At 34.4% G+C, this 72,089-nt stretch overlaps 2 protein-coding genes across 4 annotated transcripts; one reads left to right on the top strand and one right to left on the bottom strand.

Annotated features, from left to right (window-relative positions):
* Nucleotides 1–14,782: 14,782 nt before the first annotated feature.
* On the top strand, nt 14,783–68,202 carry MCPH1 (Microcephalin). Of its 2 annotated transcripts, none has more exons than XM_073992541.1 (7): nt 14,783–15,316; nt 15,713–16,001; nt 16,075–16,284; nt 16,356–16,548; nt 50,535–52,784; nt 65,380–65,598; nt 67,316–68,202. In XM_073992541.1, exons 1-7 carry the CDS (start codon nt 14,953–14,955, stop codon nt 67,652–67,654), a joined length of 3,864 nt encoding a protein of 1,287 aa, XP_073848642.1. In that variant the 5' UTR covers nt 14,783–14,952; the 3' UTR covers nt 67,655–68,202. The 2 variants fall into 2 exon arrangements, with proteins under 2 accessions (XP_073848642.1, XP_073848643.1); XM_073992542.1 differs by lacking the exon at nt 14,783–15,316 and adding an exon at nt 15,568–15,635.
* Zip48C (Zinc/iron regulated transporter-related protein 48C) lies at nt 33,826–39,694 on the bottom strand. 2 transcript variants are annotated; one of them, XM_073992543.1, is made up of 2 exons: nt 38,605–39,694; nt 33,826–35,088 (listed from the first exon to the last, which is right to left on the bottom strand). In XM_073992543.1, the coding sequence occupies exon 2, from the start codon at nt 35,075–35,077 to the stop codon at nt 34,058–34,060; it is 1,020 nt and encodes a 339-aa protein (XP_073848644.1). In that variant the 5' UTR covers nt 35,078–35,088; nt 38,605–39,694; the 3' UTR covers nt 33,826–34,057. The 2 variants fall into 2 exon arrangements, with proteins under 2 accessions (XP_073848644.1, XP_073848645.1); XM_073992544.1 differs by having other exon boundaries at nt 39,409–39,568.
* Nucleotides 68,203–72,089: the final 3,887 nt, after the last annotated feature.

Genomic DNA, 72,089 nt, shown 5'->3' with positions numbered 1-72,089 from the left:
CCTACCCACCGCTGGCGAAATCATTTATTCTAAAAATAAGAGTGAGTGTATACATTTCTAAGAATTTGTTAAAAAATAAAGAAATAAAAACTTAATTTGCGAGCATTTTTGCGGTAATTCACGAGGCGGAATTTTTTAATGGAGTGGAGTCCATGTCGAATGCTGAACTAGTGATGTGAAGTCAACATAAAAAACCTTTAGGCTGATGAAGCAAAATCAGATGCGCTTGAATTAATTGGAGAACGGAGAAAGTAAACTCAAATGTGACTTAATTTAATGGAAACTTTTTTTAATTTGTGTTTATATAATAAAGTTCCTTGTATTATTGTTTTACACAAATAATAAATGAATTTTATTTATTCTGGGGTATTTCGCAATGACTTGCATTTTTATTGCATCTTTATGGGTACTCATGGCAGAATAAGAAGGTAATCTCATTTGAAAAATCCGTCCTTGAGCTGTCAAATACAACCATGCATGAAACTATAGCCCTGTTCCTTTACGTGCAAGAATCTTCAAGTTTTACAACTTTTTACTCGAAAAGCGTTCCTTTACTTCAGACACCATACAATTCATATGGAAGTAGATTACAACTTTTGCTACTTTTGCCAGTTTTACCATTTTGAAAAATAAAGGAACAGACTAAATGTAATTTTACGATATGGTTATGTCATGTTCACACGAGCGTTTCAATTACGTTGTTCGCCTGTCGAACGACGTACACGAATTAACCCGTTTCCATGACACCATTCGTAATTAACAGAAACATAAACAAAACTTCCTTCATTTTGGTTTCCTTGTTTTCACGAAAATTTGAACAGAAAATACATAAAATATACATTAAATGAATAGGAAAAACAATAGACTCTCCTTCAAATGTATCTTCTATATTTAACTACACACATTTCATTCATTTTTTCCATAAATTCTGAATAATTTTGTATTTTCAATATATTTTTATATGTTCCTATTTTCAAAATTAAAGAAAGAGACATGTCAAAACAATATTTGTGTATACAGACTTTCAGTTATTTGTTTCCTTTTTGTTTCTGATATTTTACGCGATTCTGAACTAATGGACAAGAAATGTGCGTGGAATTAAGAAGGAAACACAACCATCTTCCTTCTGCATCTATATAAAATGTTTAGTTCATTAATTTTCATTCATCTTTTTCCTTTTTTCTAAAAATGTTTGTGTTTTCAACAAATTTTTCAATTTTGAATTTAGACATGTCATAATTAATTTTTTCGATAAATTCTCTCATTTGTTAGGGATGGGACATACTTATTCGTCGTTCAGAGAGTATTTCTAATCGAACAACGTATAAAAATCGTCGTTCGTTCATAGAACTTTGTGTGGGGAAATAAGTAATTTATTCGTAGTTATGGGTCGAACAACGAATAGAGAACGAACATTTTTTCTTTTATGGGTTTTGTACGTATTTAACCGAATTTAACGATCCAGTTGACATTGGATTCTTCTGGAATAAATCCTTCATAAATTTCGTTTCTTATACCATTCCATGAAATTTTCCCCATTGTGTTTGGTTTACATTCGGCGTAATTTCGTGATTCCGAAGGCGTTTCGTGATTTCGCGCGGAATCATGCAAAATTTATCATGATTTTGCATATAAAAATGAAATCATCTCATTTCGTGATTTCAGCGAAATCAATATCGTAATCACAGTACACATCATATACAACCCTGTTTTTGCCTAAAAAACTGCCAAAAGTTGCAACACTTTTCACGTATCAAAATAAACAAAGTAGGCCTTGTACACACGCTGCGACTTTTGATGGATGCATCACCATTTTTTTTTACCGGTGTTGCAAAAAATAGTAGTGATGGAGGGAATAAAAATGTGCGAAATGTATTGTTACGAATGTAACTGATAGATTTAAGTTAATTTAGTTTAATTTCCGTTAATTTAAAAATTGTAACGTAAAGTTTTATTACGTAGTTACTTTATTTAAGCAACAACAACAACTACCATGTAGAAATCTCTTCATCATTCTAGTTCTTTACCTTTCATTAATGTGCTTTTATTTTGTTTTGCCATAGTCATGTAATTATTGTTTAGTTTGTCACTTCTTTATTTCTTGCATCTGTTTGTTGTTGTAGTTACGTCATTACTTTGTCCACTGTATTGATCATCCCCCATGTATGTGAATCTTAGTGCGAATGTGCGTCTGTGTGTTCGTTGCACATATTCGAGGAGTTGCCAGACATTTTCTAGAGGACTCTCGAACAGGGAGACTTTGGGATATAAATACAGGGGAACTGGCAATGACGAGTTAGTTGTGTTTTAAGCGTTGAACTGAACAGATCGGTTAAATAAGAGCTGCGTGCTAACTAGAGACTTGCTGTGTGCTTTGTAATTAAAGTCGGTTCTGAATAAGTGTAATAAAGTAAATAAAGCATTGTAGAAACGTAATCTAAAACGAACCCTGTTTTATTTGGTACAAATCGTATCGGGGAATAAAACAACGTCTACACGGAGATTAGTTAAATCTAATTCCGTAAAGGCCTGCGTACATAAGCTGCCTTGCCTGCTTACCTTGCTTACTTCTGATAAAAGAATAAAAAAGAAAAGGGCAACCCAGTTCGAAATTTCCTCGGCCTTCTTTATTCTTTTATCTTTATTATGTCAAAAATGAAGCAGAAAAGCAAGGCAATCAGGCAGAGCAGCTTATGTACGCAGGCCTTAACAGTATGAAATGTAAAATTTCATGACTAATCATTTAATTTATTAATACCATTTAGAATGTTAAAATTATTTAATGTACATCATGGATTTAAAAGAATGTAATAAAAATAAATGGACTAAACTTCCTCCTTTATTTGATAAGTATGTTGTTAGTTTTTTATTGCCTTCATAGTTGAAACTGAATTACTTGTGTTCCAAATGTGTTTTTAAAACATCAAAATGCGAATTGCAAAGCATGGTACAAATACACAGGTAGCCGCATCAGTAATTGTTGGCAACATAAGATGTCAAAATTTGACATCAATTCAATGCAGTTGACACATTATGTTACCATCAGCTGGCATGATAATGCTACCTGTATTATTGTACCATGTTGCAAAGAAAGAATTTAATTTTTTGAATCGATTGGATTAATATTGACGCCGTACAATTTGTTGACCAACATTTCGTAAAAATATTTCAATAATTATAATTGTGTGTTGTAATTGAAAACAAATAAGTAAGAACTGTAAAGGCCTGCGTACATAAGCCGCTCGGCTTTCTTACTTAATTCATTTCTGGTAAAGCAATAAAGAAATGTCAGAACCACATTTCAATTAGGTCGAACTTGGTCTTTGGTCTTTTACCAGAAATGAATTAAGCAAGAAAGCCGAGCGGCTTATGTACGCAGGCCTTTAAAAAGTTAACAATGTGTGTATGCTCTACTCTTTACTCTAAAGAAAAGTAATTGTCGGAGTTTTATTACCTGTACCTCGTAGAATGGAATAACCCGAATGTTGGAAAATACATTTTTACCTAACAATGTTTTTTTCCAATAATTTTCAGAGTTGTTATTTACATATGTCGAGAAATATTAAGAAATATTTGGACCTGTTTCAATAATTTTGGTTTAACAATTTATACCTACATGCATTCAACAATCATAACATGTATGTAAAATCGTACATGTTTGTTACAAAAATTACGCTTCTTACAATATTACAAAAAAATGCAACCCAACAAGTACGAAAATTGTGATGCATGCATCAAAGCAGTCACGCACTTCTGTCTAAAAATGCGTTCATGTATTTCGCAAACTATCCCAGCAAAAAGTTTGCATCCGCGGATGCAGTTAAATCACTAGAACAATTGCCGTTGGAGTACATCTATTCCTACGAATTCACTTATGAATTTTAGAAGGGAGCGCGCAGCTAGGATGCGTCCCATTTTGCTTCCACAGTACCCAGCTAGGATGCACTCCATTTTCGATCAAAATCGTAGTGCTCCGACTGCGGAACACTAAAAATTTTAGTGTTCCGACTGCGGAGCACTAAAAATTTTTGTGTTCCGACTGCCGGATCACTAAAAATCATAGTGCACCACGTGTTGGAACATTAAAAAATAATGAAGGTATTATGTTTTCTTAGGAAAATTAAATATTTGGTTAAATTTGATCAAATAAAAATTAAGATAAACTGTTACATCCATCTGTGGTTAAATTAGTTAAACACATTGCAAAATTTGGTCAAAATTATGAAAAAACAATATTTAGTTTTTTGTGGAATGAAGCACAAAGATCGTCGTGCCGGAGCACTAAAAATCGTTTTGTACCACGTTTTGATATATATATATAGGTATATTTTTTTTAATAAATAAAATTAAAAGAAAATCTGAAAAACATCTGATTTCGTTTTTGGACAATGGAGCACTAAAAATCGTAGTGTTCGTCTGCGGAACACTAAAAATCGTAGTGTTCCGACTGCCGGGTCACTAAAAATTGTAGTGTCCCGACTGCCGGATCTCTAAAAATCGAAACAATGGAACAATAAAAATCGTAGTATTCGACTGTAGAGCACTAAATATCGTAGTGTTCGGTTCCGACTGTCGGAACACTACAAAACGTAGCGTACCACGAGCCGAAACGCTAACAATAATGTTAAGATAATCGTCTGTTTATTATGATTATTGAGGGAAATTAAATATTTTATGTTTTTAGGATAAATAAATATGTATTTATTTATTATTTAATAAATTATTTATTAAATTATTATTTAAAAAATAAAAATTAGAAGAAAATGTGTAAAACATCTGATTTGATTTTTAGACAATGGAGCACTAAAAATCGTAATGTTCGACTGTGGAGCACTAAAAATCGTAGTGTTCCGACTGCCGGATCACTTAAAATCGTAGTGCACCACGTGTTGGAACACTAAAAAATAACAAAAGAATTATGTTTTCTTAGGAAAATTAAATATTTGGTTAAATTTGATTAAGCTAATATGACTACGATTTTTAGTGCTCCGCAGGCGAACACTACGATTTTTATTGTTCCATTGTTTCGATTTTTAAAGAGCCGGCAGTCGGAACACTACGATTTTTAGTGATCCGACAGTCGGAACACTACGATTTTTAGTGATCCGACAGTCGGAACACTACGATTTTTAGTGATCCGACAGTCGGAACACTACGATTTTTAGTGATCCGACAGTCGGAACACTACGATTTTTAGTGATCCGACAGTCGGAACACTACGATTTTTAGTGCTCCGCAGCCGAACACTACGATTTTTATTGATCCATTGTCCAAAAATCAAATCAGGCGTTTTTCACGTGTTCTATTAAATTTTATTTTTTAATTTGTATTTATTAAAAAAATTATAAAATATTTATTTCCCTCACAAATCATAATGTATCCACAGTCTGAACACTACAATTTGTAGTGCGCCATTGTACAACAACCGAATCAATGTTTTTCATATTTTCTACTTAAGTTTCCAACGTTATTAATTAATATCATGGTACAAATACACAGGTAGCCGCATCGGCAATTGTTGGCAACATAAGATGTCAAAATTTGATATCAATTCAATGCAATTGACACATTATGTTACCATCAGCTGGCTTGATAATGCTACCTGTATTATTGTACCATGATTAATATCCCAGCAAAAAAAAATGGAAGTGGTGCAAGTTGGAGTGAGGATTTCATTACATGCATGGATGCGCTTCCAGTGGACTAATGAAAAAGGCAATCCTTTTCCTCACATTTGGATTACATCCAACAAGCACTTTTATGTATAAACGATAAAAAATTCAGTTTTCATTCAACAAATGAAATTAAAGTAATACGGCGTTTATATTATAGTTTTTTGCAGGGTTAACCTTCTTTATGAGGATTTGTTTGAAGTATATACAATGGAAATGACATTTGAAACCCAGACCCACTGGGCTAACCTTGATATATATAAACGGCCTATAAGAATAAAATTAAAATGTCTTATTAATGGCCTGTTCCCGTACTTTACAAAGTGGTAAAAGTCGTAAACGATTTTCATACAAATTTTGTGTACGGGAACGCAAAACTCGTAAAAGTGGTAAAAATTGTAAAAATGGAGTGCTTCCTAGCTGCGTGCTGCGGAAGCAAAATGGAGTGCTTCCTAACTGCGTGCCGCGGAAGCAAAATGGAGTGCTTCCTTTCTGCGCGCTCCCTTGTAAAATTCACTGAGGAATTCATAGAAAAAGAAGCACTTCGTGACACTTGCACCAGTGATTTAACTGCTTCCGTGGATGCAAACTTTTTGCTGGGATGTATACCATGGTACAATAATACAGGTAGCATTATCATGCCAGCTGATGGTAACATAATGTGTCAATTGCATTGAATTGATGTCAAATTTTGACATCTTATGTTGCCAACAATTGCCGATGCGGCTACCTGTGTATTTGTACCATGATGTATACATACATTGATTTAATGCCGAGTTTACACTTGCGCTCTAAAATCCACTGGATTTCCCGAAATCCTGAAATACATCCCGGTGTTTACACTTATGTTTGGTTTACATTCGCCGTCTTTTCGTGATTTCGAAGGCGTTTCGTGATTTCGCGCGGAATCAAACAAAAATTATCATGATTTCGCATACAAAAATGAAATCATCTCATTTCGTGATTTCAGCGAAATCAACATCGAAATCGCAGTACACATGCTATACAACCCTGTTATTGCCTGAAAAAGTACCAAAAGTTGCAACACTTTTCACGTAGCACAATAAACAAGGTAGATGGTCAATTGATGCAACAAAAAATTTTAGTATCAAAATTTGTAAACAATGTGAAAAAAATATTAAATAACTTTGTCACAATGCTATTTTTCAGTGTGTTATTGTACTTTTTTTAATGGTAATTTTAGAAAAAAAGAGCGAATTGTCAAAAATTGATTCCCATACAAATTTCTTAAAAAATAATGGAACGAAAAAATTACGGAAATTGCAAAAACTGCAGCAAATCAACGTATCAGCTATCGTATTTAGATGATAATGAACATGATGCTAGTTTCTACTATGCCAAAATTGTATGGCAAAAAATAGGAGAATAGGGTGTTATTCGGCGCTGTTTTTGTTTAAAGAGAAGTGCAAGTCTTGCTAAACGTCGGAATACGGGAACGCATTTTTAGCACTAAACGGGAAAACTGCTGCAAGATCCGAACACAACTTTTATCTATCAAAATTTATCATTATGATGTCTCAACGATATAATCATTTTTTATTTTTTCATTTGTTATTACTATACACAATTAATACGATATATAGATAATTTTACGATAATTTTCGAAATAAAGTTGTAAAGTTCTATATTGTCGTATATTTTTGATGACTAATTCAATTTATAACAACATGTTTTGAAAATTCATGTTCGATCAGCTGCGTATATGCGTCTACCTTGATCATTATGATATGTTTGAAATCAACAAAAAAATAAGTGTAAACACCGGGATGTATTTCAGGATTTCGGGAAATCCAGTGGATTTTAGAGCGCAAGTGTAGAAACTAGCATCATGTTCATTATCATCTAAATACGATAGCTGATACGTTGATTTGCTGCAGTTTTTGCAATTTCCGTAATTTTTTCGTTCCATTATTTTTTAAGAAATTTGTATGGGGAATCAATTTTTGACAATTCGCTCTTTTTTTTTAAATTACCATTAAAAAAGTACAATAACACACTGAAAAATAGCATTGTGACAAAGTAATTTAATATTTTTTTTCACATTGTTTACAAATTTTGATACTAAAATTTTTTGTTGCATCAATTGACCATCTACCTTGTTTATTGTGCTACGTGAAAAGTGTTGCAACTTTTGGTACTTTTTCAGGCAATAACAAGGTTGTATAGCATGTGTACTGCGATTTCGATGTTGATTTCGCTGAAATCACGAAATGAGATGATTTCATTTTTGTATGCGAAATCATGATAATTTTTGCTTGATTCCGCGCGAAATCACGAAACGCCTTCGAAATCACGAAAAGACGGCGAATGTAAACCAAACATAAGTGTAAACACCGGGATGTATTTCAGGATTTCGGGAAATCCAGTGGATTTTAGAGCGCAAGTGTAAACTCGGCATTAAATCAATGTATGTATACATCATGGTACAAATACACAGGTAGCCGCATCGGCAATTGTTGGCAACATAAGATGTCAAAATTTGACATCAATTCAATGCAATTGACACATTATGTTACCATCAGCTGGCATGATAATGCTACCTGTATTATTGTACCATGGTATACATATTAATCATGGTACAATAATACAGGTAGCATTATCAAGCCAGCTGATGGTAACATAATGTGTCAATTGCATTGAATTGATATCAAATTTTGACATCTTATGTTGCCAACAATTGCCGATGCGGCTACCTGTGTATTTGTACCATGATATTAATTAATAACGTTGGAAACTTAAGTAGAAAATATGAAAAACATTGATTCGGTTGTTGTACAATGGCGCACTACAAATTGTAGTGTTCAGACTGTGGATACATTATGATTTGTGAGGGAAATAAATATTTTATAATTTTTTTAATAAATACAAATTAAAAAATAAAATTTAATAGAACACGTGAAAAACGCCTGATTTGATTTTTGGACAATGGATCAATAAAAATCGTAGTGTTCGGCTGCGGAGCACTAAAAATCGTAGTGTTCCGACTGTCGGATCACTAAAAATCGTAGTGTTCCGACTGTCGGATCACTAAAAATCGTAGTGTTCCGACTGTCGGATCACTAAAAATCGTAGTGTTCCGACTGTCGGATCACTAAAAATCGTAGTGTTCCGACTGCCGGCTCTTTAAAAATCGAAACAATGGAACAATAAAAATCGTAGTGTTCGCCTGCGGAGCACTAAAAATCGTAGTCATATTAGCTTAATCAAATTTAACCAAATATTTAATTTTCCTAAGAAAACATAATTCTTTTGTTATTTTTTAGTGTTCCAACACGTGGTGCACTACGATTTTAAGTGATCCGGCAGTCGGAACACTACGATTTTTAGTGCTCCACAGTCGAACATTACGATTTTTAGTGCTCCATTGTCTAAAAATCAAATCAGATGTTTTACACATTTTCTTCTAATTTTTATTTTTTAAATAATAATTTAATAAATAATTTATTAAATAATAAATAAATACATATTTATTTATCCTAAAAACATAAAATATTTAATTTCCCTCAATAATCATAATAAACAGACGATTATCTTAACATTATTGTTAGCGTTTCGGCTCGTGGTACGCTACGTTTTGTAGTGTTCCGACAGTCGGAACCGAACACTACGATATTTAGTGCTCTACAGTCGAATACTACGATTTTTATTGTTCCATTGTTTCGATTTTTAGAGATCCGGCAGTCGGGACACTACAATTTTTAGTGACCCGGCAGTCGGAACACTACGATTTTTAGTGTTCCGCAGACGAACACTACGATTTTTAGTGCTCCATTGTCCAAAAACGAAATCAGATGTTTTTCAGATTTTCTTTTAATTTTATTTATTAAAAAAAATATACCTATATATATATCAAAACGTGGTACAAAACGATTTTTAGTGCTCCGGCACGACGATCTTTGTGCTTCATTCCACAAAAAACTAAATATTGTTTTTTCATAATTTTGACCAAATTTTGCAATGTGTTTAACTAATTTAACCACAGATGGATGTAACAGTTTATCTTAATTTTTATTTGATCAAATTTAACCAAATATTTAATTTTCCTAAGAAAACATAATACCTTCATTATTTTTTAATGTTCCAACACGTGGTGCACTATGATTTTTAGTGATCCGGCAGTCGGAACACAAAAATTTTTAGTGCTCCGCAGTCGGAACACTAAAATTTTTAGTGTTCCGCAGTCGGAGCACTACGATTTTGATCGAAAATGGAGTGCATCCTAGCTGGGTACTGTGGAAGCAAAATGGGACGCATCCTAGCTGCGCGCTCCCTTCTAAAATTCATAAGTGAATTCGTAGGAATAGATGTACTCCAACGGCAATTGTTCTAGTGATTTAACTGCATCCGCGGATGCAAACTTTTTGCTGGGATAGTTTGCGAAATACATGAACGCATTTTTAGACAGAAGTGCGTGACTGCTTTCCTTTCGTACAGGTTTCCGTGCGACATACATACGCTGCGACTTTTGATGCATGCATCACAATTTTCGTACTTGTTGGGTTGCATTTTTTTGTAATATTGTAAGAAGCGTAATTTTTGTAACAAACATGTACGATTTTACATACATGTTATGATTGTTGAATGCATGTAGGTATAAATTGTTAAACCAAAATTATTGAAACAGGTACAAATATTTCTTAATATTTCTCGACATATGTAAATAACAACTCTGAAAATTATTGGAAAAAAACATTGTTAGGTAAAAATGTATTTTCCAACATTCGGGTTATTCCATTCTACGAGGTACAGGTAATAAAACTCCGACAATTACTTTTCTTTAGAGTAAAGAGTAGAGCATACACACATTGTTAACTTTTTAAAGGCCTGCGTACATAAGCCGCTCGGCTTTCTTGCTTAATTCATTTCTGGTAAAAGACCAAAGACCAAGTTCGACCTAATTGAAATGTGGTTCTGACATTTCTTTATTGCTTTACCAGAAATGAATTAAGTAAGAAAGCCGAGCGGCTTATGTACGCAGGCCTTTACAGTTCTTACTTATTTGTTTTCAATTACAACACACAATTATAATTATTGAAATATTTTTACGAAATGTTGGTCAACAAATTGTACGGCGTCAATATTAATCCAATCGATTCAAAAAATTAAATTCTTTCTTTGCAATTCGCATTTTGATGTTTTAAAAACACATTTGGAACACAAGTAATTCAGTTTCAACTATGAAGGCAATAAAAAACTAACAACATACTTATCAAATAAAGGAGGAAGTTTAGTCCATTTATTTTTATTACATTCTTTTAAATCCATGATGTACATTAAATAATTTTAACATTCTAAATGGTATTAATAAATTAAATGATTAGTCATGAAATTTTACATTTCATACTGTTAAGGCCTGCGTACATAAGCTGCTCTGCCTGATTGCCTTGCTTTTCTGCTTCATTTTTGACATAATAAAGATAAAAGAATAAAGAAGGCCGAGGAAATTTCGAACTGGGTTGCCCTTTTCTTTTTTATTCTTTTATCAGAAGTAAGCAAGGTAAGCAGGCAAGGCAGCTTATGTACGCAGGCCTTTACGGAATTAGATTTAACTAATCTCCGTGTAGACGTTGTTTTATTCCCCGATACGATTTGTACCAAATAAAACAGGGTTCGTTTTAGATTACGTTTCTACAATGCTTTATTTACTTTATTACACTTATTCAGAACCGACTTTAATTACAAAGCACACAGCAAGTCTCTAGTTAGCACGCAGCTCTTATTTAACCGATCTGTTCAGTTCAACGCTTAAAACACAACTAACTCGTCATTGCCAGTTCCCCTGTATTTATATCCCAAAGTCTCCCTGTTCGAGAGTCCTCTAGAAAATGTCTGGCAACTCCTCGAATATGTGCAACGAACACACAGACGCACATTCGCACTAAGATTCACATACATGGGGGATGATCAATACAGTGGACAAAGTAATGACGTAACTACAACAACAAACAGATGCAAGAAATAAAGAAGTGACAAACTAAACAATAATTACATGACTATGGCAAAACAAAATAAAAGCACATTAATGAAAGGTAAAGAACTAGAATGATGAAGAGATTTCTACATGGTAGTTGTTGTTGTTGCTTAAATAAAGTAACTACGTAATAAAACTTTACGTTACAATTTTTAAATTAACGGAAATTAAACTAAATTAACTTAAATCTATCAGTTACATTCGTAACAATACATTTCGCACATTTTTATTCCCTCCATCACTACTATTTTTTGCAACACCGGTAAAAAAAAATGGTGATGCATCCATCAAAAGTCGCAGCGTGTGTACAAGGCCTACTTTGTTTATTTTGATACGTGAAAAGTGTTGCAACTTTTGGCAGTTTTTTAGGCAAAAACAGGGTTGTATATGATGTGTACTGTGATTACGATATTGATTTCGCTGAAATCACGAAATGAGATGATTTCATTTTTATATGCAAAATCATGATAAATTTTGCATGATTCCGCGCGAAATCACGAAACGCCTTCGGAATCACGAAATTACGCCGAATGTAAACCAAACACAATGGGGAAAATTTCATGGAATGGTATAAGAAACGAAATTTATGAAGGATTTATTCCAGAAGAATCCAATGTCAACTGGATCGTTAAATTCGGTTAAATACGTACAAAACCCATAAAAGAAAAAATGTTCGTTCTCTATTCGTTGTTCGACCCATAACTACGAATAAATTACTTATTTCCCCACACAAAGTTCTATGAACGAACGACGATTTTTATACGTTGTTCGATTAGAAATACTCTCTGAACGACGAATAAGTATGTCCCATCCCTAACAAATGAGAGAATTTATCGAAAAAATTAATTATGACATGTCTAAATTCAAAATTGAAAAATTTGTTGAAAACACAAACATTTTTAGAAAAAAGGAAAAAGATGAATGAAAATTAATGAACTAAACATTTTATATAGATGCAGAAGGAAGATGGTTGTGTTTCCTTCTTAATTCCACGCACATTTCTTGTCCATTAGTTCAGAATCGCGTAAAATATCAGAAACAAAAAGGAAACAAATAACTGAAAGTCTGTATACACAAATATTGTTTTGACATGTCTCTTTCTTTAATTTTGAAAATAGGAACATATAAAAATATATTGAAAATACAAAATTATTCAGAATTTATGGAAAAAATGAATGAAATGTGTGTAGTTAAATATAGAAGATACATTTGAAGGAGAGTCTATTGTTTTTCCTATTCATTTAATGTATATTTTATGTATTTTCTGTTCAAATTTTCGTGAAAACAAGGAAACCAAAATGAAGGAAGTTTTGTTTATGTTTCTGTTAATTACGAATGGTGTCATGGAAACGGGTTAATTCGTGTACGTCGTTCGACAGGCGAACAACGTAATTGAAACGCTCGTGTGAACATGACATAACCATATCGTAAAATTACATTTAGTCTGTTCCTTTATTTTTCAAAATGGTAAAACCGGCAAAAGTAATAAAAGTTGTAAACTGCTTCCATATGAATGGTATGGTGTCCGAAGTAAAGGAACGTTTTAACTTTAAGATTCTTGCACGTAAAGGAACAGAGATATTATGTTAAATTCAAAAGACATAAATACAACTAAGACTAGACAACAATGCAACAAAAAAATGTTTACGAAACTTTGAATAGAAACATTACCCTTAACAGGTTGCAGTTAATTCAAAATCGCAACCAAGGAGGAACATTTCATGTAATGGTAGCAGAAACGAAAATTATGAATTCAAGGATCTATTCAAGAATAATTCTATGTCAATTGGATCGGTAAATTCGGTTAAATACGTAAAAATGTATAAAAGAAAAAAATGTTATATCACCATATCGTAATATAACATTATGTTAAATTCAAAAGCCACTCACTGAAGAATGATTGCAAAGAAATGTCTTATCTTGTTGTATTTATGTCTTTGATAAATATAACCATGGTAGAATAAAGTAAAGGTAGGCCACAGCTAACAGCTGATTACAATTTTTTTCTTTTTATGGCCTAATCTGTCAAAAGCAGGGTTGACATTTTGTACTGTTTTTGACATTATGCAATCATAAAGGTAGATGTATCGCTGAATTGTTCCAACAAAAACTTCTGCTGTAACACTATATCTTAAAATTGAAAACAAGGACAAAAAATTTGTATTCGCGTGGCAAAATAAAATTGTTGATTTTTTTAGCAAAACTTACGAATGAACAATTTATCAAATATTAGCTCTGTTCCAGAACTAAAAAGTTTTTACAATTTTTACCACTTTTACACATTTTGCGTTCCCGTACACAAAATTTATATGAAAATCGTTTACGACTTTTACAACTTTTACGACTTTTACCACTTTGTAAAGTACGGGAACAGGCCAATTGATAATAATTTAAATTTTTTCCAAATGTACGGGAATGTAAAAATTACAATTTTTGTAAAAATTCTGCTGACATTTATCTGCAAATCGGATACCAGTAATCACGATGTCAGATTAGCCAAACTTGCCAAGTAGAAAATAAGTGAATGACATTTTTTCACTGTCATAATTTTGAGAAGAACTTTTGCTATTTTTGGAACACTTTTCCAACAAGAATATTCTGGAGCCTAGCTAAAGAAATGTTTTTACACTATATGGCACTTTTAACATATAAGAAGTGAAGTTCTAAGTTCCATATGTTTTTGTAATACGGGATAGCTATGCAGGTACATCTACCATTATTATTGTACCATGCCATTTGACGTTTTAAGCCATGGCTGTAGGGTGGCATTTCTCAGTGATTTTCATACCTGGCCTACCTCTACTTTATTGTACCATGTTTATTACTTTGCTTCTATTTATGAGCTGACGTGTTAGCAGTCCACTTAACATACATTTTATACAATGAGTGTGAACACCCCTAAACACAATACGAAAATATGCAACTCTTAACGCACAAACAATACTGTACATTCCTTTGGTAAATTGGTAACTTAACTTCCATTTGTTAGGCCGCACAAAAAAAAATTTGTTTTATTTATTATTTTATGGCTCTGACATTACTACCTAAATTAAATCCAAATCCAGGAAAAATAAACAATTTATTTTACCTTCGATTCGTACGGTATAATTTGAAATTTAGTACTCTTTCCAGCAACACTGTGACGCATCAGATTTTTTGAATTTGTTTTTGCGGGGTTTGTCAATCATATCAGTCAAACTGTGGTATTGAAAAGTGTAAGCGTGAGAATTAAACAAAAATAAATATAAATTTTGTTATGAACTGTTGATAAAATCAATAAAAATAAAAATGGATCGTTTTGTGACGCGAGCGCCAACATGGAAAACGATGAACTATGGAAGTGTTGTGGCTCAGGCAAACAATCGTAGCGCGAATTCTTCCAAATTCTCTTCATCAGCCTCGCAACAACAGCTAAAGAAGCCCCCTTTACAACAAAAACAATTTGGTGAAAATATAACAAAATCAACAGCAGATTTTGGAGAGCGTCTTGCGGAAATTTTTAAGCCTACAAATGCTGAAACGTTGAATATAAATGGTAATAGCAATGATAGTGGCCTAAGCAGCGCCTCAAGTATATCTCCACCCCAACATCAAATGGAAGAAGAAAACATGCAGAAGGTGCACATGCAAACGCCTACCAAGAACAAATTGGGTAAGTAAGACAAAGGACTACGCAATTGGCCGAGTAAGTGGTTAATATACAACATTCTAAAAGATTATTTAAATTACTAATTCTAAAGTTTTTTTATTATGTATTTATTTAATTAATTTAATATTTAATTGCTTTCTTGTTTTGTTTGTGCATTAAATGTCAAAGTATTTGTACTAAATAACTTGAGGCTGGTTGGCAATTCAGTACACTGTGTGTGTGAGAGAGATGGTTAAGAGAGTAAAATTATTTTTGACATTCTTTGACAGTTATCATACGGAAAAAAGAAGGGGGAAATAAATTATAAACAAGTTTTTGTGTAGTTAAAATTCGTACAATAACATTGAAAAATATTCTTAAAAAATAGAATAATTTCAATAATTTCCCCCATCACTACAGGCAAACTGGCTGATCATATTGATTGTCCCGAGGGGAAGGAAAATGACACGTACATGACCCTCAACCGTACACCAAAATCAACGAAGAAGGCCATAGAAAACGGTAAAGTTGTTGCTGGTCTTAAAGAAAACACTCCAAGTAAACAGCTACCGCAAACCCCCAAAGCCAATAAACCCACAAGCACAACAATAACAACTCCTTCAACAAATCCAATGTTAATGGCACGTATACAAAGGGATCTCAATAGTCCCTCAGCATCGGTTCGAGTAAGGGCCCTGAAAGCAATAACGTAAGTTAAATTATAGACTGACGACAGACTTTCCAAAGCAATAACAAAAATTAACAATTATTGTTTTTCTCAGTTCTCCCACCAAATCTCCCTATACACATTTCGATGTACCCGAAGCTGAACAGAGCTTGAACTTTTCGGTTCAAGAAACTCCCGACATCAAGGATGTTATGCGTAATGTTGTTGTTTATGTGGAGGTTAGATCGGGCGAAGACAATCGTTCGGATGGTGTGCGTAAAGTTATTGAAGCGCTGGGCGCTCGTGTTAATTTGAAATTGCTACGGTAAGTGAAAGTTAATTCAGAGTTTTGGCGGGAATAGTATTTGCTAATTTTGTTGTTTTGGTTTTGTTTAGTGATACAACTCATGTCGTCTTTAAAGATGGCCTAATGTCTACATTCAAGAAAGCTCAACAATGGGGCATACCTGTTGTTTCAATTCTCTGGATTGAGGCATGTAAAACTAAAAATCGTATATGTGATCCTAAAGACTATCCCATATCGAATTTAGATCGTTATGAGAATCCTGAATTGTATACAAAAATGAAGGTGAGTTTAAAAATCATTTTGAATATATTTTATAATAGTTTTTATTACGTTGTTTTCTTAAATTGAAAAAGAGCCTTATAATTGGATTTGTAAATTCACACCACATATTTAAGGTCGTCTCTATAATTGAACAGTGTGGTATTAAGATTTGTGACATTGGAATCTAAGAATAGAACAACAAAAAACACATACATTGTTGTATATATATTCGTTTGCTTTTTTTTTTTTGATGGGAACAATTAATATGAAACTGTATTGCCGTAAATACCTAATATGTCTATAATGTATGAAATAACTGATGAGCAAATCTCTGTTGCATAGCTTTTTAACGGCAGGTGGGGCCTACTTCTCTCAAAAATCATAGGTATTTTTTTTTTTATATTGCAAGTATATGACGAATATAGAAGAAAAATACGACTCGCAACTCTAGAGTCATCTCGCAAAACTTGATGGATCTACGAGTGTAGAATCTGTTGAATATTTATAGTGGTGGCAGGTTCTTCCAAATGTCTTGAACAGAACGTGTGTCGTTGAAACTGGACGTACAACACAATTTATGCTTTTTTATACTCCAACTAGTTACGTGGTTGCACATCAGTAGGAATACTATTCAATCCTGTCTGATCGGCTCTTTGATCAAAACGATCTCTCTTATATACTTTTGGACCTCTCTACCACATAGCAGGCGTAGATGCTCGACCATCTCTACCTCTTCTGCATCTCCATATGATCTACAATATCCAACGCCACTGTCATCCCATTGTAAATTTAGAGATCTAACTCTACAGTGGCCCGTAATAATCATAGGTTAGGTTGGGGATGTGGAGCCACTTGTGTGACTATACCACTCAGAGACCTTTCGGACCATTATGATCATCCAAAGAAGAAGAAAGCATAGGATTGGTCTACAGTACCTATAAGAATAGAAGGTTAAGCTTTGTTAGGTGTTAATAAAATTAAAAAATAAGGATTTTAGGGTAGTGATTTTGGAAAATCCATCGGAGTCGCAGTTTACGCATTCAGGTAGAAGGTTATCGCTAAGTAAAAAAGTTAGACTTGTTGAAGAAAATACACCAGATATAGGAGGCCTTTTATTTTCTTCGCCTCTTCATCATCTTCGCAGAGTCTGCAAAAATCAATTCAATTCTTTGGCTTTTTTTCTTTCATCAAAGAATGTTTCAGTTTTTCGAAAGGTGACCAGTGTCCTGGTACTCAGCCTAATTGGAAGCCATTTTTTAATCCTTCCAATGCTGTTCTGTACTAAAGGACGGCCTCAGAATTGATACTAAAGGTTTTGATGGCTTTATCAGCCGTTTTAAAGATTGGGTGCCACCGTGGTGCAATGGTATGCACGCCCGCCTTGCACGCAGAAGGTCGGGGGTTTGATTCCTCGGCCAATCAACATCAAACATTTTTCAACGGTGGCAAAATACCCCTCAGTAATGTTGGCGACATTTCCTGAGTATTTCAGCCTTGAAAAACTTCTCCACAAGTGGTGTCTTAAGACACGCCGTTCGGACTCGGCGATAAACAGTAGGTCCCATATCATTGAGCTAAATATGAATCGGGGTGCACTCATTGATATGAGAATAGTCTCCCTTGTCCCGTATGGGATGTTGTGGAACAATGTTTTTTTTGTTAAAGATAGTCAGCGGTTCAAAGATCTCAGCATCCAAACTTTTTATCAATTCTTGCATGAATAGGCAGCTATTCGTTCGCTCTTCAACTTTCCTTTTCCATCGCATCTGGCAGTCCACAATTGTAACTAGGTATTTAGCTTCGGCAAATTGCCCCCTTCCCCCACACAAGGGGAAACCTACCCCATCACCAAAAAATTACAACCAAAAAACTTACACCCTTCCCCCATATTTTCACTCGCGAGGAAATCTGAGCTCTGCATAGGAGTAACCAAACCTTAACCCACTTAGTACCGAGAATTTTTTTGCGAGAAAACTTACAATTTTATATGAAAATAAGATTTTTTGAGACTTTTTAAGCATTTTTTATAAAATAACTGTTTTCAACAAAAGTCGAAAATTACAAAAAAGTCATTTTTTTGAATTGCTTGCTTTTAGGCCAAATGCGTGAAAATGCATAGTCCAAATGAAGCTTCATAAGCATGGAATGACAGATAACAGACAATACCATAACAAAATGCAAAACGACCAACACAAATTTGCAAAAATATCCGAGTTTTACGTCAGTTTTTGCAACCATTTTTTGTGGCGATTAAAAGACTAGTGGTTTTATGTGGATTAAAGGCCATCTATGTTACAAATAGTTTCCTTTTTGTTACGCTGTTTCTTGGCAATCGTGTCTTATATGTGAAAATTGCTGAAAAACTTCGTCACCCCCCAACCGTGTGTTGCGTGGGCAAGTCGGTTTTAGACCAATGCCGTTCTTTGGTATTGTTGAAGTTACGAAGTTTTTCGGCAATTCACACACACACGACCCGAACGCAACGAAAGAGCACACAAAAGACAGCAAATGTTTTGATTTGTTTTTGTTTTGCAGCATGCGTGCAAACAACCTTTCACACTGTCAAAATATGCCATTATTCAGAATTTTGTGTGCCCTCTTCTTGGTCGGCAGTGCTTTAGACCCTAAGTATGTTTGGACTAAATTTGTTTCAGACAATTTGTATTGAACGGATCAACCAATTTGGTTCAAATTTAGGGAATCGTAATATTTGCTCCAAACTTAGTTTATGTTCGACGATAGAACATATCGTCACACTCCTGCCGGAACTTCCCACATAAAGTTGGTCTTATAGATCAGGTTTGAATATGGACTAAATTGGTATATTCCTTCGTGTGCCTTCCACACACAATTTGGAAAAAGGAACAGTTTAAGGGGTTATGGTCACTTTCAAATTTTACAAAATCGAAAAAATTAAAATCGCGGCGTTTTAGCGTTCTGAGCCAAAACTCATAACTTCCAATGGCTGCGCTAAGCGTTTTACATTTATGAGATAGAGTGGACAAATATCCACCGCTGTAAAAACAAATTGCATTTGAAAGAGACAAAATTAAATGATCGGTTTATTCGTTTTCGAGCTACAGTGGGCACCGCAAACTGCTTCAGTAAAAACAGTGTTTCGTAGGCGGTCATTTGTCGGAACACCGAGCAATATTTTTCAACAAAATATTCCGAAAGTAGCTCAAGGTGTGAACTTTCAAATAAAAACAAAACCTAAACCAAAAGGTGAAACATGTAATGTCACAGAGTGGTGGTTGTGTGGATTCGTATTGTCGGCTTTCCTTTTTCAAAAATTAATTAATTAAAAAAAATTAAAAAAATCTAATAATCTTCGATTTCTTGTAAAAATTCATGAAAAAAATATTTTTTTCGTGCTCAATAAGTGGCCATAACACATTAACATCTCGTCTCAGATAGTATTGAAATTTTTTGCAATAAGTTATTCTTGCGGGCCCTGTTGCGACGGCGAAAATTTTTCGGGGGCAAGTCCATATTTCCTGAGACAATGGTCCTAAAGCTCCAAAAAAAAGCCTGCATGCACCTACCAAACTGGGTAGAACGTAAAATAACCCTCGAAGAGAGAACCAATTAGGTCCAAATATTGTACATCGTATTATGTATTTCATACAGAATCGGATTATGTCCGAATATTGACTATATCGGACCATTCTTTCGGGTACCTCCCACCCAAAGTTGGAAAATCTGCAGTTTAAGGACTCCTTTGGGATTTTTTTTAAAGATAACCCTCGAAGGGAAAACAAATTAGGTCCAAATATTGTACATCGTATTATGTATTTCTTACAGAATCGCATTATGTCCGAATATTGATTATATCGGCTACCTCCCACCCAAAGTTGGAAAATCTGCAGTTTAAGCACTCTTCTGGGATTTTTTTAAAGATAACCCTCAAAGGGAGAAACCGATTTGGTCCAAACATTATACATCATATAATGCATTTCTTACAGACTTGGATTGTGTCCGAATATTGACTATATCGGACCATTCTATCGCTTACTTCCCACACAATGTTTGGAAAGGGTGTAGTTTAACGACACGTCTGGGAAAATTTTTAAATTTTTGACAACTTATTGTGTATGCGGCCCTAGTTACGATAATTTTTTGTTCGGGCAAGTCAATACTTCCTGCCAAAAACTCAAAGAACCCATATAGACGTCAGAAGTATTGTGTTTACTTATTTTCTTTAGGTCCGAGTTTGAGGGTACATCTCTGTCGGCAATTTCTCACTTGTTCTTACCTTTTTTATCCCAAAACCATGGCACAATTACCCAGGTAGTGGCATCGTAAAATTTTGAATATGTTATGTCAAAACTTTCTTTATGTTGTTGGGAAAATTACAACAAAAATTATTTTTTTATAAAGGGATTTGACTTTTCATATTCGATCAGCTGGTGTGATACCACTACCTGGTAGTTCTGCCATGCTCAAAACTAAGTCTATGATGTCCATGTCAAACAAAAAAAAAATATTTTCTGAAGATTTTTCCGAAACTACAATGAAAAATAGGCATATATTTTTGACAACCACAACCTTGTTATTTTCGGGAATTGTTGAGATATTTACGACATTTCCTGGTATGGTTGAACATAAGAAAGACCAGTGCAACATTTTAATAGAGAATTTCATCGCTTCCTATACAATCAATGACAAGTTAGCTACTAATTGCGCAAGTTCTATTTAATGTTGCAGCGTACGTCACTTCGTTATCAACATATTATACCCCCGCGACAATTGCTTGGGGCTATTATCAGCAAATTTTCGGTAGTTATGATTAGAATTGTTTCGATTAGTAAAGAAAAATGCATCTATAAAACTAACCATTTTTATCTCGAATCGAAACATATGTACCCAAAACAAAAACAGATAATTTGGATGGATGACATTTTACACCAACTTGCTGACATTGATGGACATTGAATTTGACCTTGTACTATGCCTTTACAAATATTAGTTTTTTAATAATTTATCTGATTTTTGTTGAACTTCACGTGAAGCAGAAACAAATATTTGTATGCATATTTGGTGTGGTGGTGGGGTGTGTACCTTTTTTGATTTATTATCAAAAGATAGAACGATTGTTTTATGTACATTAAATTAGGCATTAAACGTAATCTTATCATAAATTTACTTTGAAACCTGTGCAGAAACATGTCTGCCGTGCCATGATTAGTACTTTGACTGGCATCCAACAATGGCGATTAGAAACTGTGAATGTGCCGTGTCAATCATTTAAGAATACTATTTCATTTTTTTTAAAGCAAAAGATATGTTTTGCTTTCTTTTTGTTTTTGTTCTTTATTTTGTGTTGTATTATTTATTATATGTATGTATATTTAGATTTTATTGTTGGTTGTAGTTGCTAGAAAGAAAAGTTAATGGAATGTGTTTGGAATAGTTAGTCTAAATTGTTATGAAAATATATTTCACAACTCATTTTTTTGTAGTTGAAATGTAATTTATAAAAGTTATTGATAAGGAAATCTGTGACGTTTTTGAGGCCTTAATGAATGAAATTAGCAGATATTTATCAAAAATTGATAGTAGAGACTAAAGACTAAATAGGAATTACTAAAATAGCTTTTCTACCAAAAATAATATTTCTCAGTGAAGTCATTTTAAGTCATTGTGTTTGCATAGGAATTGAGGCTACTCTTTTGGTTTAAGATTTATGAGTGGCAATAGACCAGATAGGATAGGAAGGACATTTCCCAATCGAGTTCTAAATGAATAGATTGTATTCATTTCGTTCTTTTCGTTCACTCCTAAAAGTTCCTTTTGCATCGGAGTTGCCAGTCCAGAATTGTATTGTCCACAAATTACGCTCTTGAGTGAACAGTACCAGTGTTGTTTTTACTGGATTTACTCTAGGGTCATTTGATTACAAGCAGCCACACCAACGAAGAAAAAAATAAACAAGGAGTACCGCAGGGAAGTTTGGTACTATCATAACTCGGATCTGGTATCTTCAGGTATTTAAACAGCTATCTATGACTCATAAACCCTCTCAGGTGTTTGCTCTAATGTGGACAGACACCGCACATTACGATACAACTCTTCGCTTGCACTGCTAACGCAAAAAAATTTCTCACACCTTAATCACTATTCTCCTAACCACTGGGATGTTAGGCGACCTCGTGTCCATCGTTGTTCCAAAGGTTTGCAGTTAAGGTACCAACTGTATTAGAACCGAGCCCCGTGCGATACGTGAGAGCCTCAACTATTACTAGAGCCTAATCATGGCAGGGCTATCCCACTTACTATGGATGATACTAAACTAAAAACATAACAACAAAATCACCAAACTCTGATACACCCTCGGTATTGACCTCTGCTATGACAACGATGCATGTAGTGCAATAACGACTCTACAACTCGGGCGGGGACGACAACATGACGACCACGACTATGGGCCATGTTAGTCACACCATACAACTACAGAGCAGGGAATTGCTCGAACTCCTGAGCATGGAGTGTGATTGGGAAGACTTCTCTCTGACTGACGATGAGATGGATATTACAATTATCCCATCCCAAGCGCCCAAGGAAGCATCTTCCTCGGTTACTGTAGGGAGCTCAAACCTTGCTCTTGAGATCCTAACTCCCTTGGGGGTTAAAGCGTCGGTCGGATCCGACAGGCCTGCACTGTCTTGCAAGACGCCTTGGTCGAAGGGGTTGTGAATGAGAAAAAGACACCCCCACATCCCCAACAACAAAGACAAGTAGGGCCATGCAACGCAAGAATAGATATAACTACAAAAGGGCTATAAATTACTGTAACAAATTCATCGGCAGGAACCCCACTGAGATAACTCAGGCAGAATTTCGGGAAATCGCACGGAAGATTCGATTTGCGAAGCGATTTGAACGCAAATATCTCACATTGTGAAGCTCTTCCTCCCGATCGACCAAATTCCTACCCCTGGAAAGAAGGTAGTTTTCAGCCCAACGGCTGCGATAAAGGTAAGCACGGAAATCGGGAACATCTTTGGTGTCTGCGGTAGGTCGGGCGGCCCGAATACAACGAAACGGTCAGAACCCACTAGTGGGAACCCCTCCGCATCGAAGTTGGTGCAGAAAACGGGACAGTCGCGGGCCAAGCAGCCGTACAAGGTGTCGCCTATTTCGACTGCTTCGTCGGTGACTGTCGCCGGATCTGTAGTGGAAAAGAGGGGCGGAAATTCGTCGGGGGCTCTGATCTTGCAGAAGATTTGTTGACAGACCACTGCGGGATCGGCTGCACTTGGGGAGTCCTGCCATTCTGGCAACAATGGTGATTTAGTGAGGAAAGACGTTGGTGAAGCGGGGGATGGAGTGATTGGAGCGGTTGACGGACCATCGACCTCAAAGCAGGGCGGAGAATCGAAGATATCTGCGCAAGAATGCGTGAAGAAAGTTAAGTCTTCTAAAGATCCTCATCCGCTTGCTAAGATTGGAACGTTGGTCGAGCAACCTCTCAACCTCTTCCGCAAAGGTGGACCGCTCATCAGACTGTAGAGAGGTTTCAACGTGGAAAGGCCTGTCAAGTCAATCAAAGTTCGAAGCCCTCACAACCTTCTGGTGGGAGGACGCCAGAGCCAGGAAGATCGGCTTTGGCAGGGCTTCTATCCACAGGGGTGTTAAAGTCCCCAATTACCAAGATGAGGAATCCAAGGACTTCCTCATCCAAAGATTGATGGTTCTGCTGCGCTATGGGACAGCTGTAGGCTAGCCGCGGTTCCTGTTGAAGACATACCTCGTAGGATCGTTGCCACAGCTTGGGCAGCACCTCCGGACGCAGACGTAGCGGTAGTACTGAAGATGATCCGTAAACAAAACATTATCTTTTAACCCAGATATGCTTAGTGTCCTATATATAGGACACAAAAAATTCTTGTTTTCATGACATGCCAGCTTTATCAAAGTAACGTTTTTATTTCTGACCTCAAGGATATAGCTCGAAATACATCTGGACACTATTTAGGAGGGGCCCAGTACAAAAAATTTTAATTTTTGTGAGAAAAATATAGGAAAAATGTGTAAAAAATGATCATGGTCACTATCAAGCCTTGGGCATATGACTTAATTGTGGTTTTATGACTTAATTGTGGCTAGGCGATATGTTATTCTCTTCAATTGTGGTAGTACCATGGGTTTCTTGTCCCCCAGGTCTCTGCTCCGATGTCCAGCTTCGGTGTTGTGTCGGTGATAGTCAGTTCGATTGTACGTCCAGGGCTGTCGATGTGTTCCATATATCCTCAAAAACGATATAAATCTAATTGTTTTGTGTCTTGATACAGTAACAGCAACGTGTCCTTGCGGATATTGAATTGTTTGTTGAGAAATTGCAGCTCGTTCCCACGGCAATCGAATTTACGCTTCGAAACTAACCGTGTTACACTTGAACAGGGATTGTCAACTCAGAGAAAGCAGTATCAACCGAATCCATGTCGACGGATAGTCCTTGGAAGAGCGATTATTTGAGGGTCCATTCTTTCTTTCTGTTGGATAGATCTTAGTCATGTTCAAGTTGACAACTGGTGTCATCTTGGCCCACATTGCCATAAACGCGTCTACTCTTGTAAGAGCTGACACGGTACGTTGCAAACATTTGACTTTGGATAGAGAGAATTAACTTCACATTATAGAAAACTGAAAGAAGGAAACCATCAACCTCACTTTTTCAAAGAAAAAGGACGTTATTTGCGGTAACATTGTGGAAAAACTGATTACACTGCTATGTGTGGAAAACTGTTTATAAATATGCAATCGTTCAATTTCCATTACGAATCTTCGATATTTTAAATTAAATTCCAGTAACGCCAAGTTGAGCGAATTAAACTCAAATTATAAAGTCAGTTATACGGGTATGTTCTGAGACACACTTCACCTCTCACTTCACGCCTCAAGCATTTTGTTCACCCCATTTACGCTTATTTTTCGAGTATTTTACGGATGTACTATGGTGTACTCTTCTTTTTAAATACCCTAATGAATCTTAGCCCCAAGAAATTCGCAAAAAATATGATTAAATGGGGTGAACAAAATGCTTAAGGCGTGGACTGAGATGTGAAGTGTGTCTCAGAACATACTCGATAAACCAATAGTAGGTGTTCTTCAATTAAAAATAAACAACGTACTATATTTAAACGCAAGGAAATTTAAAAACAATAACACCAAAAGGGGGGGAAGGAAAGCGCTACTAATTTAAACAAAACAACACAAGAAAAGTGATAATTTCATATTTACATTTTCTGATAAAAATCGCTGCATACAAAAAAAAGGAAAGTGAGATAAAATCCGAACTCGACGCGGTTTAGTAGTAGCATCCAGCAATGTTTTGAAAACTATGAATGCCACATCAAAGGGCAGGGTGGCGTCATTCTAGCCGCCATTCATCATAATATGTTTACACACGACACAACAAACGGCATACTGATAAAAACATAAATATACGTGCAATTTTAGACAGCCATATTGTTTTACGTCTGTTTACTAGATGTGTGCTTAACATCATCATCATCAGCGACATTCACGAAATCTAGATTCATTTGGTTTGTTTTTCCATCCGCTTTTTATTTTAAATATTTTTCTTTTATCATTAGAGAGAGAGAATGATGTTGGTGTGGCAAGATGCGGAACTTAACATTTTGAATTTATGATTATAAAGCCATTCCACATTAAATTGTTGTTAAGGTAGTCAGGCAGAGACTGTCGCATAATAATAATTTATGTTTTGTTTTATTTATTTATTTTTGTTTCTTTTATCCAAAAAAAAGTCTTCTTTCTATAAATCATTTTTGTACTATTTTAATGGAATATATGTGCTTTAAATTGTTTTATGTTATTTTATTTAGTGCGGCAATGAATATTGACACTCTCTCCCTCTCTTCAATTTGTAATTTATAGCGAACAGTTTTATAGTTCGTTATCTTACTAATTTCAAGTGTTCCAATATGATTATTTAGTGAATGAATGTTAGATAGGGGTAACGCCGCCCCCCTAATTAGAAATGCTTGTTTTGAACGTGAAACCATTTAATTGATTTTTTTTTGTATTACATTAGTAATGAAATTCTTAACAGACAGAAAGAAGTTGGCCGATTTCGCGAAATAAAAAAAATACCCAACATACGCCCAAATGAAGGTATATACAAAAACACGGATTAAGCTTATACCACACGACTTAAACTAAGGCCTCGCTTTGTTAACATTTTTATGCAAAGTTCGGAGATCAGTTCAAGGTTCATTTACGAAAAAAAAAAATTAAATTAATCACTGTCTGATGAGTCCGTTGTTGTTGTAACACCATATGATAAGTTTCTAAATTTCGTTGCTGTAACAGTGTTATATTATATGTGTGTTTCTATATTCGTTTTTCTGGTTAATCTGGTTCTGGGTCAATCTCTAGTTCCAGGAGCGTGTGGAGCAAGTTGAGTAGGCTTGGCGGATCAGTTGAAAAGGTGCCCTGTGTTGTGCGGGCCTGTGCCGCACGCTGGGCAGATGTTTTACACATTGTCGTCAATCGTTGCCCTATAGGAGTTTAGACTGTTGCACCATCCTGAGCCTAGTTGAGCTAAAACTACTCTGGTTTGTCGTGGCAGCTGACGCTCCTCAGCTTTGATAGATGGAGAATGTGCTCCGAGGACCTCATTGAAACGATATTTGCTTATGGCATCTGCAACTGCGTCTGTATGAATGCTATTCAAAACCGCATAGTTAATATGCTTGTTTATCTAGGGGTTCTCTCTTGTAATACTGCACCTCTTCTTCGAGATCATGAAGATTCTCCTTTGCTCTGCCTGAAAGGGCGGGGCCTATCCACCATATGGTGATTGGGATGGCTCTCACGGTAACACCCGAGCAGATACTGCAACGAAAGCATGTGATTGTGTTGCTGTACTGGAAGAATCTTTCCCTCCTCATGTAGATGGTCCACTGGGGTCATGCGGAGTCACCCTGTTGATTTTCCCAGGTCAACATTATGCAAATTATTTTTAAATCGCGTGACACTTAGATTCGCGGACCAATATGTGGTCAACAAGGTTTCTTTATCTGCACCCCATGGCATGAGCGGACAACGAGAACATGCTGTCGGATATGACTCCTAGAATTTTAGGAAAGTTTGTAGTCGAAATTCTACTACCACCGACCAAGACATTCAACTCTCTTCTCACCTGAGGAAATGCAAATATTTCCTCGCGTGGAAAAGTTGATAAGATCGGTCAAATAGGTGTTCGGTCTTTCGCAAAGGGAGATACCTGACGCCAAGATCGTACAATCGTCCGCATACGTTACAATCTTCTCAATGTTGTCTGGATGGGCGGAATACAGGAGAGGTAGAAGTTAAACAGTTCTGGAGATATCCCCACCTTGGGGAACTGTTTCCCTGTTTAACTCTCTTGTTCCTGAATTCCAAGGACGGCTGGCGTCCACACATATAATTGATTATCCAACGTTTCAAGTTTGGTCGGAGGGTTGACTGGTCAATGTAATCGTGCATTGCTTGATTGTATCGAAGGATTTTGATAGTCCTCGACTAATATGTGTGGAGAAGGCGCGCAGCGCTGTTGTCGTGCTCTACAGTTTACGGAACTTATGCTGATGATCGTCAACTAGATTGCTATGCCTGTCACTGGGGAGGATTAATGCCTCAAGTCTCTTTGCTATGGGCGACAGAAGCGAAATCGATCTATAATTCACCTCTGCTGTGTGATATTTTGTTAAATTTGAAAAAATTAAGGCCTTAATAAACATGTGCTTCTTTGATTTCAAAAACAATAGTTTGAAACAGCTTTTCCTTTTTCAATGAATTTTTAGTGACCCCAAACATTTTTGCAAGAATTCTCAAGGCTCTTTGCTATGGGCGACAAAAGCGAAATCGGTCTGTATAATTCACCTTTGCTGGCATCCTTGCCTGGCTTCAGTATCGAGACCACCCTCTGTACCCACAGATTTCGGAAATAATTTTAACATTTTTCACATTAATATAAAAATATAATTTCGTTATATATTTTGATGGCATATCAGCAGGTCTCACCATGCCTAGATGGACCGTGTGTACAGCTATACAATTACAATTAGCATGTGAAACTTATTTTGTATTATTATAACATATTACTAATAATGTAATGTGAAGAAGAATGTTTACACCGGATTTTTGTGGAAATATCCATTAATTTAATATAAATAAAAATGATACTGATAAAATGATAACAAGAAACAATGTCCTAACCGTTGTGAGTGCAAGGAGTAAAAATATACCAAAATGGTCGTAAAATTCATTAGGAATGCTTTGTCTTAAAACCCCAGCGTAAGACAGGTAACACAAGTTTGTCCAGCTATTTAAATTTTATTAAACTGTTTTCATGATTAGGTTTGTTCTTAAGAAACCGTAATAATTTGAATATTTATTAAATTTATAAATACTCAAATTGAATTTGCTCCAGAAGAATTACAAACCAACAATGGCTATATGACATGATTAAGAATAAATATGCAAATTTTAATACTTATTCAGACACTGCACAGTGGACAATTTTCCGAATTTTGGGTACTATCTCTCTCCTATAAAATGTTATTATCGAATCAAAATATTCTACAAATTTGTTCGCAATAAAAATTTACTATAGGTCCTCCTATAATACAACAAAACTGGATCTTTTATTTAAACTCAAGAAATATATAAAAATCCAAAACCCATTTTAGGGTTGAAGTCATAGGGGGTTCATTCTGAACGAAAAATTCCCCGTGAGTTTTGTCTTTTCGCCGTTTCACCTTAAGGGTGAAAGTGAAAAAAACTCACGGGGAATTTTAGTACAGAAACTTTGGCAACTTAACTGACTAGAACGCTAGGAATATTTTTGTTAAAAAATTAAGCCTCGTGTGGGCCATTAAAATGACCTGGGTTAATTCGATCCTATTTTCAAAAATCCATAAAAATGTGTTCGTATCAGATCAAAATAATTCATTCATTAATTCATTATTTTCTAGTTGAGCTTAAGCAGTATGTGTCTGGTGTACCGCAAGGGTCGATTTTAGGCCCCATTATATTTCTTGCCTACATTAATGACGTTGTTTCTGCATTAGAAATCTCTATATGAAAACCTTATGTTTTTGCAGACGATATGTTCTTACTATTTCGTTTCTATTCTTCCGAAGAATCTGTAAATTCTCATCTTATTTTTATTTCAAATTCGTTGTTGTGCAACAAGTTGGAAATAAACCCTACAAAGACTAAAACTCTACATTTTCATTATCGTAATCAACCATCTCATTACAGTATTGTGAAAGATAATCAACTTATTGAATTTGTTGATTCCCTGAAATGTCTTGGGATAATTCTCGATTCTCAACTTAATTTTACTGATCATATAAATGATATCACAAGAAAAGTTTGCTTTAGTTTTAGAAGACTTTATTATTCTACACCTTTAAATGTTAGAAAAATGGCATTGGAGTTTTTTTTTGGAACGTGGTCTTATAATCTTGACAGGATAGAAAAATTGGTACGTAAGATTGTAAGATATATTTTTCAGTTGGGTATCCATGAACATGTAGACACCAATTAACATCAGTTTTACTTGGTTGCAATTATCGGGACTACATTAATATGCGTACTGTTCTGCATTTCTACAAAGTAAAGAAGACTCAACAACCTCAAGCTTTGGTTCGAGAGTTCTCATTTATATACAGTGCTATCATGAATAAAAATTCCGTGCGAAATTTGTTCCCTTTCCCCAATTTCACAATTGTTTATTTCCGTATTTGTGCCCAAAAGGGAATATTTTTGTCGATTCGACTAGAATACGCCATAATTAAGCGAATCTAGTAGTTTTCAAAGTTTTACAAGTATAGATTTTAAAAGAATTTCACTTTTTAAAATTATATTCCGTGCGGAAAATTCCGAGGGAAATATTTTGTCAAGAGGGTTTCCTTTTATAATTCAGGTTTATTTAACATAAAAGCAATTCATTAATAAAATACAAAGTTACAAAACAAAGAAAATATGTAGTGTGCTTTAGTCTTTCTTAGAAGCGTCCGGTCTCGCTCAATGCACAACGACGACTAACTCAATCGCTCATTTTGATACTTGACAATTCATAATTGCCCTGATATTCTACCCGCAACATACAAATTAATAGTACATCAATACGTACTTCTATTTTTTAACATTCTTTCTTGGTATCTGTCTACCGAGTTTGGAACTGTTTTCCAAGTTCACTAAGAAAGTTTTGATATTCTTACATCACCTATAAGAAATATTTGAAATCACATTTCATGGGAACATTGAATACACAAGTGTAACTCGTTGCTATGGGATCCTTTTTATTTTATCTAAATTTCTACAATATTCATATGACTGGGGTGCCATTCTTATTATTGTTAGTTTTTAAATCCGAATGGACGGATTTAAAAATCATAATTCTCATATCATAGTTTAGCACTATGTTAAGTTAATCTTCCAAATATATTGGCCTTAAATGGCTTTCTTTGTATTGAATGTAAATAAATAAATTGAAATAGAATTGAAAAATATTATTCAAAAATTGTACTGTAGGTTCTAGAATACATCAAAACTCTAAATTTTACCTAAAGGTCAGAAAGTGACCCTGTACTGCATTCCGACATTATGTGTGTTCATTTACTCAAAATTTGTTGTTATTTTACTCTACAGTACAATCCAAAAGACCTTAGTCGTTTACAAGAATTTACTGGACTTTCACAAATTTGTAAAAATTATTGAGTAAACGAACACACCTATTCTGAATCAACAAAAATCTGTATACACCTGCAATACAAAATCAGGGTGATTATGAATGTAAGCTCGCCGTGAACTATATCTTTCTGCCGTTTTAACTTAAAGGAAAAAGTGAAAAAACTCACGGGGAGTTGATATTCGTGATTGGGCTGAATATCGCAAAAATCAAAACGTGCAAATTCGTACAGGATGTTTCGATAAAAATTGGTAAAAAAAAACTCCGTCTGGAGCGCACGATAACTCTCGAAAGGATTAATCGATTTTGTCCAAAATTTGGTTCTTGTAATATTTCGTTCAAACTTGGATCAAGTTTAAAGATGGGCCATATTGGGTCCACTCTTTCGGTTACCTTCTACACGAAAGTTCAAACTTGTTTGTTAAAACGAAGCACACGATAACTCTAAAGAGAACCCGATTTGGTCCAACCAAATTGGGTTTGGGTTCGGGCTAGAAGCACCAACTAATCTGGGTTGTACGTAAGATAGATAACACTCGAAGGGAGAAACCGATACATTGATCGTATTATTTCTTACGTCGGATTATGTCCGAATATTGAGTACATCGGGCCACTCTTTCGTGTACCTCCCACACAAAGTTTGGAAAGAGTGCAGTATAAGTACTCGTCTGGGACCGTTTTGACAACATGTTGTGCATGTGGTCCTATTTACGACGGTATAATTTTTTGTTCGGAGGCAAGTCCATGCTTTCTAAGAAAACTCAAAAAAAAAAAACCCTTTGTCATATTGTATGAAATGTATGTTCTCTTAATAGTATATTCTCTTATTCGAAAGATAGAATATATGTATATCTAATAAATAGACAGCGGAATTCTATGCAAATGCATATATGGTTAGAATGGTCGTAGAGAAAATCTGATTAGACAGAAACTCGTTTTATTACAAAATAAAACGAATTAGGCCCAGAAATTTTTGCATATTCTGCATATCGTGCATATTTTGACATATTTGTACATATCTGCATAAAGTGAGCATATGCAAAACCATATACAAAATATATTCAAGGATTGTGGTCTAAATATCCCATCAAAATGACTGAAATTTTGTATTAAGTCTTCGTTAGGGGTATGCAACTTTACAACTGAAATCTGTCCGCATAGGTCCACGTCTTCATATAGCCCCCCATAGAACGGTACCTGCCGATACTCGATATTTTGAAAGTTGTAGCCTCAATATCCCACCGAAATGACTGAAAATTGCTATTTAGTCTTCGTTGGGGGTATAAAACACTCCACCTGAAATTTGTCGGCTTAGGCCCACGTCTCCATATAGGCCCCATAGAATGGGACCTCCCGATTTTCGGTATTTTGAAGGTTGTGGCCTCAAAATCCCTCCGAAATGGCTGAAATTTGGTATTAAGTCTTCCTTGGGGGTAAAAAACTTTCCACCTAAAATTTGTCGGTTTAGGTTCAGGCCTTCATATAGCCCCCATAGGGCGATTCCTCCCGATATTCGGTATTTTGAATATTGTGGCTGTGGTTATACATTTCTGTTTTATTGACTTGTCTGACGAGAATTTTAAACAAAAAAATTGTACACACAAACATTTTTGTACCTATTATTGAAATATTTGTTGCATAAGAAAATATGTAAAATGCATAAATTTTGCATATGCAAAAATTTATGCATTTTGCATATGTCATATGTTTCGAATGCAAAAATATGCCCAGTCTCAAAATTTGGCATGAATCGGACCAAAAATAGGGGTTGCATAAAATTCCGCTGTCTACTAATAAATAAAACAACAATTGCATTCTTTTAAATATATCGATTTTTATAAAACAGATTTTGAAAATCAATTTTATTTAATTGTATTCGGTCTTTTATTTATTTACTTATCTTTTTTTTGTATTTTTTTAATTTTGCTTGTTTGTAATTGGTTTTAGTGATAGTCATAATCAGCATTATTTACAATTTGAATTACAAATCTCTTTCTTACATTAGTTATCTCTTAATTAAACTAATAAAAATAATTACAGACAAAACGTATCTTAAAAATAAAAGCTATTTTTATACTGCTGTGAGTTCAAGAATAAAAGAAATTATAATCAAGCTTAAGAAGGTAGGAAAATCTAAATGTATAGGTTTTTACATCTGCATGCAACTATACAATTACATATTTAGCAAAATGGAAATTGTGGAAAGTTTTTACATAAAATACTTTTTTAAGTACACTATTTGTATTGGGCTATTTTTTGTTCTTTTGCAGTACTTTTCGAGGCATTTATATAAGTAAAAAATAGTATTTTAAACTTTTGTGCATAGGTTTTTCAGGTTGTCTTTCTTTTACAATGTAAATTACACACAAAATATTTTGTTTTTAAATGCTGATATAGGGTTGTTGTGAAACATTTACTAAGCTTTAAAATAGCTATGCTTTGTTATAGTGGGCACTTTATGTAATGGGGAATGTGTTTTCTAAAAACAAAAACTAATTTGCAATTTCCACATTATTATTTTTTTTTTGTTTTTCATAATTTTTTTCGTTTTTTTTTTTTTTTTTTTTTTTGTTTTTCTATTTTTTCAATTGCATTAATTGATCTATATTAAAATTAAAATTAAAAAGTTAAGTATATCATAAAAGTTCTTGCATTATTTGTACGAAAAGTTTCAAAAGACAAAACTTTTCTAGGAATTGTTAATAAGCCATTGACAGCTGCAATAGCTTTTTTAACACCGGTGTGCACAAATTCACAACATAATAGTTTACAACAATAGAAACAACAGTAGTAGTAGTCGTAGCAATAGCAGTAGTGACATCACGACAGTGTAACCTCCAAACACATCATAATTAGGAAACCAGCAATTGTACCCCATGTTGCAATGCTGCCATTACCACTGGCATGTGCCTCCGGTAAGATATCATCAGCAACAATATAGATCATGGCGCCAGCGGCAAATGACAAAGCATAGGGCAAAATTAAATTGGCAAAAGTCACAGCCACAGCTCCCAAAATACCAAAGATGGGTTCAACCATACCCGACAATTGACCATACCATAGGGAACGCAATACACTAAAGCCCGCAGCATGCAAGGGCAAACTAACAGCTAAACCTTCGGGGAAATTTTGAATACCAATACCAATGGCTAGATTACGTGCAGCTTCAAAGGTCGAGGCATTATTTTGTCCAACAGCACCAAAACTAACACCCACTGCCAAGCCTTCGGGAATATTGTGCACGGTAATGGCCACAACCAATAGCATAATGCGTTTCCATTGGGCACCGGATCTTTGGGCTTCTTTTTCAGCTTCTGTAACATACGTTGTGTTGGTGCGTTCAATATCAACACTTGGCTTCTTGCGGCGTCTGGGTTCCGAGTGGCTATGCTGTACACTTAGGCAATCTGAGAAACTGTCCATACTCTTGGCAGCTTCCATGCCATTGTGACCATTCTTTTTATCATCGATAGCAATGTCCGCCTTATCCTTGGTTTGGGTCATTTGCAACATCATATCGTTGGAATTCAAACCCAAATAAGACATCAATTTATCACAGCCATATACGAAAATGGCACCCAAAAGGAAACCGCCAGACACGGGTAGGAAAGAATAAATGCCATATAAGTTAGATGATTCAGCCATTTCAATGGCAGGATTCAAGAGAGACCAGAAAGATGCTGCCACCATAACACCAGCAGCAAAACCCAAAGCGGCATCTAAAGATTTACGTTGATTGCCGCGCACAAAGACCACACAGGAGGCACCCAAAGCTGTGAGACCCCATGTTAAGAGCGTACCCAAAAGGGCTTGTGTTACTGGACCGTAATTTGGCAACATTTTGTAGATTTCTGAAAAAAAGAGACGAAAATAAATTTATTTTTATTTTTATATCAAAACAGCTGTTATATGCTCTGCTAACAGTGGTGGATTGGATTTTAACGAAAAAGAAATAAGTGAACATTAATAACAGAAAGAATGTACATGACCCTGGTTTTAATAAAACTAATGATTTTTGGGAATCAAACCAAACTAATAGAGCAAAAGGAATATGACTAAAGCATCAAATCTTATAGAAGCATCAGCATTAAACATATGCTGCTAAAACAACAACTTTAAAGACCTATAAGAACATATGTTAAGGTGTGCTGTGATGTGAAGATGTGCTGAGTTGACGGAAAGAAACTTTTCGCTGCTCTTTGTATCCCAAGAGCTGGGTATTTGTGATGATACCGCAGAACCAACATTAGAAGATTCTATTCAATGTATACTGCCTAACCTCAATGAGGTGAACAAATGCAACAGGCTGACTATATTGTTTCTGATGTTGTTCCAGTTGTAGATTCAGAAGAAAAGCCATTACCATAGGATGTATTTATGGAGAACTGCGGTGTGATGAGTGGACTTTGCCATGCATTTCAGAAAATGTGAGGTACGCTGCGCAGATGCTTTACGCTGCTTTGTTAATTCTGGCCCAGAAAAAATTTGGAGGGTACACCATCCGGAATTCAATTGCGACATCCATCCTCACTATTCTTTTGAAAGGCGTTTTTTTGCAGTGTGATGAGTGGACTTTGCATTGCATTTCAGAAAGAGGTGACGTGCGCCGCGATACGCGGATGCTTTACGCTGCTTTCTTAATTCTGGCCCAGAAAAATTTTTGCGGATACACCATCCGGAATTCAATTGCGATATCCTCACCATTCTTTTGAAAGGCGTTTTGTTTACTACCTCAGATGTAGAGGTTCTTCCTTGTATCTCCGGATCGATCCGTCCCTAATAAAGGTTGACTTCCGAAACGTCAGTTGCTTTGTGATCGTGCATGAAACTAGGCGTTCTTAGATCAAATTCCATACTAGAGTAATTTTTTGAAATTGCAGTAGTGGAGAACTCGATCTAAGAAATCCTAGTTTCATGCACGACTACAAAGCAACTGACGTTTCGAAAGTCGGCAAAAGTTTCATATCTGGTTAACCCACCATTGACCATATTTATAACCCAAGTCTTTAGGGTAAAGAGGAGAGGGTATATCCACTATGAAAAGATGGAAATGTACCTCATCAAAATAATGTGTGTTTGGACGAAATCGGTTTCTGGCAATTTGGAGTCAATTTAGCCATGTCCGTCCGTCGGTCCGGCTGGCTGGAGAGCAACATAACTATCGAACGGATCAACCAATTTTATCCAAAATTTGGCTCTCGTAATATTGTGTCTAAACTTAGATGTAGTTGGAAGATGGGCAATATTGGCCTACTCCTTCGGGTACCTCCAACCACATAAGTTCAACATTTTCAAATGGTGCTCACGATCATTCTCGAAGGCAGCAACCGATTGGGTTCAAATTTTGCACAACGTCATATTTCCTCCAGACATAGATCAGCTCCTAATATGGACCAATCGGTCCACTATTTTGAGTAGCTACCACACAAATTTTTAAAATTGTTGGCACAAGTCAGTATAGGGGCTGTTGACGGATCTGCATGAAATTTTGTGCAGCATGTTGTGCTCCCCTTTTACGATGTTACAATTTTTTTCGGGGGCAAGTCCATTCGTCCCATCGGCATCAACTCAAACGAGTGATGAGCACTAAAACCTTATAATGAGTATCCGATTTGGCTGAACATTTATCACATCCCAAAATTTCGCAAATGTGTTGTTTATGCGCTGTTCGAAGATCGATTACAAAATTTCGCCGAAAGTAACTTGTGGTCCTGATTACAGTTATATAATGCCTCCATACATAATGGTCCAAAAGCTTATGCCGACGAAAACACATAACGAAAAATTCGGAGAATTTGCTAAATAGGTTCTGACAACAAATCCTGATAAGACCAAGACGGCATCACAGATCGAACACCTTTGAGAAGGAAGGAAAAGAATCTTCAGAATTGGTTTGGGCAGTAAAGGACAGTAGATTCAGGCAGGTAGACAAAACTGGAAAATGCATATTTTTGGTGTAAATGGGGTTTTGTGTACCTCTACACCGAATTTTCTCATGGTACAACAATCAATGATTGTACCATGGGTCTGGCTACTTACAAAAGCAGGTCCGGCATTTCACAGAGTTTTAAAGAAAATGCCTAAAAGCAAACATGGACTTATCTGGGCTATATGAGCTATAACTAGAGAAGTAGACGTAGCTTTAAATCAATTTGAATGCAACCCTATTGACGGTTTACATAGTTGGAAAAGGCCAAACTTCGATGAAAACCTCAAGTGAAGTGGCCAAGACATGTGACTTCCTATTGTGAGTTCGGCTTCAAGAACAAATGATTTGTTCTAGCTATGTGAATAAGAACGAGTGTTTTAATCCTATTGCTTGCAGATTGTTTTGTTTTGAATTAATAATATATCATTAATGTTGAAATGTTTTGCTAATTAAGCACAATTAAACTTAAATGTTTATTGATGTAAATTAATCGTCATATGGCTTTCCGGAACATGAAATGACATTTATATGGCAAAACAAAGGATCTTATGAAGCCAAGTTATGTTCTATGGGGGGACTTTTTTAAATGTTGGCGAAAATCACATATACTTTTAGTCATACCGACAACAAGGTAAAACCGGCTGTTATGTTTGGTAGTTAAAAGCCCAAATATTAGGAACAACTAATTTACTGTTCGGATCGATTAAAAGATTTATTTTGGCAAGTAAAAAATGTGCCATAAATGACTACCTATGCTAATCGGTACTTTACACGATATGTTATTTTACATATGTGCTGTCCCTTTGCATATTTTTGTATATAAAAAGTGACAACCCGTATGTAAAAAACATATCGTGTAAAGTACCCATAAGTAAAAACATGCTTATATGCAAAATTTTGAATCTCGGCTACTACAATGTTAAAAAGATTTTGAATGGGAAAATTGTTTATTCTAAAAAAAACCTTTCAAAATTTAAAAAAAAATATTTTTTATTTCCAACTTTTCTCCATAGTATTGTATTTATTACTCTTGAAATTGCTATGAAGAGTCATTGTTAATACGCAATTAAAATAACATCACGAATACTATAAAAGAAATAGTTGAAAAAATGGGGACATAAAAACACTATTGAATTCATTGAAGATTCCACGGTATGCTTTGGATTTATCAATATAGCGGAGAACGACAAGTGTGTTGCCATTGGCAGGCATCATTCAAACAGATTTTTGGACAAAATTTAGACTAGAATACGGTAGAATGTATTTGCTAAGCAAGCAATGGAATAAATGCAAGAGACTTTGCGGTGACCGTGAAAGGAAATCAATCTAAAGCCGCTTGTGTTACTTTTTTGTTATTGTTGTTGCTGTTTCCTCATAAATCTCTATGTGATTTTTGAATGTTGTACGTGTACTTTCAATGCGATTTAATAATAATTACCTTTTTAATAAGTAGCTGAGTAATTACGTTAAATTTAAGAGTTTCTTTTAAAATTTTCTGTTGGTTTTTGGTAAAAACTGCCACGTTCCTCCTGCTTCTTATACTCTCAACGCCCCGTCACTTTAACAGCAGCAAAGTAATGAATGATCTCAGAAGCGACCGTGTATGTAAATTATACACATACAGACAAAATAATCCAACCAGCGTTACATACAAAACAAATATATTCTGTTGCCGATGTCGTCGTCGAATACTAAATTCAGAACATTAAAAACAGACTTTGGTGGAAATGCACAACACTAATGAATGGTCCAGCGATAGTTATTTCTTTTGTTAAATATGTGTTCTAAAAACAGCTGTTATAAAAATGTTGATGACCCGGTTAAATGGTTATTGTTTGTATTATGTATTTTGAAGGAGATTCTTGTTTCTTTGTTTGTTTATAATATACACCCCAAAACTTGGTAGTTGGTAAATTTGTTTAATGGTCGTATAAAGGTTTTCATTAGGGGAACACCAGGCACATTTCTCCCATTAGTTTCATCACTTGTTTGGCTACGTGTTTTTCCACTTGGTATTGTGTTTTATTTTTCTACTTTCAATTATATTTTTATTTTTTATGGCATTTCTTTACACTTGTATCTTCGTCTTTTGCTCACATTTATCGCGTCAACAATGATGCGATGCTGGTTTTATTTCATTTAAGGGCAACGTACATGTATGTATGTATGAAAAATATACGATTATAAATTAAAGACGAACCACACAATAAAATTAAAACAAAATGTCAGAGAATTGTCGTACCAAACGCAGAGACGACGAACAAAGTTTGGCTCCAGCAAAACTAAACTACTACTCCGCACACAAGTAAAATTACGACTAATGGCTTCAATTGCCACTACTGCTGTCAGAATTCCATTTGTGTTTAGCCAGCTCTTTTATACATTTATATTTCTTGGCTATTGTGCTCTTCGGCTATACCATATCCACCGCCCTCCTCCCAAAACAGCGTCCATAGATAAACTCCATACGTATTCTCTCATAGTAACTTCTTATCAACAACCTATACTCATGTCCCAAATGGTGGCATGCTTTCTTTTTCCGTTTTGTATTATTTATTTTTCTCTCTCACTATGGTTGTGAGGGGATGCTCTCATGTGCAAAATACCAGACAGGTTGTTTTCAGTGTTGTATTTGTCAAACGAGGTGGGGATTTAGGCGGTTAAATTTGAATGTTTACTTTGGAAATATATCGTATTTGTTGATGTCTTTGGTATCTCTTCAGAGTTAATATTATACAAATTTATTGTTGTACTGATAAGACCATCCCCCTTCCATTACCAAGACGTTTCTCATCTAAAAACATTTTTAAATTTTGTTTCATAATATTTTTATTTTTAATCTTTTTTACATATGTATTTAGTTTTTTACATTGCTTATCCTTTGTTCATACAGTCAAACTGCATTAAAGTGAACAATCTTTACACCCCACAGAAATATGACTTACATATATAATTGTATTTTGATATGCATTTTGGGTGCCCTCAGAACTGTTATATTGTTGTTGTTGTAGCAGCACATAACCTACGTGGAAGCATAGGGAAACCAATTGCAATTTGGATACAATTAATTGGAAACAAGTGAACACGTTTATATCGGTTTTGCCGACAGAGCTATACCCTCAGTCTGTGTGAAACTTTCATCTATGGACAGATCGAATACCATCGGCTGCACAACAAACATGCTTTACCTAAAAAATTGTGTTTTCAGAATATTGTGGCCCTTTTTGGATGTATGACCTTGTCGAAAAAATATGGATTTACAAATAAGCTCAAAAGTGTTGCGGAAAAGGAGGTCAATTTTGAAAGTGGATTTTATTTTGGGATTCATTAATTTTGATAGATATCTCGCAAACCACTCATTTCAGTTTGTCACCGTATAATTTAGAGCTATTTGACCATTATGCCAGGAAGCATGGACTTGCCCACGAAAAACCTAATATCGTTGAAAAGCGGACCAAGGAGTAACTTCAGTAAAAATTCCCAAAGGATCCTCGAACAGACCTTGAACTACATTTAAACAAAAAGTAGAGGACCGATATAGCCCAATTCCGAACTTAAACTAAGTTTTTACAAAATGTTAGAAATCCAAAGTTTAGACCAAATCTGTTGCTCCGTTCAAAAGATATCGTTTTTGGTACATGAAGGAGTAGACAGATAAGAATCAACTTCGAAGATTATCTAAGATTTCCTAAATTTAGACGAACGCAGTATCGCAGAAAAGTTTCTCAGAAAGCATGAAATTGCTCCTGAAAATACTTGTACCGTCATAAAAGGGTCCCCGAGAACAACCTGCAAAAAACAGATCTATTCGAAACGGCTTAGGTCCGAACATTTTGGTTGGATATAAGAGTATATACCCTTGAGGGTATAAAAATGTCCCAACAAAAAAAAAAAAAAAACAATTTATAAGCAATTCTGTAGGAAAATTAGGTATAGTTTAATAAGGACTTTGCCAATAGCATAGAGACCTATATGGACAATTTCTACGATTCTGTCAGTCTGTACCAGAAATAGAATTTAGCCGTGGTACAATGGTATGCACACCCGCCTTGCACTCTGAAGGTCGTGGGTTCGATTCCCCGGCCAGTCAACATCAAACACTTTTCAACGGTGGCAAAATACCCCTCAGTAATGTTGGCAAGGTTAGGTTAGGTTTGGGGATGTGTAGTCAATATATATGTATATTGACTACGCCACTCGGTCCATTGTGATCATCCATAAAGAAAAAAGGAGGTTCAGAATTACCTGAAAAGAGAAGAGAAAAGAGAGAAGAATAAAGAAAAAAGGGGGTGTGGTTTGGAGAGTAGTAATAAATGAATTATTAATAAGAAAGAATGAAGATATAATAAAGACAGAGAGGGTGGTTTATTTGGCGATGGTGGAAAAAACTGTCAGAGAAGTAGTTACGCTTATGGGTCGGACAGCATTAGTTAGGTTCGCCAAGGCAGTTCTACACTCAAGAACGGCCTCAGACTTGATATTGGGGGATTTGATAGCTTTATGAGCCGGCTGACTATCAACGAAGATAGTCACCGGTTCAAAGATTTCAGCATCCAGACTTTTTATCAACTCTGCGGCCATTTTGATCGCGAAGATTTCTGCTTGGAAAACGCTACAGTCGCTGTTCAACATATATGAGTATTCGAGGCAAAGCTTTTCGCAGTAGACGCCAGCTCCGGTACCTTCTTCCATCTTGGAACCGTCTGTATAGAAAGCCAGATCGTCCAGAGGAGGGTTACTACGGATCCAGTCATCTCTACTAGGGATAACGACATCAAAATCATCAAATCTATGGATTGGTGATAAATAGTCGCTGAATTTCCCCTGCTGATTTAAGCTAAGGTTTGGCCATAGCTCTCGAAGAATGCATGCATGACCATAGGTGCTGTCACGCCAACGATTCAATTCACCTAGCCTTAGGGCACTACGTGCTGCTTGACCTTTGATGCTAAGTCTCGTGGGCAAGAGGTTTAGCATCGCGTTCAGAGCTGCTTGTGGTGTACTTCTAAAAGCTCCAGTTATCAGGATCGAGGCTGCCCTTTGCACCTTGTCTATGCTATGTTGGCAACATTTTCTGAGTATTTCAGCCTTGTACAACTTCTCTACAAGTGGTGTCTTAAGACACGCCGTTCGGACTCGGCGATAAACAGTAGGGCCCATATCATTGAGCTAATATGAATCGGGGTGCACTCATTGGTACGAGAGAAGTCTCCCCTGTCCCGCCTGGGATGTTTGTGGAACAATTATTATATATATAAGGGTTCATATCCTTACTTGTTGCCAAACACAAGATGGATTTCCAAGTGCCTTAGGTTAGGTTGTATGATGCCAAGCTACTTCACAACGTGATGACCAACAAACTAACGGGAAAGAAAGTGTGGAGAAGAGCTTAAATCAACGTAAGAGGATTAAAAATGACCTCAAAATGACCCGTGCCAGATTAGGACAACGATATGGAATGAGCACGATTGTTTCTGCCTCTTCCTCGACTTCGCACTTGTCATAGATCTTATACAGCAGTGACCAGTGACCAGTAGCAATTCTGACATCTTAAATGAGAGTACATCTTGAGATTACCGACCTATTGGCTTCAATGGCTTGCATCCAGGTCCGTCATGCCAAATACTTAAGGGTTTCTCAAAGTAGAGTTTGTCTTCTGACCTGTATATTCATCACAATACACACAATCGGTGAAAATGGATAGTGATGATTACTCCTGCTGTGTCAAAGTACAGAGATGACGAATTGTAGCCTGTCTGACCGACTCTGTCACTTGGACTAACCTGGCTACATATCTGTTGCAGAACGTTTACATATCTATGTGAGCACCAATATATGTTTATCACTCTGAGCCCCAAAGTACCTCTGGATGCCAAATACTAAACCAAAATATCCAGGGGCTCATATTCTGTATTCAGCTCCAGTAATTAGAACTGATGCAGTTCGCTGCACAGTAGCTAGCGAATTGGTGTTCTGACTAATTAAATTGACACCATGTTACTGGGAAATCAACAAGGAAATCCGCACCGCTACGCGTGCTGCAAAAAATGCTCTATTGAATGAAAAGTGTAGAGAAATTGAACATCTACAAAATATTCACGATGATTACAATCTTCATAAAAAACTAAAAGAATCCGCAGGAGTGTATAAGAGAGCATCACCATCAGTACTAATGGATGACAACAATCGACCAATCTTTGAGCCATTACACATAAAGAAACGATGGAAAAACTATATTGAACAATTATTCACTGACGACCAACGGTCAAGATATGATAACAACATAAATACATCTTTAACGGGAAACCCAATTACCAAATCCGAAGTAGAATATGCAATTCAATCACTAAAAGATAGGAAATCAACCGGACCCGACGAAATTCCTTCTGAAGTCTTAAAATTAATAGATGGTGATAACATCTCACTCATTGTAAGACTTTTCAATCATGTGTATGATACTGGCCAATATCCAAACGAATGGCTGAAATCAACTTTTATTGCGATACCAAAGAAATCTAATGCAAAAAAGTGTTGTGACTACAGGCTTATTAGCCTTATGTGCCACATATTAAAAATTTTTTTGAGAATAATCCACAAACGAATTTACACGAAATGCGAACGTGCTATGGGAGAGTCCCAGTTCGGCTTCAAGGAGGGTATGGGCACCAGAGAAGCCATATTATCCATCCAAGTACTGGTACAGAAATGCCGCGAAGTTCAAAAAGATGTTTATATATGTTTCATTGATTATGAAAAGGCATTCGATAACGTCCAACACGACAAATTGATAAATATACTAAGGGAAATTGGAATACAAGAAAAAGAAATTAGATGCATACGCAATTTATATTGGAACCAAACTGCAAGAATTGAAATAAATGGTGATCTGACTGACGAAATTCCCATATCAAAAGGAGTCAGGCAAGGATGCATACTATCGCCGCTTCTTTTTAATATATACTCCCAAAAGATATTTAATGAGTCAATTGAAGGAGAACGAATTGGAATAAGAGTTCAGGGTAAAATTATAAATAATATACGCTATGCTGATGATTCCACAATTATTGCTAGCAGTATATCTGGGCTGCAACAACTCTTAGACAAACTCACGTACGTAAGCGAATCATATGGCCTCAAAATAAATATAAAGAAGACAAAATATATGATTGTAAGTCGAAAATATGTCAGTTGTGAAACGTCACTAAATATCAAAAACGAAAACATCGAACGCGTAAAATCTTTTACATACCTCGGCGTTTTAATTAACGACCAATGGAACACATCAAACGAAATTAAGCGTCGAGTGGAGATGGCCAGAAATGCCTTTTTTAAATACAAAAAAACACTTACAAACCATGAAATTGGTCTCAAAACGAAGGCAAGATTTGTCAAATGCTACATTTGGTCTATACTACTATATGCAGTAGAAACCTGGACCCTAAAAAGTGCAGATGAGAAAAAAATTGAAGCATTTGAAATGTGGGTATACCGAAGAATACTGAAGATACCCTATACATCGCATATTACGAATCAAGAAATTCTAAGACGAATGAACCTCGATAGGCAACTTTTACGCACCGCAAAATCAAGGAAAATCGCATACCTGGGGCACCTGATGAGGAACCATAAATATAAATTTATACAAGCCATTATTAAATGTAATATAGAAGGACACAGAACAAGAGGCAGAAGAGAGACGTACTGGTTAAGGAACATCCAAGAATGGACAGGATACTGGGATGAAACGAATCTAATATATGCTGCGAAGAATCGAGAGCTGTCAATAATTTCATAACATAAAACATTAAAATATATTAATTTGTAATACATATAGTATTGTATGATCGCTTATATCCGAATAACGGATCCGCAAATAAAGAAGAAGAAGATGTTACGAAATACTTCCCATCACTTCATCAATATCAGCAGGACGTTCTATTAACAACTGGATCTTGAATCCTAATGCAAGTTGGAATGGGGGTGCAGTGGTTTTCAAACTAAAATCTTCGCGATCAATAAGGCATCATATTTTATAAATTGTCTAGATGCTTAGATCTTTGAACCGGTCACTATTTTTTTACATAGCCAAGCGGCTCTTAAAACCATAAAATTCTTTCAATTTCAATTTGACTCTGTAGGTGTATATCTCAACAGTTCACTGTATATACGACGTCAAAATTGTCCGTCGAAGGACCAAGGATTTCCTCATTGGATATTAGAGGAGTTTTAAGGCGACTTTTTCTGTCAAAAATTCGTCCTGTCTCTCAATAAAAATTAGAATTTATTGCCCAGAATTATTTTACTTTTTAAACAAACCCTAGTTAATGAAGCTTACGAGCTGAAGGCAGTCATCGATTAGAACACTTTTGACCAAATTAATCTCCCTTGGGTTCTTGAAATGGTCAAAAGAAGTATTTATATGGTCTTTCATTAGTATATTGTATTCAATGGAAATTAGATTTCTTCCACTGTATTTTGAACACATTGGCTTATCTTTTGTTCTATATATTCCACCCGATATTTTGTATATGTGTCGAGTTACAAAATGTCAACTAGTGCTTTAATTCTAATACATGTTATCCTGTTTCGTTATAACCCTGTTCAACTGTACTAATTATACAAATTCACTTTGCTGTTAGAGATTGTGTTTTTTCAGCTTTGATAATCTTAGTATAGTTTTACGCGTTACGAAAATAAACAAATGCGAATCGCAATGTTAAAACAAAAGTAACGATTATTTTGGCACGTAGTGCCTAAATAAACAACGTGTCAAAATGACATGATATGTATATCTCATCTCTGTATATGTATTGTGTTGGTTCACTCCAACAACGACAAGGTTAAGGGTGATGAACTAACAAATCTTAAGGGTATAACATTTGAAATAAGACGGTGTGTTGCGGCAAATACCTACCACACTTGATGTTATGGGAAACTATATATATGGTTTTATTGTTTTTAAATGTTTCCTTTATTAATCAATACCAACCACATCGCCTCTAAATGATCCTTTATACAGGTATATTCTAATATTAATCGTCGTTAATATTTTATACTTATAGAAGTTTTTGAAGATTCCATCGTAAATTGTTAGGCGTTTGTTGTGTATGTATTAAAAACTGTGGTCCTAACAAAAAACAGCAGCCTAAACAGAATAAAATTTTTGCATTGCAACAAACATTAGTGTGAGAGATGTATGAAAGACATTGGGGCCCATATCTGAGAAAGTATTCTCTTTCCCTTTCAAAAATAATATATATAAAGTGTGTTTTTTTAAGCCCGATAGAACTTGAAATTGTAAAAAATAACACAAAAAATTAAATTGTAATCAAAATTTTTTTTATTCGAAAGATCAATACGTGACATTAACATTTGAAAATGATTTCGGTCATATGGGCACCGCGGCTGTTCTTGACGAAGTGCATTCTGGAGTCCAATTTTTGGCCACTTTTTCGAGCACTGATGGCCGTATGTCACGAATAACACGAACAATGCTGGCCTCCAAGGCATCAATTGTTGCTGGTTTATCAGCATAAACCAGTGACTTCACGTAGCCCCACAGGAAATAATCGAGAGGTGTCAAATCGCACGACCTTGGAGGCCAATTGACAGGTCCACTTCTCGAAATCAACTTATCGCCAAATTTTGATTTCAATAAGTCGATGGTTGCGTTCGCCGTATGGCAGGTAGCGCCATCCTGTTGAAACCACATCTCCTCCGGATCAATGTCATCCATATTTTCAAACAAAAAATCATTGATCATGGTGCGGTAACGATCTCCATTGACCGTAACGCGAGCTCCGGCCTCATTTTTGAAGAAATAAGGTCCGATGATGCCACCAGCGTGAAAAACACACCATACGGTTCATTTTTCTGGATGTAATGGAGTCTGTAGGGTCTCTTGTGGATTGGTCTCACTCCATATGCGGCAATTTTGCTTATTAACAAACCCGTTAAGCCAAAAATGCGCCTCATCGCTAAACGCCATACAAATGACGAAGTCGTCTTTAAGTTGCGCAAATCGACGACTGATTTTCAAAGTAAATTTGGATAATTTCGTAGCGTTGTTCAAGCGTGAGTCTATTCATGATGATTTGTCAGAGTATACTGAAACAAATAAAAAAAAGTTGAATTAATTCTCTTTCGAGTTGAGCTATTTAGACCTAATAGGTACATTGAAAAATTAGGAATCCACCGAAGTCCCACACATTCAACCACTATGCTACGTTTCACGGGTGGTTAGGCCGATCATCAGGCATATTGAATGGTGTTTTTTAGTGGGTGGACGAAGGCTAAGCTTGGAGACTAGCATTTATATCACAAATCATTCGAAATTTGTATATTCGAATTATTTATTTATTTTAATGTTAGTCATTTAATTCCAAACCTTTCCTATAGTCCGACTTGGCTGGTAACCCTATTTTTCATCAAAATTTAATTTTTTGTGTTACTTTTTACAATTTAAAGTTCTATCTAGCTTAAAAAACAACCTTTACAATGACTACCCACTATTAAAAATTCCACAAGCTGGATAACAGCCCAAAAGAATTGAAATTGTACGGATGATATACCTGAAGGAATACACCGACATAATCATTCATAGTACTTAAATCCAATTTTGGAAGTCATTCCTTTTTATAGTTTTCCTGTCAACCGGTCATTTTAGTTCGTCACCATAGGATATACAGTGCTGCTCAAAACATTTGCAACTCAAATGCCTATATCAAATTCAATCTATTTTTAGGGACATTTTGAGTTTTGAAATATGTTTGTTTTTGTTATTTGATTTTTTATTGACCATATTTTCAAGATTTAAAAAACATTATCCAGTTATGAACACTTATGTTTAAAAAATATGTGAAATATCGGAGGACCACATGTTTTAGCCTGCTCAAAACATTTGCAACTCCGTGGTACGAATATCTATTAGTTAATTTTTGACAAGTTTTTTGTATTGATTGGCATCAAATTGATTTTAATCAGAAGAAGGGGGCAAAAAGCTTTCATGAGGAGTACATTTATCCCACATATGTTTACTTTTGATAGACAAGTATGCCGAAAACAAGACATGTCCAATTTTTTAAGAAAAACTTAAATTACGACCAGAAATTTTCATCAACGCTTTGCTAAAATGGTAATTTTTGAAAATTGTGGATCCAACGAGGTCCAAAACTAAACATAGGAACATCACAATATCTAAAACAGAGCTGGATACTGCGTAAAAAGAACTAAAATCGCCATAAAATGGGAAGGAGATGTAAGGACAACAACATCTACTGCAGGGGATGGTCAAAAAATTATACGATTTATTAAGCAGATCTCTCAGAGGTCATTAACAGATGTTAAAAAAAGACTTGACACCGATAAATCTATACAAACATCTCCGATACATACCAAAGACACCGGTATACCAAAATAGGCAAATTTTCGGAAAAGAGCAATTTCCGGGAAAAATGGAATTTTTCATAGAAATTATTAAAAAAATGTGTGGTTATATTTTTGGAGTAGTGTAATCGAGTACTTCCCCTCGATATAAATCAATATTTAAGTTATATGACTTGAAAAAATTTGATTGATCACCAGAACTAAAGATAATAGAATTTGTCCCCTTATACGAAAAAGTTGACCCAAAATGTATAAGGTGTTTTATATTGCCCTGGAGGTATTTTTATGCACAGAAATGGTACAGGATACATGAGGTCGAGGTATTTATCAGATCCAAGAACTAACCGGACAGGTAGCATGTCAAAATCTCACCATGCACACTCCAGAATTGGCGTATAACAGAATGTTTTGGCATAATACCGCTTCTAAACGTATATATAACCACGTAAAACTAGTAATTTTTTGAAAATATGCTTATGTTCTTATCGGACGCAATCAGCTATAGTAATCTAAATTCATAATAGGAGGTTCCGGGACTCTAATCTGGACTCTAGACTATTAAATATCGAATAAAAACTTGGTATTTAACAATTATCCTTAGAGCACAGGATTCCAAAGGGTATATTTACTTATTTAGCTAACTGGTTTCCTTTACGATGTCTCCCGATAATAAATAAAATGTTTAATTCACAATATATTATCAGAACAAAAATAATTTCTTCAGATTTTGAATAAAATTTTCTCAGTTGCAAATGTTTTGAGCAGAACCAAAAGTGAGTTCGAGCTTTGTTTTGCATATTTTTTGTAAAATAAGTGAAATTTTTGCTAATTAATTTTTAAAGGATTCAATAAACCATCAATCTACAAAAATATTGGCATTTCAAATCCACAAACTACATCAGAACTATATAAAATATGAACTAGTCATTCCAGTTGCAAATGTTTTGAGCAGCACTGTACAGGGAAGCACAAAACAAATTATATCGTTGATGCCAGAATCACAAGTGTAGTTACAAAATGCAATAACTTTTGTGCGCAAGGTACCAGAACTAGGAACTTGATGTACGTTTAGGAGAAATATTACCATGTACAACGGTTCTACCAAGTTCAATCACTTATTTTGATTTTTGTGGACAACATCCATTTAAGTTGGTCAACGTAGGATTTCATTTGTTTATTTTTTTTTTTTTCGAGTTTATGGACTATTTTGTCTGAAAACATGGACTTGCCCTCCGAAACACATTAATAAACAGGAGAACCTTTGGCGCTTTAACTGCACTTAAGCGAAAATTTGAAACTTTTGTGAGAGTTACCCGAATGTGTTGTCCGTTATAGGCCGACCATAGTGGAACTTGTGCGTTTGGAATAAATTTTATCATGCGCAAAGTTACGGCCAAATCGGATAATCAATTTAAACATTTTTAGTGGCTACACTTGGGATTTTTTAGTGTTTTTGCTCAATTTTTTTCAGGAGGTATGGACTCGCCCCAGAAATAGAAATCAAAACGACCCGAACCATGTCCTTAAACTGCGAACTATTTTCTAATACTGTGGACCGAGGAAGAAATATTTCGAAGTCCAAATTTTTTTTACCAAATCTGTTGATCCGCTCGAGAGTTAATGTTGAACTTTTGTGAGAACCACCAGCCAAATTTACTGAATCGGATTCCGGATTAGGATATAAAACCATTATTTCGATTAGACCAAAGGCGAGGAGTATAACGAGTTACAAAGATAAAGATTCTAATTTGTAGAGAAATGTTACATGGCAGTTTTAGATGTTGTCTAGACAAGCATTCAGTATGCGGACCATTGCACCATAGTGTACACAGTAAACCCAAATTACAATCCAATATTTTACACTGTATTTCTTAGACTTTAAAGTTTAAAACACATTCATATATTTCCATTACTTACTCATAAAGATATTACCACAAACGCTTTGAATACATTTTTAAATACTTGTATATTTTTCCATTACAGCGCTACAAAAGTATGCAACCGGATTCGGAAAGTTCCATTAGTCGTAAAGGTGGCAGTGCTCAAAGAGATCTAACGCCAACACAAAAGACTGGTGCTAATAATAAAAAGAATTCCACAATGATTGGCGGTACACCGACCAGTAGTTCCAATGTTAAAAAGAAGACTGATATAAGCCAATATTTTAAGAAACTAGATAATAGTAACAGTGTAATGACCACACCGATTTCCAGCGTTTTCACAAAGAAAACAGGTGTTGGTAATGTTGTAGAATCACCAGCAACACAGCTATTGAATCGCATTACCTCCAACAATTACACGCCATTGATGCAAACAAAAAAGACACTAACAAAGACAACACCAGCAACAGCAAAGAACATTGAATGTTATGATGAAGGAAGCTGTGAAGCTAATGGATCTGATATTTCCAAAACGCAAAAAGTAAAAAAGGCTTTGGATTTCTTTCAAACCTCGCAAAGTGCTGCTGAATATGACAATGCCAACAAGGAAAAGCCAACTGTATTGCCAGCAACACGAACAAGACGTCGCAGTAGTATTTTGGCAGCTTCCATGAATGATGAGGCGGCAGCATTCGAGGATACCTCAATGGCAACACCCTCAAAAATAACCGGACGCCGTAGTATTGTGGCAAATGAAGAAGCTGAATCTAACACCGCAACCACTAATACCATGAGGACTCCCAATAGTAAGAATACACGTCGTCGTAGTTCCATACATACTCCGAAAAATATAACCATGGAAACTCCAAGTAAAAATAATCAAATCCAACCCATAACGGAAGAGGAGGAAATCACAACTGAAGAACTGGATAACAAAGTTGTGGGAAATCCTACAAACTCATCTGCCATAAGGGCACGTAGAACTTTACATGTTACAAAAGAAATGGAAATATCAGCGGAACGCAGCACACCCATCTCTAAAAATGCCATCAAGGAAAATCAACCGAAATCATCTAGTCGAAGACGTACCCTAAACAGCTATGCCGCTAAAAACAACTCTTCTCCACCTTCCAACAGCAGCATTTTGGATACCAGCAATATAACCACAAGACGACCAACATGTTACAGTGTGAAATCCATGGAAACCTGCAGCATACAAAATAGCCAAAATAGTAAGGAGCTATCGGATGATGGTGGAAAAATAGAAAAGACAATTGAATTGACAAATCAAATTTTTAATGTACTTATGAAAAGGAACGAACAACCTGACAAGGGATCAGAAATATCGAAAACAAAGTCAACAAATCGTCGCCGCACTTTGTATACACCTAAAAAAGTCAGCGATAGTACATTTTCAAAATCGGACTCTCAAACCTCTGGCGATGGTGGTCTATGTATAACGCCCACGGCCAGTAATATGTATGGTAAAGTGGTCGCTTGTTCAACACTCTTGGATGATGTTGAAAAACCCAACAAGCCAGTAGCAACACCACCAGCTAATGCCACAACAGGTAAACTACTGGAGGAAACAACGGAATGTGAAACTCCATTGATTTTTAGTTCCACCCGACAACCGGGCAATAAAAGACGTACCATGTTTGATGTTTCGATGGACATTATAACACAACGTTTACAATGTATCAATCAATCGGCCAGGCGATCATTAGCACCCACAACAGGTATAGCAACAAATGAAGATGTTAAATCATGCATTACACCACCCTCAGAAATTGTTGAAACTAGAAAACCAAACAACACAGTTGGCGATGCAGAAAACTCAAACAGTTCTCAATGCAGCACAAACTCTGATACTAACAATGTGGCCAATACAACTGAAAACAATGATAATGGTGGTTCAACGCCCATATTAAGTAAGAAACGTAAATTATTCATACCCAATGAGGTATTGACCCCACCGCCTGTTTTAACAGCAACCACCAAATTAAATACATCAATAAATACTACAACACCAGGCGTTCAAAAAACATTAGCTGCTGCTACTGTGGGTTCTGAACAAAAGAAACGTCGCAGAACACTGTTACCACTCTCACAAACCATTCTATCGACAAGTTCATCTACATGTGATCTCCCATCGAGTGTTGACTCTTCTTCACCACCATCAGCATTGCTTAAGAGACGCAGTACATTGGATTTTGAACAAATCAAAAAAATTCAAAATAAAATGTCTCGCAAAAATTATCAGGCACAAACAGCTGATGATGAGAAGCCCAAAAAGACACCTGGCCTAGTCTATACAAATATGCATAAAGAGCAAATAGATGTTATACGTGAGGTTGGTACACAACGTTAATGCATGAACCCCCCCTATTATCGCCCTTTCAACTATACTTAGACATTATTTTCACAAATTATGATACAAAACTGTGTTTTGCAAAATTATGTAGAATTCAATCACTCCTCCTTCTACCTCCTATATTACACACACTATTATTATTCTAATCACAATTTCTTTGAAAAATGTATCACCACACTGTATAAACATACAACCATTTTTCCCCTCTTATTGTATTTAGTTAATTTTTCTCCTTGTTCTTTGTTTTTAAATAGTTTTGAGCTTTATTATTTATAATATTAAGTGAGTTTTGTTTTGAATTAATTTAATATAATATGGAATTGATATATACTTTCTCTCATACATTGTTTAAATACATTTCGAAAATTGCCTTTAGATCTCATATGCTTTTCAAAACACAATCTGTAGTAAAATTAGACGAAGAAAGATTATAAATTGACTTAACTTTTAAACTGTTGGATAGCTTTCGTTTTTCAAATATCTAAAGTTATGTTAAATATGTATTGAATATATGGAGAAATAACAAAAATGTTGTTGCATTACAAAGACATTGTTACCAATTATATGTAAATATAGGCCGACTTCCGTATTGTCAGTTGCTTTCGAGTTCCATACTAGAGTAATTATATGAAATTGCAGTAGTGGGGAAATCGATTTAAGAGCGCCTAGTTTCATGCACGAATACAAAGCAACTGACAACACGGAAGTCAGCCATATTGTTGGTTGTGTTTGGAGGTTTCAAATAAGGAATTCGTTATTTCAACATTGGCGTTCAATTTAAAATAACTAAAATATATGTATATTTGGGTAAGAAATATGTAGGAAATGAGCGAAGTTGTTTTCAATAATCACCCTTATTACGGTTGGCGTAGTCGTAGACGTTCAAGTGACGTAGACGTTGTCGTAGGCGTAGACGTAGTCGTAAGATACACTTTTATATGATGAAAAATTATATACAACGACATTTTTGTCTTTTATAGCATTTTATATCCTTAAAAATCGAAAGAAATACATTTTTAATTCCCAGAACGCATTTCTTGGTTTAACAAAACATTTATTTATTTTTTTTTTTTTTGATACGACAAATCGGTATTACGTATGGCGTAACACGAAAAATTGGTATTACGTATGGCGTTGAAATACGAGGAAAGAGTCGTGACCGATTTTGTAAACGACAGCATATAAAAATAAAAATTAATTAATTTCAAAAGAATTTTTTGGCAATGATTATTAAAATATATTGGAAAATAACTATAATAAATACAAATATTACTACTTTGATTCATTTGCATAAGATAAATTTCGTGTCTTTATCAGATGACAAACATTCTATTGAAAATCTGTTAGAGTCCTCATATAACGATTGATGCAATGTAAATTTCTTAGTTCTTGCTCAAAATATGATTTTAAACAAATTGTTTTACAATTAAAAAATATATATTTTTTAAATTTTGTATGAGAAAAAAATTGTCGTTGTCGTAAATGTTACGTGGTACCAAAAAATATCCCTACGACAACGACTACGCCAACCACCACAAAAACGTCTACGCCAAACACTTATTTTGATTGTAAAAACTATAGGGTTAGTTTTTCTTCTGAATTAAAAGTTTAAAAATGATCTACTAATAATTCTAATTATGTTTGTTACAAGAATAATTCTTTAAAAATTGAAATTTTTGCTTTTTTGTTCAAAAACATACATAATACCAATTAGACGTTACGACACGTCAGCTTGCAATTTTGGATACGACAACGCCAACCGTAATAAGGGTGAATGTTTATTTTTTCAACAAAATGAGGTTGTTGTGTTAGTCAGTTTGTTTTTATGATAATTGCTAATATGCCTAAGAAGATTCAACAAGATTCAAATGCCGGCTGGCTTCATAAATGCAACATGATGAGTCACGTGATATCGCCTTGACTTCATAAATGCTGGGGCCTAATTATGTGATTCGATATCGAGTTGTTTCGACCTGAGTACTCAAAGTTGGGATCACAACACTCGTTATCGAGTAAAATTATCGAATAATTGAGCATAAATTTGCGAGTAATTTCTCGAGGCCAAATTGCCTATCGTAAACAAATAAAATGAAAGATTTTTTATTGTCTTTTTGTTTAAAAATTGTTGTTTGTTGTCGTTTTATAGAAGAAAAACGATGTTAGTAAATAATTGGCAGCATTTTTTAGACAATATAACAAGAGAAATTGCGAAAAGTCCTTTGTAGTCATTTTTAGAAATTGTGATAAATTTAGAATCAAAATGCAAGCAATCATTAACCATTAGTTTTGCAGTCATTAAAAAAAGTTGAAAAATAAGCATTTTTGCAAAACAGAAAAAAAATATTTAATATTAATAGCCTTTATTTTATAAGTGAAGTACACTATAAACATTTCATCCCCCGTTGTTTACCAAAGGAAATATTCTCTCAGAGAGGCTAATGCAAAACACCCACCAAACTCTCTCTCATTTATTTTGAGAGAAGATTATTAAGGTAGATGTACTAGCAATCTGTTACTACAATGTCAAAAAGATTTTGCAAGAATTATTCATTTTCTTTTTTTCTTAGCACAACTTCATTCAGAAATTATTATTCAATGTATTGTTGAACAAGCATTTACATTTTTCATTCATAATTTTGTTTTTATAGTTCTTCCTTTCAAACAAACACCATTTTTTACATCTACCTTCATAATATTCCCTATAGTACACATAGGTTTTCATAGTTCGATTACCGGTTACTCTCGAAACATTCGATCAACGATTTCGATCGAATCTCGTCATGCCGCTTTTTTATCGTGTCGAAATCTTTTTCACGAGCAAATACTCGATCGAATCGAATCACGTAATTGGCCCCTGTATATCTTTTTATAGACAATCGTCGCGACTTCATAAATGCAACAAGACGCGTCACATTGCGTAGTAATTGCCAAATTTGTGCAGTATTACCATTTGTGTTTATTTAGTACTACATAAAAAACAATTAGAAATGGTGGATTTGTAAAAAAGTCAATAAATTTATTTTCAATAAAAACCGAATTTTAAAAAAGTAAACAAAGTAAAGCTATGTTCATACACTATACTGCCAAACTGCACTGCCAAATGAACCCTTTGTGTACGTGTATGATTGACTAGTGTGTGGCATCCCTTCAATCCAATTTCAAAAATATATATATTTTCCTCCAAAAATTCGATTTTGAGTTGAAATTTTCCAATTGTTTAATTTTATCACAAATAGAAGTTGTTGTTTTCAAAAATTATTTTTTGGCTACTTGGAAAATAAACAAAATTCATCGGATTGAAAGGGGTTCATTTACAAAATCAAAACTATTTTGAGTTCAATCCTGCCAAAACTACTCCCAAATACATTGGCAAAAACTTCAAAATTTACTAATACTATTACAAATGCTGTCCTGCATGCCCACAGTGTATGGGCCGCATAAATGCAATAAAATGTCATGTCTCTTTTTTTGACAATGTCCGTGTTGTCACACATATTTACTTCGTCTTCATACGATATTGTCTATATTTGCAATGTAAATATTACATTTATGAATTCAGCCACCATTTTATATTGATTTACACAAGCTTTGAACGAGGACGGTTATGAAGATGATGGCCTAATAAATAGTGTCGACCAGCAAATGAAATTTTTAATTTATTCACATCAATATACCATAATCAGCTGTTCTTGATGAACAACATGTTGATTGCATCATACAATTTACGTCATAGCGCTAGTTTATTAGCAGTTTTTTTTTAATTTAAAATAATTGTTTTGATTAATTTTCTCTATACACACATTTGAAATATGAAAAGTTAGTTTGTTGTTATCGTTTATATCAATTCTATTTTGAAACTGAACATATTTTGTTCATAATTTATGTATGACACATGTTGTTCTTCACACATTTGAAATTGTGTTTAATTTATGTAGAAAAATTGTTAATTATATCATGTAGTAAATTTAAGTTGATTTCAAATAATATTACAAATAAATATGAAATAATAAAAATGTATAAGATTTGATTATTAGGTCATATGAGCAGGGATGGGTCCTTATGACAATTTTTTAGATTTTGGACCGACAAAAAGTTTTTAAAGTGGAAAACGTCATATTTATTTTTTATTTATGTATTCAATTTAACATGTATAACAAGCTGTATAAAACGTATAAAAAGTAGCAAACGTCGAAAAATTTTAAAACGTTGTGATATTCAAAACGTGTGGGGTCTTATGTTGGCGGGAAAGGCATATTAAATTTCCTACAAAAGTTTGTAAAAATTGGATCGGATTTATATATACAGCCCTATTCTGAACGCATGGGAGTTAGGAATTTTTTCCCATTCTCACATTTTCGTATTCTGAATAAAATTTTGTGGAAGTTTTTTTCCCATCTCCCCTCATTCTGAATGAAGTTCGAATCGGGAATTTGTTCCCATGGGAAAAATTTATACATTCTCTATCTTGAATTGTGGGAGAATTTTGTGGGAAAAATCTCCCCAGCAGCAGGAGTTTGAAAAAAAAATTTCAAGAAATTTCATATTTTTATGAAATTTCATATTTTAAGACATCTACACGACAACATTATTGCAAATATTTATAATCGTCATCAGCCCTATTCTGAACGCATGGGAGTTGGGAATTTTTTCCCTTTCCCACATTTTCGTATTCTGAACAAAATTTTGTGGGAGTTTTTTTCCCATTTCCCATCTCCCCTCATTCTGAATGAAGATCGAATTGGGAATTTGTTCCCATGGGAAAAAAGTATACATTCTCTAACTTGAATTGTGGGAGGATTTTGTGTCTTTTTGTGGGAAAAATCTCCCCAGCAAACACTGTGGCAGTTTGAAAAATAAAATTCAAGAAATTTCATATTTTTATGAAATTTCATATTTTAAGACATCTACACGACAAAATTATTGCAAATATTTATAATCGCCATGTGTTTGCTTAATAAAAACATACAAAACGTAATGTAAAATATGTCATTAGTAGACTTCGGATTTTGCATATTCTTATATGATACAAAAACCTGCAAGAATCTAACATGTTTCACACCGATAAAACATTTTCCTTTATCTTATCGAACAGAACAAAAAAAAGTAGTAAAAATTTGTAGATTTTTGCAGTTCTGGAACAGACCATATTATTGAAATACGAGAAAAAGAGTCATTGTTGATTCTATTAACGCAGCACAGCAAGTAAAAACAAATCAATTTCAAAAGAATTTTTGGCAATAATTATTAAAATATATTGGAACATAACCATAATATATACAATCTTTACAACTTTTATTCATTTTCGTAATATAACCTTCGGGTTTTTTTAAATCAGACGACTAACGTTCTATTGAAAACGTGCTAATCTCCTCAACGACACGACAACGATCACACAGACATACATACATATATGCCAAATTATTGCAATGCAAATTATTGCAATTTTCCGAAATGCCTTTTTTATTTTTGAACGTAGAAGCTTGAAATTTTGCAAGGGCATGTGTTTTATGCTTGGTTTACATTTACAAAATCCTCTCGATTTCAACCAATGGATTTCATTTGACGTTTGAACAATGTAATTGACAGTTGAAATCGAGTGGATTTTGTAAATGTAAACGTAGCATTAGTTTTAGATTCAATCAAAAACGTATTTTATGTCATTTTTTTGAGATACATCTTCGGAAATTTATGGTTACGATATGTAATAACACGCAAAAATATGTAATAATCGAGAAAAATAGCCGAATTTATCTTTTTGAATTTTTTAAAAATATGCAAAATACGAGTTCTAGCGATCATTAGAAATAAGTAAAACTAGCGATATACTCGTTAAACCCCTAACTAAAATTATTCCGAATCAACATACAATTTTTAAATTCGTTACAAACTTAAACAAAAGTTCCTATTGCTTTATACACAAAAATTATGTTTGCCTACTAATTAAAAAAATGCATACACCAATTCGCACATTCTGAAGAAAGTGTGCTTATTAGAACAACACCACACATCGTTGACCCCATTCACTTAAAAAATCCATAAATCAATGCACGGTTGTTGAATTAACTGAGTTGTGGCTTTTGCTAATCTAATTCAAAAACCGCGAATTCAATGCAAATAGGCATTTTGTATTACAAAACAAAATTACAGCCTCCAAAAGTATGCTATAATAATTCGGTGTAACTAATTTCGAAATTTCAGCTCCCATGTTTTGCTGTTCCCACGTCGTTGAGAATATGGAAAACGTAGGAATGGGAAATTTCGCTCCCATGGGAATGTTCAGAATAGGGCTGATAGTTATATAGGGCACAAGGTCAGCCAAATATGCAATCCGATTCGATTTTCATAATTTTTTTAGGATCTTTTTTTTTTTTTGCCACAACAATGAATTTGTAAAGTTTTTTTATCGATTGTGCCATAAATCTTGCAATAAGCAATAACGGTAGGTATGGCTTTCAAAAACATTTTTTTTTTTGTTACCCTAATTTATTTTTATTAGCTTATTGTTCTATAATCATTGTTCTGGCGAAGTTCTGATGAACAGCTAAATAAATACAGCAAATCGTGATCCCCCAAAAAAAAAACAACATCCGAATCTAAGTTGTGCATACTTTACACTTAGCTGTCATTTCAGCAGGTGTTCTTGTCCCAGTAAAAAGTTTGCATTTAAAAATGCTGTTTAATCTGCCAGTGCCTCAAGTTAACGCAAATTATTAAGTGTCCAATATATCTACTCTCAACTGTACATGCTTCTTCAACTACAAACTTTTTTATATTGGATCCCCATCATCAATTCAGATTTCAATATAATTACAACAATTGTACTCCATGAGAAATTCTCTTCTTGTAAATTATAGCAAAAATATTCGATACTTTGTAACTATTTATACATACTCCCCGCCAGTGTCCTAGCGAGGGTATAAATGCACTTTATTACGATGAAATGCATGCCTCATAGAAATAATCACCCTTATTACGGTTGGCGTAGACGTTCAAGTGACGTAGACGTTGTCGTAGGCGTAGTCGTAAGTTACATTTCTTATGTGATGAAAATTGATATACAACGGCAATTTTTGACTTTTATGGCATGTTATATCCTTAAAAAATCGAAAGAAATACATTCGTGATTGTCAGAACGGATTTCTCGTTTCAAATATAACATACGACAAATGGGCATTACGTATGGCGTTGAAATACGAGGAAAGAGTCATGACCGATTTTGTAAACGACAGTATATAAAAATAGAAACAAATCATTTTCAAAAGATTTTTTGGCAATGATTATTAAAATATATTAGAAACTATAATAAATACAAACTTTACTACTTTTATTTATTTGCATAAGATAAATTTCGTGTTTTTATCAGATGACAAACTTTCTATCGAAAATCTGTTAGAGTCCCCATATAACAATTCATGCAATGCAAATTTTTAAGTTTTTTTCAAGAGATGATTTCAAACGAATTGTTTTACAATTAAAAAAATATTTTTTTTTTAATTTTTTATGTGAAAAAAATTGTCGCTGTCATAAATGTTACGTGCTACCAAAAAAAAATATCCCTACGCCAACGACCACAAAAACGTCTACGCCGAACACTTATTTTGATTGTAAAAACTGTAAGATTAGTTGTTCTTCTGAATTAATGGTTTAAAAATGATCTACTAATAATTCTATTAATTTTTGTTACGAAAAGAATTCTTTAAAAATTTAAATGTTTGCTTTTTTGTACAAATACATACATAATACCAATTAGACGTTACGACGCGTCAGTTTGCAATTTTGGATACGACAACCGTAATAAAGGTGAATGGTTTTATACCCTAATCCGGAATCCGATTCAGACAATTTGTGGTCGATTTAGCGCCCTGTCCGTCTCTCTAACTGATGCTCATGATAAATCTCGAACGGAAACTATTTGGTAACTTAGATTAAAGTTCGATCCACTCCTTCCGGTACCTCACTCACCAAAGTTCATATTCACATATGTATGTCTTGAACCGATCAACCAATTTGTTAAAAATTTTGATTCTCGTAATATTTCTTCCAGACATTCATACAAAGATCAAGTTCGAATACGGTCTATATCGGTCCACTGCCGCGGGCACACTTCAATCAAAATTTCAACATATTCGGCAGTTTAAGGACATGTTGCAGTTTGTCTTCTCGGCACCTTTTGCAACGCACAGTGGGTGCGCTCAACGACAAAAATCAAAAAATTCATGTCATCGTTTTAAAAATTTAAAGATGCATATCGCTTCAAAACATTCCAAATTTTTCGAAACTCAACTCATTTTTTCGATTTTACGCGGTTCTTAAGGAGAAAAAAGGAATCACAAACATACTAATTTTAAAGAAAAAATGTATTTAAAAATGAGAAAAAAAATAGTAATATTCTAAGCGAATTTATGAAACAAAGGACTATTATTAACGCCTTAACTTAAGTTGAATCATTTAGTAAATTGTCTAAGCTTCATTTAACTAGTTATGAAAATTCTTCTAAATTATATATAATACTGGTCAGAATGAAAACATTTAATATATTTGCATGGATTTTCTTAAAGTTTTAGTTACTTTCCACAAATTCGCACAATTGGCCACTAATACCAAATTGTAGCCTAGCGCCTGTAGATTTCAGAACTGTATAGACTTTTTGCGGAAATTTGCGGTTTTGGCAGTTATGACCAAATGTTTAACTCCCTTTTTTAGACGCTGAATTAAAATTTTTTGAATTTTTAAAATTATTTTTATTATACTATTAGAGATTTCTATTGTCATGGTAACATTGAAAACTCGTGAAAGAAAAATACAAATTTTTGGGCGTATTTACTTTAACAAATAATTTTTATTGTTGGCGTTTTTTATTGTTGGACTGCAGAATTTTACATCTTTGTGTTTATTTCCGCTTTAGTCCATATTTTGTTGTATTCAAGTATTTGAATAACAACAAAATGTTTTACAGTGGATATGAAATTGATTAGTTGCGGGCGGAGGGTCGGGAATACTATAGTTTCAGTTGTCACCAAACAACTTCATCAGTTCCCTTTTCCGCCGACTCTGTATCGATAAACAGGTCAATAAGCCCATCCAACAAATTAAACAAAATGAGAAATTTGCTATATGGCCCTAAAACTGATTACCCTACAATTTGAGTCGAACTAAAGAATTTTATATCCACCACTGTTTTTATGTCGTCTTTGCATTGCAAAGAATACGAACATAGTGTGTTGCTTCAATAAGCGGGGGTAAAACAACGAGAAAGTTGTTGTTTTTGCATTACGCATTGATCAACAAGGCCGTGCTGATGCCTATTATTGTTGTTGGCGTTTTTTATTGTTGGACTGCAGAATTTTACATCTTTGTGTTTATTTCAGCTTTAGTCCATATTTTGTTGTATTCAAGTATTTGAATAACAACAAAATGTTTTACAGTGGATATGAAATTGATTAGTTGCGGGCGGAGGGTCGGGAATACTATAGTTTCAGTTGTCACCAAACAACTTCATCAGTTCCCTTTTCCGCCGACTCTGTATCGATAAACAGGTCAATAAGCCCATCCAACAAATTAAACAAAATGAGAAATTTGCTATATGGCCCTAAAACTGATTACCCTACAATTTGAGTCGAACTAAAGAATTTTATATCCACCACTGTTTTTATGTCGTCTTTGCATTGCAAAGAATACGAACATAGTGTGTTGCTTCAATAAGCAACACCCTAATGTTGGGCCACGCCAAAACGTGGAGATTTTCCCTACACTGAGAACTAAAAATGCATTATTACAGGTAATTCTGCAGAAAAAGTTGGTTAAGTCTTATAAAGTGCCAAGAAAAGGATGGTAACCCTATATGGAGTCTGTGGTCAAAAGTGGACCTATATGACATAAGATGGTGTTTTGAAGTTTGAGTTCGTTATAATAACATATTCGGTTAGAATATTTGGTTGAAATCTGCCCAATTAAGTCGATATAAAAATTATATAGGGAGTATACCAAATAATGGACCAATACTGAAATTTTTTCGCGGGGAGGTTTACTATGCAATAAGAACTCTTGGTGCCGGATTGCAGCAAATTCGGGTGAAAAATGTGTTGGTAACAGTAAAATACTTCAATGCAGAATGATTCATTACATGACAACCACGCGAAATTTTGGACCTAGGAACCCAATATTTTTTTAGAGTGTTTTTAGGTCACTATGGCCCATTGATAACAAATTCAGCTCGATATATTATTTAGAAGTATTTTTGTCACACCTTCCCATGTAAGTGCCACCACTGTGCAACGGTACAATTTTTTCGGGGCATATCTCTTGAAACAATAGATCAAATACTAAAATGTGTGAAAGCCTTCGAATTGAATATCCGATTTGGCCACAACTTTGCACATCGTAATGGGCCGATTCCGTACAGCGAGGCGAGTCGTGTCGTGTTGCGAAATGCAATTTTTCGATTGCGTATGGCAATATCGCCTGACGTCGTCAAATTTTGTCGCCGAAATGTTCATTTTCCGGCGACAACAAATTAGCTGTCGCCGTACATTTTTACTAACGAATAAAAATAAAATAAAAAAAAAAAATAAAAATAACTTGTTATCGACGATTATTTTCTATCGCTGTACGTAGTGCATTTTTTAAATTTTGTCACAGAGACGATAGACGACGCGACATGACTCGCCTCGCTGTACGGAATCGGCCCAAAAATTTCTTCCAAACTTTCCACAATGGCCTATATCACGTTGGGGTGTCACGATCACGATGTGTATCGTCGGCATGTCCGTGCTTCCCGACAAAATAGTTCAAAAGATCAAAAAATCCTGCGGTGAACAATTTAAATGGCTGGTGGCCACGATTATCGAAAGAAGTGACAGACACCTGTAGGACCTTTGTACATTGTAATATTTCTCCCAAACGTACATCAAGATAGAAGAAAGTCAATGTAATACCGGACAACTCATCATCACTCACGAAAGTAAAACATTTTCCGCCTGACTGCAGTTAAGAGGCTGTTCGAGGACTGTATTGGCACTTTCACCGAAGGTAGTCCTTGTAATTTTGATTACAACAACGATATATTTTTTTCGGGGGCAAGTCCATGCTTCTTTACATAATGACCCAAAAGCCCAAAATATCCTATGGTGACCAAAAAACATCTTCACATACGAAAATGCCATTCTAAAAAGGTTTGGAAGTTTTCATGAAAAACTACTTGAGAAATCGTCCCGAACGTCACAATAACTGAAGTTTAAAGCTGGGTACACATCATCAGTTTTGACTGTCGATTTTTCGGAAACATCGATTACTGTCAAACTGTCCAACAACCACAAAACATTTTGTGATTGCCCGACAAAAATGAACGGCCACACTGGCAAGCAAACCCCACTTAAGCATAAATAGCCATTGCTTGTTGATGACATATGAAAATCTTTTATTTATAACTGTTCGTACTTGTTGTTTATTCAATGTTTCTAATATGACTCGTACAGTATATGTTTTTCTGTATTGACAACCTCTAGTAAGAAAATAGTGCGTATTTGCTTCTGGCGAAAGCCTTTACAATTCGCTCGGCCTCAATCCTTACCAGACTTCAGTACATTTTAAACACGTCCATATATTTGCTTCCAGTTGTCGTTTGTATGATTTTACATTTTGGATGACATCTTCGACATCACATATTATAAATAGCGGTCGGTGATGCCTCCTCGCTTGGCAGGCAGAATCGTTATTCTCATCCTCGTCCGGTCTTTTGCTTCTATTTGATGTCAGGTCGTCGTTTTTGATTTCAATATGTTACTTTTCAGTGACCATTTCCACAAACCCTATGTTCAGCAACCATAACAGTGATTATTGTCATAAATTTGACAAAGAAGGTTATACTTTTGTTCTGGGTGTAATTTGTTATTATACTATTGAGGGTTTACTACTTTGGGCACCTCAAAGGGACTTAGGCCGTTTAGATCTTGAATTGTCTTGAAAGTTAAACTAATGGGGATTTCTTTTACCTTTGATATTGCATGACACTTTCAAATTGGTACCGGTGACTTCAGTAATTTTTACTATGGTTTAATTTCTTTGAAAAATACTATTCAAAAAGTCCAAATGAATAATAAAAACATTTTGATCATAATAAACAAAACCAACTTTGACAAATTTCATTGGCGCCTAAAAGTAGTCTTTGATTTTTGTTTATTATCACATTTATTTAGTCCGGTTTGTTTTTCATAAAGCACACAAAAAGTATCGAAAATAAATTATAACAATGAATAATTTGTTCAAGCTTGAGGTCTTTTGTTTAAAATATTTATCTATCCATGTTTCGCAATCATTTAAATCAATTGTGACCTGCTTAATAAGCGTTAGTGTAAATGACTTTTGCGTATGTATATTTACAATTAAATTGCGTGATGAATCACGATTTTGTTAAAGATTGTACAAATTACTTTTGCATTTGATAAATCTTAATTCATAAGTTTTGTGACAAACACGTATAATGTTGTTGTAGCCTAAAATTTTTACATGCAGTATGTTGAACTACCAATTTAGTAATGCTTTATCATTTTTTTTAATCTTATTGCATTTTTGACAGGTTGTCAATAAATTATCGGTATTTAACCTTGAACAAACTGTTACCGAGACTACCACACACTTGGTATCCTTAGAGCCAAGAAGAACTATGAATTTGTTGCGTGCCATTTCAAGAGGATTATGGGTGGTGGACTATAATTGGATATTGGATTCTCAAAAGGCTGGAGAATGGTTGGCCGAGGAACCCTATGAATTAAAGAATTTTTCAAGAGCTGTAGAGGTAAGTTATTAAAGTGTTAATGATATTTATTTTAAAAACCGTTTGGTGCATACTTAACCCACTTAAAGCCACTGGTCGTTTAAACGCCAGCAAAAAATGTGCACAAAAATGCAGGTAAAAAACAGTTAGATACGTGTTTTATCGCGGGGTTTTTTGTATTTTCTAATTGTTTACTCATATTTCTGTCTTTTCCCGTTCATAAATTGACATTTAACCTGCGTAGTTTTTCGCGGTTCGGTCACAAAAATAACCCTTTTCGTGAAGTGATTTTTTGATTTTCTTTCAATGGTAAAAAACACATAATTAGATAAGTTACACTTATACAACGCAGAGATTATTTAGAAAAGATGTGAAAGTATTATTCTAAAAACATAAATTGTGAATACAAAGCACGAATTCTTCTGTATTACACTGCAAAGTTAGCTGTCCGTTTAAACGGACAGTGGCAAAATCCACTACCGTAAATTTGTATGGGAAATTGATGTTTTTTACAATTACGGATAAAGTAAACATGCCGTTCTTTAGGGCGTACGATGGAAAATATTTTATAAAATGAAGAAGATAGAGAATATCTTTAAAAATATAAAACAGTTGGCTTTGTGCGTACGACTAAAAATGAAGTTTACTTTATACATATTTGTAAAAAACACCAATTTCCCATACAAATTTACGGTAGTGGATTTTGCCACTGTCCGTTTTAACGGACACCCGATTCCGGAAAAACTATAAGTTTTAAGAAAAAAAGTTACTTATTAAAAAATGCTTAAAAATAAAAATAAAACTGAATTCAATAAGAAAATTTAAAATTTTCCAAAAAAAAATTTCTGGCGCTAAGTGGGTTAATAATATTGCAAATATTTATAAAGTATATTAAAGTGAAAATAAGTTCCTTTTTTAATGAAAAGTTTCAGAATTTATTGGGATCAGGGGGCCTATTCTGTAACTTCTTAACAACTTTACTCATTTATTTTACAACAACTTCATTTATTTGTTTTGTTTTTGTTACAATAACAAAAGAAATTTTAACAATATCAATAGTTGTTAAAAGTTACAGAATAGGCCTACAGTAGTGGAATATTCTGTAACTCATTTTTCGAGCCACCGGCAAATACATATCGGTAAAATTAAAATGCTTATAATTTCGGTAATTAACGAAATGTTTCCGAATGTTAACCAAAATAAATCTGTTTCTAAATCATACCGATAGCAACAGCGTTGTCAATTTTTATTGAAACTTTTCATTTATAATTTTGAGTTTTAATGTTAATTTTAATTTAATTTTTGTCGATAATTTAAAAAATGAGTTACAGAATTCCACAACTAGTCATGAAATTTTGAAATTCGATATTTGTATGAGTAAAATGCTCCATTACATTATTAACGTACATATAGGTTGACTTCCGAAACGTACCAACACATTACAATATTTAGTGTTCGTCAAAATATTTCAGTTGTATGCATTGTACCGGCATTGCAACTGCGAAAGCATCAGGAATAAAAACTATAGATGTTTGCTTTTTACTGCGTTGAAATGCGCAACTGTGACGTTTTGAAACACATAACTTCGCAGTTGTAAAGTGTGGCGTCGTTATGAAATACAATACTTAAGAGTCTTTGGGGTCGATTATGGATAGCAACACAACTCCACTTTTGATTTTTACTATACGATGCAAAATAATACCATGTTTAATATTTTCTTGTTTCCTTTCTATTACAGATCTGTCGTTCCGAACGTCAAGCATTTGGTGATCGTTACAAATGTGAACTATTTCATGACCTTGGCCCATTCTATATTTCAATTCGATGTTATCCTGTGACTAAAAGCGATTTAAGCGAATTAATAACTTTATGTGGCGGTCGATTGGTACTTAGTCGCGACAAAGCACGCTACATTATTGGTGATACTAATCCAAGCCTACCCGATAAAGTCTATGTTACACCCTATTGGGTATTGGACAGTATATCTCAAATGCAAATAGTGAAGATACAAAAATATATATGTCCAAGGCCTGGTGATGAAAAACCCATACCAACATCACCTATAGTGATCAAATGAGGGAGTTACAATTAAATATTTTCAATTTATTTGCCAATATTGCAGAAACTAGATGTAGTAAATTACATGTTTTTCGTTTGAACACATCTTAATATAATCTTGATGCACATAATAGGCAATTTGTCGGTAAGGTTATTCAGAGGAATAGGGTTTATATTCCTGTTTTAATACGTTCAAACTGAAAACAGTACATTCTAAAACATTACATTAAGATAACTAAAATTTCATTTATAAGTCCTTATAAAATACAGGAAAACAACAAATAATATTGTTTATTATAAATTTGTTACGTGTAATAATAGTTTTGTATGTTATTAAACAAGTTTAAATGTTGATAATTACAATGAATTCATTTTATTTTAATAATGAAATCTCATATACAATTTATGTATATCATTTCAAATATCTTGTTCAATGAATTAAAAAAAAATAAAATAAAAATATTGTATACAGTTTTAAGTTTATATATAAATATATTAAAAAAGACTTTAAATACAACAATGTTTTTATATGCAATAATAATAAAGAGAATTTAAATGCAATTACTCGAATATGTCATTTGTTTTAAAATGTGTGTCCCATCCCAGATTTTGCCTAAGTAGATTTTCTTACGATATCATAAACGCAATACTGCACTTTATTCTTACAACGCTGTGTGTTCATTAATGCAATATTGAACTGCTTTCATATGTGCAGTATGTCTTCCCAGTTATTGTGTATCCCTGTGATATGGATTAGGATAAGCACATGCGTTTCGAGAGTCACACTATTTTTGTCAAATTTCCGCAGTATTTTCATTTGTGTTTAGTATCAAGTTTTGAACTGATATTGGCGAAATAAGTATACGTGGCATAGATACATGATTGGTGTTATTCTGAACGAAAATTCCCTGTGAGTTTTTTCACTTTCTCCCTTAAGTTGAAACGGCATGTTCAACAAATGGCTAATGGGTCGATTCCGTATTGCGAGGCGAGTCATGTCGCATCGTCTATCGTCTCTGTGACAAAATTTAAAAAATGTACTACGCAAAGCGATAGAAAATAATCATCGATAACAAGTTATCGGTGATGTAGCGGAGCGTTTTTTGTTTTGATTTCAATAAATTAGAAAAAAATATCAGAACAAGTTGTACACAAAAGTTATACAGCCCTATTCTGAACGCATGGGAGTTGGGAATTTTTTCCCATTCCCACATTTTCGTATTCTGAATAAAATTTTGTGAGAGTTTTTTCCCATTTCCCATCTCCCCTCATTCTGAATGAAGTTCGAATTATCTTGAATTGTGGGAGAATTTTGTGTCTTTTTGTGGGAAAAATCTCCCCAGCAAACAGTGTGGGAGTTTGAAAAAACAAATTCAAGAAATTTCATATTTTTATAAAATTTCATATTTTAAGACATCTACACGACAAAATTATTGCAAATATTTATAATCGCCATGTGTTTGCTTAATAAAAGCAAACTAAATGTACTGTAAAATATGTCATTAGTAGACTTCGGATTTTGCATATTTATTTTACACCGATAAAAAAATTTCCTTTATGTTATCGAACAAAACAAAACAAAGTAGTAAAAATTAGTAGATTTTTGCAGTTCTGGAACAGACCATATGTATTGAAATACGATAAAAAGAGTCATGGTTGATTCTATTAACGCAGCAAAGCAAGTAAAAACAAATCAATTTCAAAAGAATTTTTGGCAATAATTATTAAAATATATTGGAAAATAACCATAACATTCGTAATATAATCTTCGGTTTTTTTTTAAATCAGACGACTAACGTTCTATTGAAAACGTGTTAGTCTCCTCAACGACACGACAACGATCATACAAATGTACATACATACAGTGCTGCTCAAAACATTTGCAACTGGAATGACTACTTCAATTTTTATATAGTTCTGAGGTAATTTATGGATTTGAAATGCAAATATTTTTGTAGGTTGATTGTTTATTGACCCATTTTTAAAGATTTAAAAAAAAAATGGGCAATAATTGCATGTATTTTACAAAAATACACGAAACAAAGCTCGGACTCACTTTTGGTCCTGCTCAAAACATTTGCAACTTAGAAAATTTGATTCAAAATCTGAAGATATGATTTGTGTTTTGATAATATTTTGTGAGTTTAACCTTTTATTTATTATCTGGACATATCATAAAGATATTCAGGTAACTAAATAAATTAATATATCCTTTTGAATCATGTCTCTAAGGATAATTATTAAATACAAAAGTTAAAATGGACTCTACATTATTAAATATCTAATAATTTAATAGTGTAGAGTTCTTTTTTGGGTCCCGGAACCTTTTATATGAATTCAGATCACTAAGGCTGATCGGGTCCGATAAGAACACAAAAAATATTTGCAAAAAATTGCTAGTTTTACGTGGTTATACATACGTTTAGTGGCGGTATTATGCCAAAAACCTTATATATTATATGTCTGGTTAGTTTTTAAATCCAATAAATATCTAGACCTCATGCCTCTAGTACCATATAAAACACCATCTTCGTTTTGGGTCAACTATTTTGTATAAGGAGACAAATTCCATTATTATTCGACTTGGTGATCAAGTACACTTTTTCAAGTCATATAACTCAAATATTGATTTAAGTCGACGAAAAATACTCGATTTTATAACTCCAAAACCAATTCCAAACATTTTTTGCAAAATTTATATGAAAAATGGAACTTTTCCTAGAAATTACTGTTTTCCTAAAATTTGCCCATATTGGTACACCGGTATCTATGGTATGTATCAGAGGGTTTTGTATAGATTTATCGATGTAAACCCTTTATTTAACGTCTGTTGATGTCCACTGAGGGATCTGCTTAATAATTCGCATCATTATTTGATTATCCCCTGCAGTAGATCTAGTTGTACATTCACCTCCTTGCCATCTTATCGCAATTTTAGTACTTTTTACGCGGTATACAAGCTCAATTTTAAATATTGTCATGTTTTTATATTTATTTCTGGACTGCGTTGGATCCACAATTTTCAGAAATAAAAATTTTTCATATCTTTGATACAAATTTCGGACCATAACTTTTGTTTTTATTAAAAAATTAGAAATGTCTTGTTTTCGGCATACTTGTCTGTCAAAATTAAACATAGGCGGCATAGAATGTATTTCTCATGAAAGCTTTTTGCCCCCTTCTTCTGATTAAAAAGCATCTTATGCCAAACAATGCAAAAACTCAACAAAAATTAGGCAATAAATATATGAACCACGGAGTTGCATATGTTTTGAGCAGGCTAAAACACGTGATCCTCCGACATTTCACACATTTCTGTAACATAAGTGTTAAGAACTGAATAATCATTTTAAACTCTTGAAAGTTGGGTCAATAAAGAATCAAATTTTAAAAATAAATATATTTCAAAACATAAAATGTCCTAAAAATAGTCTAACCCCCATTATTATAAGTCTTCTTTTGTTATAGTTTGGATTTACCGAACAGATTTATAGCGTTCCGGTTAACTTAAAGTTAAAAGTGATGATTGAATTTCAAAAAGGAGCTTCTTGGCATTAACTTCCAATGTAAAACTTATATTTTTAAAGCCTACAAATGGTTTATTTTGCGTTTTCAAATCTATCAGATAGTAAAAGAACACATACAATAATGGCCCTAAATGTGAAATAGGCATCTGAGTTGAAAATGTTTTGAGCAGCACTGTATATGCCAAATTATTGCAATGCTATTCCATTTTCCGAAATGCCTTTTCTTGAATAGGATCGTTATTTTTGAACGTAGAAGCTTGAAATTTTGCAAGGGCATGTGTTTTAGTTTTAGATTCAATCAAAAACGTATATTATTTACTTATTTATTTATTATTATTATTATTTTTTTTTTTTTTGAGAAACGTCTTCGGAAATTTATGGTGACGATATGTAATAACACGCAAAAATATGTAATAACTGAGAAAAATATCCGAATTTATCTTTTTGGATTTTTTAAAAATATGTATGCAAAATACGAGTTCTAGCGATCATTAGGAATAAGTAAAACTAGCGATATAGTTGTTAAACCCCTATAACGGCCAATAACCATTAAATTCAATACTGATTGTTATTTTTAGGTCTACCAGTATGTTTGGAAAAATACTGCATTAATGATTTTTACTTAGCTCTTGGTCAGTTTTCGGACTTTTTCCCCGCTAGATTTGAATTTCGGCCACAGTGCGTCGTTGAGAATATGGAAAACGTGGGAATGGGAAATTTTGATCCCATTGGAAACAGTTCCCATGGGAATGTTCAGAATAGGGCTGATAGTTTTCTAAAATGATAAGCTCATTGGAACTATTTTTTGATGATAGTGAAGAAGATATAGTTAACGTAGCATCTATCAGACGACATTTAAGAGATAAATCTAATCCTATAGAATTGTCATCAGTGTTGTGAGTTTGTTTAGTTTCCAACATTCATCAA

Source organism: Musca autumnalis, unplaced genomic scaffold, assembly GCF_047663935.1.
Source record: "Musca autumnalis isolate F117 unplaced genomic scaffold, ASM4766393v1 scaffold_5, whole genome shotgun sequence".
Lineage (NCBI taxonomy): Eukaryota > Metazoa > Arthropoda > Insecta > Diptera > Muscidae > Musca > Musca autumnalis.
The sequence above is the reverse complement of the archived record's forward strand: the minus strand, read 5'-3'. Positions and strand labels throughout refer to the sequence as shown.

Bases quoted from the DNA above. Each gene is read 5' to 3' on its own strand.
- MCPH1 (XM_073992541.1), top strand. From the start codon at position 14,953: ATGGATCGTTTTGTGACGCGAGCGCCAACATGGAAAACGATGAACTAT. The intron at 16,285-16,355 runs GTAAGTGAAAGT...GGTTTTGTTTAG, and splicing joins GTTAATTTGAAATTGCTACG to TGATACAACTCATGTCGTCT. The intron at 65,599-67,315 runs GTAAGTTATTAA...TTTCTATTACAG, and splicing joins ATTTTTCAAGAGCTGTAGAG to ATCTGTCGTTCCGAACGTCA.
- Zip48C (XM_073992543.1), bottom strand. From the start codon at position 35,077: ATGTTGCCAAATTACGGTCCAGTAACACAAGCCCTTTTGGGTACGCTC.